Source organism: Phragmites australis, chromosome 24 (assembly GCF_958298935.1).
Source record: "Phragmites australis chromosome 24, lpPhrAust1.1, whole genome shotgun sequence".
NCBI classification, from domain to species: Eukaryota; Viridiplantae; Streptophyta; class Magnoliopsida; order Poales; family Poaceae; genus Phragmites; species Phragmites australis.
The window spans coordinates 16346070-16418158 of NC_084944.1; the positions used below are offsets into that span (position 1 = coordinate 16346070).

General features: G+C 42.8%; 1 protein-coding gene, 1 long non-coding RNA gene and 1 pseudogene across 3 annotated transcripts; 2 read left to right on the forward strand and 1 right to left on the reverse strand.

The window, feature by feature from the left end:
• Positions 1-4747: 4747 nt before the first annotated feature.
• LOC133907378 (filament-like plant protein 4) lies at positions 4748-20669 on the reverse strand. Of its 2 annotated transcripts, none has more exons than XM_062349411.1 (6): positions 20096-20669; positions 9833-9935; positions 8713-8908; positions 6126-8457; positions 5793-5853; positions 4748-5552 (listed from the first exon to the last, which is right to left on the reverse strand). In XM_062349411.1, the coding sequence occupies exons 2-6, from the start codon at positions 9920-9922 to the stop codon at positions 5106-5108; spliced, it is 3126 nt and encodes a 1041-aa protein (XP_062205395.1). In that variant the 5' UTR covers positions 9923-9935; positions 20096-20669; the 3' UTR covers positions 4748-5105. The 2 variants fall into 2 exon arrangements, with proteins under 2 accessions (XP_062205395.1, XP_062205396.1); XM_062349412.1 differs by lacking the exon at positions 20096-20669 and adding an exon at positions 19320-19422.
• Positions 11530-18685, forward strand: LOC133907379 (uncharacterized). Its single transcript, XR_009907958.1, has 2 exons — positions 11530-17544; positions 18071-18685. It is a non-coding gene; the product is annotated as an uncharacterized LOC133907379 (long non-coding RNA).
• Positions 19552-24679, forward strand: LOC133907213 (pentatricopeptide repeat-containing protein At2g17670-like; annotated as a pseudogene).
• Positions 24680-72089: the final 47410 nt, after the last annotated feature.

Here is a 72089-nt window from a genome sequence, read left to right on the forward strand (position 1 = left end):
CGATGATCGTTTGCTTAATCACGACCATAATGATTAATCAGAATACCATCTCGGTAGTCTTGGCACTTGTTGTGTGCCCAAAATCAGAACACATGTCTTTCCAACATATAGCATCATAACAAAGCTTAAGAAAAAAATGAGTAATTACATCATATTACAAGTTCTTAAGCATTCAACCATTTACAACAAGTTACAACAAAAGATTAGAGAAACTATGCAGTAGAAAAGTAACACCTATCAACACCAAAAGCTAGGTGAAGCTATATGCCCTTAGGCTCCACTCAAAAGCACGCCACTCGAATAGTTTGCACTACTCATTCCGCCACCTACATCGGTGGGCGTGAAGTAGCCAAATACGAGCTTCTCCTCACCGGTAGAACCTGAAAGAGCAGCATGAGTATGAAGGTACTCGCAAGACTTAATCCATAATGGGTACATATAATAACCCTACTCCAAAGATTATGCATTTAAGTCATTAGCAAGGAGTAGGTCACAAGGTTAAATAAATTCATAAGAGTAAGCAACCTAGACACATATATATGAGCATCTATACTTAACCAAAAGTACCTTTCTACCCTGCAACCAACAACTTGAACATAAATGTAACTAAAACCATCTCATGTAATCAATAAACATTTCCAACCATCCCCAACACACCATTCCATGTGACACATCCCCGAATTTGAAAACTCTACGACCGATACAAATGAACATAAGCATTCTCATGACCGAGAGCGCGATAATTCAAATTATTTTTATACCCTATAGGGGGTACTCCTTTACCTATACAACTCGAGGACCATACATCTCACATGTCCACACAAGCCCACATAAGGGGGTACTCGTGTCAACCTTTCCCAATATGCCCCAACCGTTTGATCATCCGCGATAGGTGCAAGGGTCATCTAGAACTACTCCCGGAGCAAACTGGCTACCCCTACAAGCCTATTATGCCCACGACAGCATCGACTTGTATGCCAAAAGGCCACAACTACAAAGGTATTTGGCTTATCATTCCCATATGCAACATGTAGTAAGTAAGGAAAGTGCTAAAGCTAACTGCACTGACGAACAATGCTTAAACGATGCAGGTGGTCTATGGCATCCAGGCACCTCTCTCGAACTACACCAAGAAACTACTTTGGTACAGAAGATACCTCTAGCACCGCCCACATCTCGCCTCATTCTCACATCTCATACAACCCACTTCATTATCATTGTATTTGCAACAATAAGTAAGTTCTAAGCTCACGAACAATGGTTGAACCATTATTCATCTTCTACCGATGACCTAAGCATTGCTAAGCCTATCAAACAAACTTGTGAGTTAGATATCAATAATGTTATCAAGGCTACAAGGATATGGATAATGAACAACTCAATGTAGAGGTAATGCAATTCATCAACATAGGTTTTACCCATCTAAACCTAACAATGGACACACTACTCATGCAAATATACATAAAGCGTAATTTATCAAGTTATACAATATGAGATCCAAAGTAGTAGGTTGAGTATGCTTAGATGTTTGCCTTACTAGTCTAGTGGTTACCTGATACTCCCGGCGCAACACTCACAAAACTCCGGTAGATTAGCGTCGTCTTCACTCGCTTGGACAGTCAGGATAATGCTCTCTGAAAAAGTCAAGAATGCATTGCAAAAATAATCAAACGATGGAAAAATGTGCATATTACGCATGCTTGAAAATTAGTAGAGCGTCGCGTTTCGAAAACATTTGCAAAAGACCACCAAATGATTAGGGTTCTGAAGTTTAAAACCCCAGATAAGACAACCTAAGTGCATATAGCTTTAAATAGCTAGCGGTCAGACCGGTGTTGAAGTGGCGGCCAGACTACAGCATGTAGAAGGTTTTGGCCTCTGGCGGTCAGATCGACGGTATGTCGATGGTCAGATCACCATCTGGTAGTCAGACCACCCCTATTGGCAGTCAGACTATGAGATCCTGCCAGCACCACTTTGCGGGACGGCCATCGAAGGCTCTGGCGAGGCCTTCGACCATGAAGGGTACCAAAATTCTCTATGGGACTAGTGGAGTGCTTATAAAGTGATTTGGACAATATTAACTAAGCTAAACTCAAAAATACCCCATGGATTAGCCCTAAGCTAGGTTGAACGTGGGTCCATACGACATGGGGATCGAATCGAGCTTGGGAATGATGGAAAAAGGGTAGGGGATGTCTCACCTTAGTATAGGGAAGCCTTCTATTGGAGGGGATCACTCCGGGGATGCTTCGATTTGGAGATTGTGCTCTGGGGTGGTTTGGACCTTGACGTGGATGAACTCGCGTAGAAACTTCACCGACGACGAGGATGAAGGGGATGAGATCGAGAAGTCCTCTTTATCGATCTCCAGTCGTTGTGGATATTGAGGTGATCTCTCTCTCTTGGTGTGAGTGAAGGAGAGAGTGAGAGGGTGTGGGAGAGTGTGTGTGAGAGAGAGTTGGCTGACTTGCTTAAGTGGAGGCTTTGTGCTGTGGCGGTCAGACCGTGGAAAGTGTCGGTCAAAAGTGGAAAGCACACGTGGCAAGCCTACGTGGCTACCCCCTGGCGGTTAGACCTCGAGGAATCCTGGTCAGATCGCGAGGGCGGTCTTGTGCTGAAAACTTAATCCTATTCCCCTTTTCTATTCTTTTTCATCTCCAAGGTATTTAGGGTTTCTGTCAAGGGCTCTAAACTATCTCCAAGTACTTTTGAAACATGTTTAAACTCATATTATCAAACGAATACGCATAAACAGAATGCCATGATGCTTATGAATGCTTAATCATGTGATTAGCATTTTAGGATGTGACAATGTGCCAGGGAAGAAGACCGTGACACGATCAAGGCAATCATGGAGGAGAAACTTGACGCTGTTGGCGATGCTATCAAATCCATCGTAGATGAGGTGCCACATTGGGTTTTCTAGGCCTAGGGACGCGTCAGAAACAAAAGCACGCATCGGTTTTGCTAGTACTAAACGTGCGAAGAAGTGGGCCATCATGAACCGTGCACCAGTGTTGAAGGGACTAATAGAGAAGGCCTTTGAGACAGTTGCGGGGCACAGAGCGATGAAGAGTGGTGTGTCAATGTAGATTGTGGTTCATGTAGTAGATGAAATGTAATCTAGGAAGGGACTACAACTCTGGCAATGAGGTTGTGGTGGACAGAGACTGAAGGTGTGGCAAAACCAGCAACGTGAAGTGGCGATGCTAGTAACCCAGAGAAGAGCGGCGATGGTGCTCGATGTAGGCGAAGAATAACTTGAGCGGTGTGATGAAGACTCGCGCGGACGACGATGGAAATGTTGTGCCCTGGAAGGTGGGACATCGACTACCGAAGGAGTAATCGATGCACGGGAATGGCGATGAATACAATGCAGCATTAAAACTATCAGTGGTGATGTAGCGCCTGGGAAGGCACTCACGGCAGTCGGATAGTATTGACAACCGGCAGCGACGTTATGTTCGAAGGGATGATGCAGCGGCAACTCAGTGCTTGTCGGCATGGCACATGTGCTTGTGGACGGGACTCCCAGGAGGGACTGTGCTTGTCGCCATGCGCTTGATATGATGATTAGACTAAGGGGCGCGTACAACATGATGGTCATAGACAATGTCGTGTAGATCGGAGTAGTTTGACCCTTGCAGATCGAACAGCATCGTGTGCATGGTGGCAATGGTGTCGAGGACATCTGGAATGATCGAGCAGTGGCGTGTGAAGGCGTCCCTTGTGGCGCTACGCGCCTACCCATCCAGCACACGTTAGAGATGAGGAACCGACCGACGTAGTCGACGTTGATTTGGGAGTAGAAGCGCGCCAAGAAAATATGCAGCTATGGACGACTCAAATTGATCTAGGATCGGAAAAAAACAAAAAGGAAATGCTACTCTTGCGACCGGAGAGAGAGAAAAATTGATAAACGGATCAGAAAAAAACTATCTAGAGAGGGGCCAATCATGGCAATCAACTGCACTAACACCAAGCTATGGGTGATGCAGCTCCCGACAGAGATCATGGGATTGATCACCGTTAGGGTGATGCGATATGGAAGCATGTGGTGGAGACTATGACTGAAACCTGCTCTGATACCATGTAAACATGATAGAATTGGTATAATGTGATGGATGTTGTATTGAGTCTTGAAGGCGTATTTATATAGAGTATAAAGCTTGAAAAGTAATATATCTCTCCTAGAGATAAGGTAAGTATTACATGATTACAAATCATAAACTATAAAATATAAAGATATGCCAAGATACTCCACGCTTTTCCTAACTATGAGTTACCAAAAGTCATTAAAAATATTACCATGCTAATCTTATTTTATGACAAATCTCAATACTATCTTTATATAACAAATATACATATTTAAAAAGATCAAAAATTCAATCCACATTCTTGGATGATAATTAAAAGAGAACAGATGACACATAGAAGAATACAGAGCTAGTAAATTTTGAATTAAAAGAGAACATATGACACCTAGAACAGTACAGAGCTAGTAAATCTTGATTTAATTGTGGGAAAGATTTGGATTCTAAAGTTAACTTTAAATTAATAATTCTAGCTTTATGGTTACAAATACCTTGACATCGAGAAAAACAAACAGTTGATTCCCTACATTCAAAAGTAAAAGCCTGAACAGGTGGGCCAAAAGAACCTAACAGTTCATGCTTGCGAAATTCACGGTTGATAAAACAAGGAAGCAGTAATAAAATGTTGGACATTGTAGGTAAAACTTTTACCGAGAAGGCTGGATAATAATTATTCAAACACATTACATATGCAGGTTAACTGTACATCAAACTTAAGTATGCCACAATACACAGGTTAATTCATCCTCCACAAGGAAAATCTAACCCACAAGAAACCACATCTTCAATCTTCACTCTTGTAAGCAAATGTACAGTGAGGTTCTACTGAGGTATAAGAAAACACCAACCCGAAAAACTGTAGGCAAGCTACTGGCTAAAACTATCACAATGAATATGGATATAAGTGTGCAACTCATCCGCGAGCAAAACAAATCTGTAAACCCAGGTATCATCCGCACGTTCACCATGACAGGAAAATAAACCAAAAATATGTGTACAATGAGGCAGCTAGCGTTCGCTCTTCCCTTTTGAGAATAACCGACTGAAACCTCGACTCTGTTTCTCTGGTAGCTGGTTAGAAAACGAGGAAGATGAAGATCTTGATCTGTGCTTTGGACGCTTAGAACTGCTAGGTGAAGTGAAGTAAGGGGTCCCAGCTACATTGGAGGGGCTTTTGTGTGTGTTGTATCCATTTAGGGGAGACACATTTCCTGTTCCCGGCTCACTTGAGAATGCATAATTGGCATCAAATCGACCTGATGGCTTCTTAGAATGTATGCCTTGAGCTGGTCCTGCTGGATCTTCCGGAAATTGACCCACCCGCTGTCTGTTTAGTGCAGAACCCAATGATTCTGCTGGAGAAGGAGGGCGCAGAGTTTGAAGCTGCTGCCCAAGAAGTAATATCGTCTCCTGGCATTCTGCAAGTTTCTCTGCTGCTGCAGCTAGCTCTTTCTCCTGTCATTAATTTAATGAAAGATATTGAACATCTAACATTAGCAGAAAAACATGCAGTAGTTTCATGGTTACAAACACCAATTCAGATAAATGCAGAGTACACCATGTGTTTGGTCCAGCTGAAGAAAGGGAATAATTAATGCAATCTGGGCATAAACAAATAACACAGTGGCATCTAACAGTATAAATGAATTGTTCAATGAAGGGAATAAAATTAAGGTTTGGGACTCATTGATGTACCTGCTTCGATTTGATATCTGAATCCTCATCTACACATATGGAATTCTTCTCGTTCTCATACCTTCATAACATGAAGAAAAGTTTAGGAGAGAAATTACCAATTATAATAAAGATGGATTCAGGAAACAAGATTGCTATGATCCAAAAGATCTAAAGCACAGAAAATTAAGGAACTGAGCCTAGCTCAGTTGGTTGAGGGTGTAGATATACACCTAGACCACCCAGGTTCGACTCATCTTCGATGCAAATTTAGGTGTCTATTTCTTATTTTTTATAATGACACCTAGTTCCTCCTAGGTTGGTCGAGTTTTTTTTAAAGCACAGAAAATTCACCTTTCCATCTTCTCCTCAAGATCTCTATACTTGGCTATGTCCTCCTGATGGCTTTGCCTTTCTTCAGCAAGTTCAGAAGATAAAGTATCTATCTTTGTCTGTAAAACTCTTATTTCTTCTTCCAGTTTCACCTTCTGTGATTCAAGTGTTTTGTATGATTCAGCCATACATTTTAACTGCGTCTCAGCCAAGCTATTTGATTTCTCAAAGGCAGCCAACTTCGATGTAAGGTCTTCAAGGTTTTTCTCCATCTCGCTAAACTTGAGATTTGTACTTTGAATCATTTCATTGCACATCATTAGTTCCATCTCCAAATTTCTCTTTTCCAATTTCAGTTTTTCATATTCCTCTGGCGCGCATACCCGCACTTCAGTTTTAACATCAAATGCATCACCAGGACTCAGACCCTCAAAATCAGGATCTGAAGATGAATGAAGCATTAGTGAACAAACACCAGAGACACTATCTTGTGATGGATCATGATGCACCTCGTTTTCCAATAGAGTCACTTTATCAACACAATCTACATTACTGCTTTCAGCCTCATTAACACTTTGTTTCAACAACGTCAGTTTAACATCACCACTTTCCAGTAAGATTTCAGATAATGTAATCACAATCTCATTTAAACCATTGCCATCAGATAGAGCTTTATCAACTAAACTGGAGAACTGTTGTATCTTCTGACATGCTGCATTATGGAACTCAGTTGCTTGTCTCATAAGTGACTCGACAAACTCATGTATCTTCAAAATGGCATTTTTCAGCCTATGATCCATAGGCACCAAGGGTTTTTCTTGTTTCGTTGAACATTGATTGATAGCAACTTCAACTATGTCATTATGTTCACTTTTGTTTACATTCACAGATTCTGCCTCTTCTTCAATATCCCTTAGGATATTCCTGATACCATCCAGTACCTTCACAACATTGTTCTGAGGTGATTGAGAGCTCAACAAGGTAGAAATTATCGAGTGCAGTTTGTAAAACTGAGAGTTATCAGTCAGATGCACGCTGCTAGATGGATAACCCACTGACTGTGGAGCTGGCAATGAATTTTTGTCGCTCTCATTTGTAGTGACATTGGAGAGAGTCGCCTCAACTTTACCAACCTTTTTCTTGTCGACAATGTTGCCACATCCTTCAGCTTCAGAAGGCAAACATGCCAATCTCTCCATCTCTAGGAAGTCATCCATCAGGCCCATTTGATTTGAGTTTTCTGTCAAATTGTGCCTACCTGCTTTATCTTTCGTGAAGTTTAAGAGCTCAGACATCAAAGTGTTGACCCAAGACTCCTCATAACTTTTTGCATCATCAACACCATCTTCAGACATGGAAGTCAAACTTGGTGGCTTGCTTCCTTTCTGACTTGATGCACCATCAAAGGAGGTATCGATGCATGAATTTGTTGGACTCTTATACAGGTTAGCATTCAACATGTGAAGTTCCATACTGCGGAGCTTGGCTGCTGTCTTAGCACCCACATTTTTTGATGCCTGTAGCTCGTTATTACACTTTGAGAATGCCTCTTTTAACATCTTGGTTTCTTCTTCCATCGACAATAGACGTGCAGTCAAATATTCATTCTTTTTTTGCGTGTTTTGCAGGTTTTCAATAGCATAACCAGGAGATGGGGACGCAGGATATTGGAAGGTAGAACTCCTCGAAGGGGAACGCCGCAATCTGTTATCCCCCTGATCTCTGCCCCAGCTATCCACTTCCATCTTCATTTGAGCTAATGCAGCAGGCCCAGGTAACTTTTTCCCAACAAGGCCACGCAATCTTTGGCATTCTGCTTCCAGTTTTGATATTTTCTTGACATCCTCCATGTGTTGTTTGGTTGCTACATCAGCTGAACGCACACTTATGTTCTTCTCTTCATTGCGAATGTCAAGCTCTTTGGAGACAACATGTAGTTCATACTTTAAAGAGTTTATCTCCTTTCCACCCGACTGGATAGTGCTCTTCAACACTTCGATCTGGGCTTCTGCTTGAGCTTTTTCCTCATCAACTTTCATCAGCAAGTTTGTTCGTTCTTCAAGAGACCTTGATAGCGCATCATTCTCAGCACCTGCTCGAATCAGCTCCTGTTCAAACTCAGCTAATTTTTCTTCTAGTTCAGCTTTTATCCTCTCCCACTGTTTGGTCTTTGCAAACACAACATCATGCAGCTTTTGCTCACTTTCTTCCTTCACTATCCTCACCTGCTTCATGCATTCTTTTAGAGCACCATCCAGATGAGAAGATCTTTCCTCAGCTGCTAACTTGGACAATGTAACACTTTCCAGTTGAAGTTTCAGTGCCAAGGCCTCTGCTTCAGCTTGCTCCCAACCTGACATTATGAAAAAGTATCAGTTTAATGAATTCGTGGATAAACTATGTTCATTCCAAAATCTTGAAGGTGGCATAGATGTCTACAACATATTTTCCATCCAAACAGAATGCTACCACATACACTTCCATTTAGTTGAGTTCAATGGATAATTGGAGATCACAATACCAAATTCATTGACAGATCAAACATCATAGGCTACAATTTTCCTTTATCAAAACAAGGAAAGTAAAGAATGATGGCAATAAGCTTCACCTGATACAGCTTCTTCAGCCACTTTAGCATGCTGCTTTACTAGACCATCTTTGGTGGCAATCTCACTTTGTGTCGCAGATACTTTTTCATTCAAGACATTTATCTTTTCATTCAGTGTTCCGACTTGTTCTTCTGATTTAGTAAGATGTGCATATCTTTCTGATGAAATATGCACAAATTTTGGAACTTTTTCATCCTGCAAAAGACAGAAGAGTAATTCAAGAAGGGGACGATGAACCAAGAAGTTTACTAATATTCACCTTAGTTCCACACTATCTTCTTTTTTGAAACATCAACTTTGGAGGTATGCATCTAATGATCATGAACAATTAATAATTAATTCAATGATGTGCCTTAGCACCAATGAATAAATGCACTGTTGCTACTAAGAGAGTAACAACAGGCTTGACCCAAAAAATAGAATGAAAAAGAAGAACAAAAAAAGAAACTAATCAACACCCAACACCAAAACAAAAACAAAATCATGCAAATCTACAGCACGTCATATGAGATAAGGACCTTAATGTACATAGAAAGTACATGACCTTATTCAAAAGTTGGTGTAAGTAAATTTGTAGGCACATTTTAGGCTATAGTGACTGGTGAAGATCTCATGGTTAATTTTACCAATTTCTCACAGTGATGCTTTGGTACTACCGTACTACCAAAGAAGTAAATGTAGTCTTTAGAAATTGCATGTAAATACGCAAAAAGTCTGCAGTGGTATAGAACAAAAGTCAACCACTTCAAATAAAAAAGGTACATTTCTTTGAGCTCATTCGCTAGTGTGTTCAGTTTGGCATGTCAAGTTAGAGCATAAGCACAATATCACAATTGAGTACTAGGTGGACATCTGAGCAAACACAATTGAGTCTCCCGCCATGAGAAGACAATGGTATTAGAATATTTGTGCCATGTAAAGGTACTAATTACCGATGCCAAGATTGTAAGATATCATGCAAAGTGATGATGCTTCATTATTCTTTTTCAGATATAAGAAAGGACTTCAAACAAATAAACCAAATAAGGAACACAATAATTTTCACAAAAGGGGCATAAAGTCAATAAATGACAATATCAAACATACCAAAATTACAAGCAAGCAAAGAGCGGCACAAACCTGTTCTGCTTGATTGGAACTCTGTAACACATCTGTGTTTGATGATTTATCAGAAGATTTCTTCTTCCAAGGCCAGCTTCGTCGATCCATCCCTAGTGTGTATCTGTTCAAATAGGTTGAACATATATCAGCTAACCAAACAAAAGAAAATGCCAATTTATCATGTATTGATAAGGATACCGTTTCGGATGTCCGAAGAACCAAAAGTAAGTGAAGGTAAGCTATCAAGGAACCAATTTTGAAGGAAACAGAAAGGAAGGAAAAGCACCCTGAGCAGCTGACATGAAAATACAACAAAATCAACAAACAAGCCAAAGTAAACATAATTTCAGGCAATGAGGCTTCTACGACAGACATCTGTGGTTGTAATACTGAATTTTTTTAGAAAAAGAAGAGAGAGAGAGTTGACCAAATATTGACTTTTTGATCTGTTGCTCGTATGGCCGATCGGAGACCGCGGTTGCGTTCATCTCGTCGAGATGAACCCATTTTGCTATTCATATGTCCGTTCCGGGCACTTTGAGACCCGTAGCGAGCTCAATAAATTTAGACTGTTCGTTTTTTTAAATAAAAAATAAAAAAAAAGAGATAAGTACTGGATGGATCGGTCCTCAACCCGATCCATCCAGACTCTTCAGCGCTCGCAGTCTCTCGTGCTTCTCTCTCTCGCGTCTCTCTCTCTCTCTCTCCTGCCGACGCAGCGCCACTGGTCGCCGCCGAGCTCCCGCCGCCGGCCACCGCGCCCCTGCTGCCTCCTACTGCGCCGCACAGCACCGCCGCCGCGCCGTGCTCGCCGTGCTGCTGCTGCTACGCGCGCGCCGCTGCGTCGCGCCACCGCTCGCCGTCGCACCGAGCTGGCTGCCGTGCGCCGCCGCCGGCTGCCGCTCTCCCTCTCTCTCTGTGGCCTGGCCGGAGAGCAGGCCAGCAGCACCAGTCAACCGAGCAAGCAGCAGCTAGCGCTGAGCAAAGGAGCCAGGAAGAAGAAAGGAAGAAGGAAGAGAGAGAAAAGAAAAGAGAAGAAAAAAAAGGGAGGAGAAAAAAAAGAGAGGAAAAAGGTGGAAATTTTGGAATTTCGTCGGATTCATCGTCAATCTTTCGAAGGCGAATTCTCGGTAATTTTCTGGACATTTGTGGTTGGATTAAATCAAATCAAGCAATTCGTGTCGTATTATTTCATGTGATCAATAGTCTGATTCGTTTTGATAATCATTATTGATTCGAAGATACGACATCCGAGTCGAAGTATTATTTTCGTTCATCGGAGCAAAGTCTAATTAGTGAGAATTTTTGGCTCGACTCTGAATTGGAAATAGTGTATCATTTCATGTGATACAGTTTTCTATTTAGTTTTCCGAAATATAGGTGTACCGTTGGCGTGGATGTTATTCTTTTTGGGTAATTGGTTTAGGTGCTTTTGGCTTTTTGGAGTCGGTGTCCGCCGAGGTTTAGCCATACGTTGCGGCTTATTCTTCGCTCTTTGTCGAAGCTAGAGGGGGGGTCTTACTCGGCGTCTAGCAAGCTAGTTGGTAAATGTCTTTGAAGCCTTCGGTTGTCGAACGCTGGGTTTTGGCGTATTAGCGTGCATCCTCTTTTATTTCGTCGTTGCGGCGTCGTTGTGCTAATGGTGTGTTTGTTCAGGTGGTGTGACCTCACGTCACGACTAGCGCCCGGCTTCATCGTCGGTAAAGGCAAGTGAATGTATTGTATGACTATGTTTTAACCTAATATTGGGTTGCATGCATTCTTTAATTACAGTGTATTTATCTAATCTGAATGATTGACTCTGGGCTGAGTACTATGTTGTTTATGTTTCCAGAAGTTTACTCGATGATGGATTTATGAAGTGCAGTAAGCGCGATATGCCATTATGCAGTTGTTCATTATTGTTTAATGCAATGTTTTATTTCAAAGTCTCAAGCATATTCCGGGAGTTATGATAGTATGCTTGAAGCACGTCATACATATTCATCTCATGCATTGGAAGTTTGTCGCCGTCTTCTGGCCGCGACTGTACCGGTACAGTACCGTATGTTACCCGAGAATGGGTACGGTGCACACCCTTACGTTACCCGAGGAGGGGTAAGGGTGAGGAGAGCATGTCATATGCATGGTTATGTCTTCTTATGAAATTCAATGGGTTATTTGCATCAAATCTTATTTCCTTTAATTAGCTTGTATATAGATATATATGCGGCTCTGAAGGCTTATACCAACCGAATGTTAAATGATTAATGTTATCGTTGGACTTGCTTAGTCATAATTGTTTCTCCTAGTGTTGGCGGTCTGTTTCATTACTAGTTTCTATTTAGAATTGTTAGCACATTCAACTGTGGCTAAATAGCTTTTTGTTAAAGTAACTTTCACTTGCTGAGATTTTCGAATCTCACCCGTGTTTTTTTTACAGGTATGTTTAGATGTTGACGTGCATTTTGGGGATGGATCTCGGTAGCTGCACACACTAACTTATCACGATGTCGATAGCTCAACCGGTGTATACAAATGGTGTGTCTGATGGTCTGACGTTTGCTTTTGTTTATGTTGTGGTACGACGCTGGTAGCGTTGTGGCGAACTCTATATATGCTAGTTATATCTGATTCTGTCTGCCTGAGATTTCTCTTTTGGTCAGTTATACCTCTCTATAGAGGAAATGCTGCCAAATTATCCTATTTTTATATAAATAGGCTGAGTTGTAAAGTAGGGTGTTACAGCTTGGTATCAGAGCCTAGGCTTTAGGTCCTAGGTAATTGAATGATGAACCTGACACACTTGCACAAATAGAATGGGTATGGGATGCATTACATTGCATACATCTTGTTTATCTTTGTTCGCTTATGTTCACTATCTCAAATAAATACTATTGAAGTTACTTGTTTGATTCTCCACATATTCTTTAGTGTTTTATCATTGATATATATTGTTAAGTTGTTGGAGTCAGTTCTGTTGGAATGGTGAAATTGTCAGGGCGTTAAAATGGTTACCTTGGTCATTAGAACCTGAGAAGCTTCAGAGGATCAATAGCATAACTGTTGTATGGCACTGCAGATGGGTTAAGTGGAGGGCCCCCATGATGCCTTTTTCTGTATTGTCAGGTGAGGTTGACCAAGAGTTAGGTTTGCGATCCAACTATCCACATACAGAGCGAATGTTTTGGGTACGAGATGGACTGGCCCCCATGTCGTTGACCCTAACTATTCGTTCTCGGAATGTCGGAGAAATGGATCGATGTGTGCCTTACCATAGAGATAAGGTGATAATGTTTTCAACCTAACCATTAGAATGGTGTAGGATTTCTTTTTCCCATGGAGTCGGGACGATCTTTTTGCCGATTGAGTGAAGATATGTTGATAGTGGGATCCTAATAGGGTTCTAGGAGTTTTTTCTAATCTTTTGCTATACTTGTACCCTAGTTGTTGATGTTTTGAGGGTTAGTTAACATCTCGTGTTTAAGTTAAAATGTTTACATACCTTATGTGTCAGTTTCTTTAATATCTGAAAATAATCTTTTGTAGTTGGAATATCTATGCATGTTTGAAAATAATTATTTGAGGTAGTTATTTTTGTTAAGTTAGCCTTTGTGGAATAGTCCACTGGCTGTGGGAGTTGGAGTTATCGATTGCGTTGAAACAACCGATTTGTATCGAAGTGATGCTAATGGAGTGACACATTCCTTAAGGATGCATCAGTTGTTTCAAACCTGTTTTGTGAGGTTTCACGATTGGAATACCTAAGGTTGGCTCTTGCGGGGCTGAGGTAGAGATTTTGGTTGAATCATGTTATGTTTCTGATATCGCTTAGCTAAACTTGTCATTTGCTTTGAAGCTTGAAGCCAAGAATATACTTGGGTTGTAGGAGCCTTGGCGTTGCCAAGGGTTTGCTGAATAGTCTATAACCTATAACATCATGATAGGATGCTAAGTTGGTTTGTCATCATGGGAGCATTATCAATTGAACCTGGTGAGTTTTGCTCGTTGAAGTGAATGTTGAAACTTAAGGTCGCCGGAACTTTTCCTGGCCTAATAATCGAAGGTGTTGTTAGGGCTTGTCATGGTGTTTTATTGACAGATTTTTAATGTGATCCGTTCTAGAACTTCGTTTCTTGTTGGCTCTTGTGGAGTGAATGGAGTTAAAGAAGTAATTGACTAATTTCTGACGTGAGAGCTTTGGATTTCTGTTGGTGACTCAGTTTTCTCTAAGGATGGAGATTTGACTGAGAGATGCCTGAGTGGGTTTACATGTTGGAAGTTTGTCTTTATTGGGAGTAAGTCTATCCAAACCCTGGTTTAAGGGAAGAGTGTTGTAAAGTGGAATTCATTCCGGAATTTAAGTGCTGAGGTTAGAGTTATGTTTAGGAGCTAAGGGTTGCTCCCCTGTTTAAAGGAGTGTTGTAAGAGAGGATGAACCATTGGGGTGTATCTTTGTAGTTTTGTTGCTGTTCAGGAGAGAGTATGCCTTCTAAGGACTCGGAGAGAAGCATTGTATGCTCAACCCATTGACGGTAAATTGGTGTTGCAAATGGTGCTTGCTAAACTAAATTCATAAAATAATTAAATTGGAGTTGGATTAATAGGGTTGAGTTTGCAGAAGTCATATTTTCAACCCTCCCCATGAGCATTCCGCAGTGATCATCTTGTCGGTTAGATTAACCGATGTCTTTTCAACATTTGAGGAGGATGTGTTTTTGCATGCAATTTTACTTTAAAGAAGTTGTGGCGTGGTTACCGATAGTATGACTGTCCTGGGAATGTGAGCAAGATGGGAAGTTCTTTAGTATGCCAGTTTGGCATGTTTCTGAATGTACCGGTCAACACAATTTATCTTTTGGTCCAACTGCCTCTGGATGGAAGTGTTCTGGTATTCAAGTTGGAAAGTGCAAGTTTAAACTTGTACCATGAAGGACGAGTCGTTAGATGTTTAGAAGGATTGAATTAGGCAAGTGGTTGTAATCTCCTGATCACCCCTTCTAGACTTGGTGATATATCAGGATGAGAATGACCAACTGGAAGTTTATATCTTAACGTTGTGACTGTCTTTTGTGTAGATCTACCCACACTCGTATTTTTGGAGTTAGTGATGTTGGTAGAAGAGGTGAAGTGTTGATGTTTCTTTAATCCTGAACCATAAATGTTTTTAATTGATCCTCCCTGTGAAGGAGTTGAAGTTGAAGCGAAGAAGGTTTATATTCTTATTCGGGTTTTTGACCCGAGTTTGTGGAGTTAGCCAAACAATTTTTTTTTTTTTGGTGTGATTGCATCCACCAAAAAGGATGTTTCTGGGCAACTAATGCCTTGGTATTAGAACTAGTCGAAGAGAGTGTCTCATAATTGGCTGGTATAGTATTAACAGAAATGTTGTGTGTTCTTGGATTCGTTTTCGCTTCTAAGAGTGAGAAGGCAACGAAATGGTAAAGTCCATCCAATGTAACAGAGATTTGGAGTTTTCTTGGATTCGCTGGCCGTTACTGACATTTTATACAAGGTTTTTATTTTATTGCAAAGCCTATGATTAGACTTACCGAGAAGTGTGTTCCATTTGTATGGACTGATGAATGTAAGATCAGGTTACAAACATTAAAGAATAAGTTGGTGAACGCTCCTATTTTGGCTTTGCCCGAGAGTGGTAAGTGTTTCACAGTTTACACTGATGCTTCTCGAATTGGACTTGACTGTGTGCTTATGCAAGGCGGTCAAATAATTGCATATGCGTCCAGATAATTGAAAACTCATGAACAGAATTATCCCACTCATGATTTAGAATTGGCTGCAATGGTTTTTGCCTTGAAGAGTTGGAGGCATTACCTGTATGGTGAGTCATGTGATATTTTCACTGATCATAAGAGTCTCAAGTACATTTTCACTCAAAGAGATCCGAATTTGAGACAAACGAAGATGGTTAGAATTAATCAAAGACTATGATCTGACAATTTAGTATTATCTCGGAAAGGCTAATGTGGTAGTTGACGCCCTTAGTAGAACAGGTGTACCTAAAGTAATAATGTGCTTACATTCAGACTTGGATCGAATGGGGATATCTTTTTGCTTTGCTGGCAGAGATGCTTTTTGGGTTGTCGTGGGTAGGCTTACCAAATCCGCACTTTTCATTCCAATGAAGACAACCAGTTCGGCACATGAGTTGGCTCCCTTGTATATCAGGGAAATAGTGAGGTTGCATGGTGTGCCAAAATCAATCATTTCAGATCGGGATTCCAAATTTTGTATCCCAGTTTTAGCAGAGTTTGCTTATAATAACAGCTATCAAGCAAGTATTCGGATGACTCCTTTTGAGGCCTTGTATGGTCGAAGGTGTGTTTCCCCTTTGTGTTGGGATTCCGTTGGAGAGAGATCACTACTTGGTCCAAATTTGGTTCAGCAAACATCAGAAAAGGTGCACCAAATACATCAAAATCTGTTGGCTGCTCAAAGTCGACAGAAGAGCTATGCAGATATCCGGAGACGAGACATAGAATTTCCAGTTGGTGACTATGCTCTTCTCAGAGTGTCGCCAACCAAAAGTGTTGTACATTTTGGTATCTCTGGGAAGCTTAACCCAAGATACATTGGTCCATTTCTAATCAGCCCGAGTAGGCAATTTGGCGTACCGTCTTGAATTACCAGACTCAATGAGTGGAGTACATAGTGTCTTCCATGTTTCTATGCTAAGAAAATATCTGAGAGACCCTGAGCATAAAATTGATATTGAATCAATCACGATAGAAAAAGATCTGATCGTAAAGTGCCACCTAGTACGTATTCTGGATTCCTCAGAGCGAGTCATGCGAAGAAGAACTATCAAGTTTGTGAGAGTCCTTTGGACAAATCAATCAGAATGAGAAGCAACTTGGGAACTTGAAGAACAAATGCATAAGGAGTACCCTGAGCTCTTTGAGACTGGCGAGTCATAAGTTTTGAAATATTTTACCTCCATTCCTTAGTTGCCATGGAAGCGGCAGAATTCGGGGACGAATTCCTTTAAGGGGGGGAGAATGTAATACTGAATTTTTTTAGAAAAAGAAGAGAGAGAGAGTTGACCAAATATTGACTTTTTGATCTGTTGCTCGTATGGCCGATCGGAGACCGCGGTTGCGTTCATCTCGTCGAGATGAACCCATTTTGCTATTCATATGTCCGTTCCGGGCACTTTGAGACCCGTAGCGAGCTCAATAAATTTAGACTGTTCGTTTTTTTAAATAAAAAATAAAAAAAAGAGATAAGTACTGGATGGATCGGTCCTCAACCCGATCCATCCAGACTCTTCAGCGCTCGCAGTCTCTCGTGCTTCTCTCTCTCGCGTCTCTCTCTCTCTCTCTCCTGCCGACGCAGCGCCACTGGTCGCCGCCGAGCTCCCGCCGCCGGCCACCGCGCCCCTGCTGCCTCCTACTGCGCCGCACAGCACCGCCGCCGCGCCGTGCTCGCCGTGCTGCTGCTGCTACGCGCGCGCCGCTGCGTCGCGCCACCGCTCGCCGTCGCACCGAGCTGGCTGCCGTGCGCCGCCGCCGGCTGCCGCTCTCCCTCTCTCTCTGTGGCCTGGCCGGAGAGCAGGCCAGCAGCACCAGTCAACCGAGCAAGCAGCAGCTAGCGCTGAGCAAAGGAGCCAGGAAGAAGAAAGGAAGAAGGAAGAGAGAGAAAAGAAAAGAGAAGAAAAAAAAGAGAGGAAAAAGGTGGAAATTTTGGAATTTCGTCGGATTCATCGTCAATCTTTCGAAGGCGAATTCTCGGTAATTTTCTGGACATTTGTGGTTGGATTAAATCAAATCAAGCAATTCGTGTCGTATTATTTCATGTGATCAATAGTCTGATTCGTTTTGATAATCATTATTGGTTCAAAGATACGACATCCGAGTCGAAGTATTATTTTCGTTCATCGGAGCAAAGTCTAATTAGTGAGAATTTTTGGCTCGACTCTGAATTGGAAATAGTGTATCATTTCATGTGATACAGTTTTCTGTTTAGTTTTCCGAAATATAGGTGTACCGTTGGCGTGGATGTTATTCTTTTTGGGTAATTGGTTTAGGTGCTTTTGGCTTTTTGGAGTCGGTGTCCGCCGAGGTTTAGCCATACGTTGCGGCTTATTCTTCGCTCTTTGTCGAAGCTAGAGGGGGGGTCTTACTCGGCGTCTAGCAAGCTAGTTGGTAAATGTCTTTGAAGCCTTCGGTTGTCGAACGCTGGGTTTTGGCGTATTAGCGTGCATCCTCTTTTATTTCGTCGTTGCGGCGTCGTTGTGCTAATGGTGTGTTTGTTCAGGTGGTGTGACCTCACGTCACGACTAGCGCCCGGCTTCATCGTCGGTAAAGGCAAGTGAATGTATTGTATGACTATGTTTTAACCTAATATTGGGTTGCATGCATTCTTTAATTACAGTGCATTTATCTAATCTGAATGATTGACTCTGGGCTGAGTACTATGTTGTTTATGTTTCCAGAAGTTTACTCGATGATGGATTTATGAAGTGCAGTAAGCGCGATATGCCATTATGCAGTTGTTCATTATTGTTTAATGCAATGTTTTATTTCAAAGTCTCAAGCATATTCCGGGAGTTATGATAGTATGCTTGAAGCACGTCATACATATTCATCTCATGCATTGGAAGTTTGTCGCCGTCTTCTGGCCGCGACTGTACCGGTACAGTACCGTATGTTACCCGAGAAGGGGTACGGTGCACACCCTTACGTTACCCGAGGAGGGGTAAGGGTGAGGAGAGCATGTCATATGCATGGTTATGTCTTCTTATGAAATTCAATGGGTTATTTGCATCAAATCTTATTTCCTTTAATTAGCTTGTATATAGATATATATGCGGCTCTGAAGGCTTATACCAACCGAATGTTAAATGATTAATGTTATCGTTGGACTTGCTTAGTCATAATTGTTTCTCCTAGTGTTGGCGGTCTGTTTCATTACTAGTTTCTATTTAGAATTGTTAGCACATTCAACTGTGGCTAAATAGCTTTTTGTTAAAGTAACTTTCACTTGCTGAGATTTTCGAATCTCACCCGTGTTTTTTTTACAGGTATGTTTAGATGTTGACGTGCATTTTGGGGATGGATCTCGGTAGCTGCACACACTAACTTATCACGATGTCGATAGCTCAACCGGTGTATACAAATGGTGTGTCTGATGGTCTGACGTTTGCTTTTGTTTATGTTGTGGTACGACGCTGGTAGCGTTGTGGCGAACTCTATATATGCTAGTTATATCTGATTCTGTCTGCCTGAGATTTCTCTTTTGGTCAGTTATACCTCTCTATAGAGGAAATGCTGCCAAATTATCCTATTTTTATATAAATAGGCTGAGTTGTAAAGTAGGGTGTTACAGTGGTTCAGACTAGCACTGTGCTAAGTGTGGTTATTTTGTCGCTAGTAGTCCAACCATCAGATGCCATTAGTGCGCTAAGTTTGAGAGCTATTCAAATGCTTAAAATAAGCAAAATGGCACGTTGCTTCCAACATAAGAACTAAAAAAAAGCAGGTCGCCATCAACCCAGACAACTAACCAATTCTCGATAAAATACTGAGAATATCATGCGTCAACAGGATCACGACCATAAGACGATGACAGACGCGCAAGCCAGACAGGTTCATCAATTCACCCCAACCAAATCAATCTTGTTCAGAACACACTGCAATTGTGGCGCCACATATTCGGGTCACCATATGAAAAGGCTGTAGCCCACAAGGAACTAGACTGGACACTGACCCCTACCTCACTGTGGTACAGGCCGCACGATGAAGATTGTAAATGCAAATGTGGAATGTGAATTTGCCCCTACGTTATTTTTTTTCACCTTCTTGTTCCAGCATTAACCATTGTACTAGCACCCACCATATTGGTGATTGCTCTTCAGGGAGGGGTGTGGAGTTCAGGTAATGCATCAAATGCCAATTGCCATCGGCAGCTGCAGCTGCAGGAGCAATGTGGGGAACAACTGTACCAGGGCAAGTGGAAAATTTGAGTAAAACCCTCCAGCTAACTCCGCACGTACGGCCATCAGCAAGATTAATGGCGCGGTGGATTTGAGGGGTTTAACAACCTGCAGGTGGGTTATGCCGGAATCGGGACGCAACAGGCGTCGCATTCATCTCCTACCATTAGAAATCCTCAAGAAACGAACAGCCAAAGATGCGACCCTAAATCGGCGCAATGCGCAGCAGGAAATTCCCAATAACACGCGCCGAAGCAAAAGGAAAAGAAATTCCAAGAAACCATTTGCCATGGAACCGAAAGCGCCACAGGAACGATAAGAGAAGAGCGGGGAAAGCTGCGGCTCACCGAGCGAGGGCGGGGAGCCTCTCCTCTACTCCGGAATGCGCGCGGCGGCTCCGGCCGGATCCGATCGGCGGCCTGGACCTCTGCTCTGGTCGCTCTGGCTTTGCTTCGCGCGCAGTACTTCCCTGCTCCCAAGTCCCAACCTGGCACGGAATGGACTGGACTGGACTGGATTGGATTCCCCTCACTCTCTCTCCTCCGCCTTTACTCCTCCTCCCCTGATTTACCCTTTTTGTCTGCCTGCCTGTCTTCCCAAACCTTTTCCTCCACCCTCACCTCCTGCACCACTAGCCTACCGCTAATCAGCCATCAACACCGCTACTCCTAGCATGGGTGCCCGCCCCAGCTTGGCAAGTGGCAATGCACCTTCCCTCTCTCTCTCACCCTTGTGCTTGCTTGCTGGGTGCCTGAGAGTGGGAAGAGGGGAGGGTGGGTGCAAAGGACGAAAAGCAGGGGATGGATGGATGATGCAAAGGAGACGGGAGAGAGGGGAGGGAAAAAACAAATTCTATAGTAACTGTATAAGAAGATCTCTGTGAGGGTGGATGCAAAGGACGAAAAGCAGGGGATGGATGGATGATGCAAGGGAGACGGGAGAGATGGGAGGGAAAAAACAAATTCTATAGCAACTGTATAAAAAGATTCTGATTTATATTGTATGTTTTTATTTAATAGTTGGGAGTGCGTGTAAAGAAGGGGCATATGTGTCATGCTGAGAGGGAGAGTCTTCTGAAGGATCAGATATAATTTGTTTTTAAGGGAAAAAAGAGCGATAAAAAGGAAGCAAAATCTTTAAAATTCTGTCTACAAAGACTCTTATAAGATTACATCTATATTATTCATTTTATAATTTAATAGTTAAGTTAAAAATAAGAGAATAAATATGTATTAATATAGAAAAGAATCTTTTCGTATGATAGAGTAGAGTGTTACAAAATTTGTTTTTGGTGGAAAGCGCATGCCTCCTCGTCTAGGCTGGGCTGCTGGGCGAGTGCTGACTGATTAGTGGGACAGTTGGTAATTAATTTTGCTACCACGTGGGTTCAAAGGGATTAAATAACTTGTAAATGACCTGGTCAGTAAATGACCTCAGTTTTAATATGCTCTAATGTATACCTGTTCTTTGAGTTTTACAACTTCATCTATTCTCACGTTCTGAACCTGACACGGTCACAACGTGTGTTTTTTACCACTCTTTTTTATTAGGGAAAAATGCAAAACCTCCAAAAGTCACTTAGATTTTGACTTTCTCCCCTTAAAAATTGTTTTGTTGCAAAAACCCCTTAAAGTTTTGGTTTTATTGCAAAAACACCTTAAAGTTTTGGTTTTATTGCAAAAACACCCTAAAAATTTAATTTTTTTAAAACAAATTACAAAAAATTCTAAAAAAAACTAGAGGCAATTATAAGACCTTTTGTGAATTTTTTTCAAAAATAATATCCTTTGCTCCATATTTCATGGAGAGGAAGTTTGGAAGAAAAAAAAACGTGCAGCTCATTTATTAATTCAAGTTAAATGCATAGTTAATTATTTACTAATCCAAAAATCATGAAACCAATATTTTTAGTCTTCTTATATGATACTCTATCTTCTAAAAATACATGAAATCTTTAAATAGTTATTGTAACGTGCAGGATTGAGTAAATGTGTTGCAGATAGATTAATTCATAACTAATCCATAACACCCCCAAAATTAGTGAAACCACTTTTATTAGTTTAATTAAACAATTATTTGTGTAGGAAAAATAATGATAGACATGACAAAGTTAAAATAACATGAGTTAATAAATGAGCTACACATTTTTCTTTTTTTCTCAAACTTCCTCTCCATGAAATATGATGCAAAGGATATTATTTTTGAAAAAAAAATTCACAGAAGGTCTTAGAATTTTCTCTAGTTTTTTTATAATTTTTTGTGATTTTTTTAGTTTTTTTAATTTTTGAGGGGTTTTTTTACAACAAAGTCAAACTTTTGGGGTTGCAACAAGGGGGAAAATCAAAATCCAAGTGACTTTTGAGGGATTTTTTGTATTTTTTTCTCTTTATTATAATATATTTATAAAATTTAATAAAGTTATGAGATTATAAAAGTATTTTTCCAAATAATTTTATACATGTTAGTGAACAATAACGAGAAATGGCAAAAACTTTGCGCTTCAACCACGTATGGAACTTGTCAAGTGAGCCCCCCAAATACAAGATTTCGACGGCAAGGTGTGGAAGAAAGATAGGATTAAGAAGTAATTACCTGTAAAAGAAAAATATGTCGATTTGTAAGGTATGTCTTAAATTGCTCTAGTTCGTGCCTGTTTCAAAAAGAACAAACCTAACCTCTCATGATAATCATCGAACTATCAAAAGGTCCACACTGTACAAGGATATCCTACATTGATTAGCACACAAAATTCTAAAATGTGCTATCGTCACTTCACCATCCATGGAAAATTCCATGGTCCAAAATGTGCAAAATTCCATGGTCCTAGGTGGCAGCCAACTGTGGTAGCTTGTCCTCACTGCCAGCTGTTTTTTAGAGATTTGGGGGCTGTTTGTTGGGAAACACTAGATGTTAGTCTAAAATTTAGTCATGTCTAGAAAATTTGATGTCTCTTTACTTTAAAGATAAAATTTGACTAGCCTAAGAAAATTTTAGCCTGCTAAACCCATTCCTTCACAGATGTGGCATGATTTGGGCGCCCAAGCTGCTTGGGCAGCCCATGGCCCTGCCATGTTGACGTGGCAGTAGGAGAGAGGGTGGGTGCTTTGCATTAATTGTTAGATGAAAACCATCAAAGGATCATATCTCCTAGATCGTGGTTCGATTCTTAATCCGTTTGAATTAACTTGCTTCATATAATTAAATTTATAAATGAAGACCTATATTAACTGTGTTTAAAATTTGTTGTTGTTTAGAGTCCACATGTCATACTAACAACGTCGTGTTTTGATATGGCTTCAACCCAAACATATACTAATTTACCAAAATTTGGTTATACCCTGATTTTGGTCACATCCAAATTTTGTCTCGGCACTCTAGAGTCGTAAACCAAACAAGCATTGCTACTCCCAACTTGCCTAGATTTTTTCATGGCGCGTGGCGTTATTTTTTAGTCAACCAAGTTATTGGAGGCTACTGTTTGAGTAATAACAAGATTGTTATGATATTAAACTTCAAGAATGCCAAATGATATATACAACTAATGTTGTAAAGTCCCATCTCGTGTTATTGAAGTATCTCCAGATGATGATAAACTTTACAACATTAGTTAGTATCTCTTAGGCAAGGATAGTATCTCTAGACCCATTTTTCAAATGGATTGAAGATTATTGCCATCCCCTTGGGAGATCTTCCTTTTGCGTCGTAAGTTTGCTCGCTGGTGGTGGTTGATTCTAGTTCCGAGCCGACGACGTCTCTAGTGAATTTGGAGGGGTTGGTGTCGGATTTACTTCCTGACCTAGCCTAGCGAGGAGTTGGATGTTGCTCCTTCATAGACCTTTAAGCGAGTAGGATTTTGTTAACAACGACATTGAGCTTATTTGTTGGCATTTATGTAGCTCTCTCAAAAGTGGACTTCCCTGCTGGTATGGGTAGGGACTTTGGGGTTCGGATCCTGTGCTCTTCTTTGGCCTGGGTGACGGATTGAGGAGGGGCATAGATTGGCAGAGACGAGGCTGAAGGGATGGACATGGGTGCATTTTCTATAAGGTTGCGCTTGGTTCTCGGAATTAGACCCAGAATTCTGGAATTGGAATTGTACCTAATTCATTTCTATTGTTTGGTTCATATTACTATGAAGGAATGAATTAACTGTCAAAATCAAAGAATTCATCGACTCCACAACCCGATTCCGCGACTTCCCCCTGGGAATCGTCCAAATTTGCCCCCTCGATCCACCGTGAGACGAGCTTGTGCTCCACCCGCTCCCCGTAGATCTGTCACCGCTCGTCTCCGCCGTTGCCCGTGCCTCGTCCTGTGCTCCAGCCCCTCTACAGCCTCGTCCCGTGCTCTGCCTCCTTCGCCGCTTCATCCCGTGCTCCCCACCGATCTTTAACCCCGCTGGCATCCTCGCGGCGTTGCGCTAGACGAAGAACGATGGCGTTGAGCCCGACCTCGTCACCTACATCACGCTCATCTTCAGGCTCGCGCGCGGGGTTGGTCGCCAAGGCGAGGACCTTCCTCAACGCCATGGCCACCGAAGGGCACTTCCCGGATGTCATCACCTACACCTCGCTCATGAACGGGATGTGCGTCAAGGGTGACGCGCTCGGCGCGCTCGCCCTGCTCGAGGTCAGATGGAGGCCAAAGGGTGTCAGCCAAATGAGTGGACCTACAACACGCTGCTAATGGGGCTGTGCAAGAACATGAAGCTGGACAAGGCCATCTAGGTGTACAAGTCCATGATTGGGGCTGGGATGAAGATGGAGGCGCCAGCATATGCGACCTTCGTTAGAGCGTTGTGTCGATCGGGGAGCGTTGCGGATGCTTATGAGGTGTTTGATTATGTGGTTGAGACCAAGAGTTCCACATAGGTGACGGCGTATAGTGAGCTTGAGAACTCACTCAAGTGGCTCCACAGGATGAAGTCATGAACTTGCAAGGAGAGTATACACCAGTTTCTTTGCTGATGGTACTTGCTTCAGCCTTCATTTATTGAATCTGTCATTGGATCTGGATAACTTATCTTGAATCAAATTACACCATTTTTTTTGCTTCTGGTACTTGCTTGGTTTAGTCTTGATACACCATACATTGTTTGCCTTTGTTGTGGTAGAGTTCATATTTGCAAATGCATTTCAACTTATTATTAATCTCGTATTGTTTCAGCTTATGTCATGCGCAGAGTTCAATACAAGTGGAATTTGTCCATGCTCCATATTTTTTCCACCTGTATTAATACGATAAAATGTGCTTGATTTATGCTAGATGCAGCATCTCCATGCACAATGTCTTCCTTTCTTTTCTTTTTTTTTAACATCTACTTGTAGTTTGCATATGTGCTTGATTTTAGTAGCAGTTGTGAGGCTTTTGCCTTGATATTATGTGGTGATTAAAGTCTTCATCTTGATGTGTTGTTCTTAGCTCTTTCCTAGTGTACCTATGCTTGTTCATATAAAGGAAACCTAGATGATGTTTATGCTGCTGGCATTTTGCAGAGTTTTATCAGAACTTGTTGCTTAGCCTGACATTTGACTAATATGTATGTATGTAAAATAGTTTACAAGTGATCCAGACAATGCCAAAAGAGACATATCCAAAGACAATTCCAAAAGAGAGATATCCAAACAGGTTCAAGAATTGAATTGCATCTATTCAATTCAGCTTGCAACCAAACAACAGAATTAAAACTATAGTCCAATTTGAATTCCCCAGGAATTGGAATTCCTGGTCAAATTCCTGTGATCTGTTCTATTCTTTTCCACTAGTAGGCCCAGCAATCAGCTGCATGGTGACCAAATGTTTTACAGTTGGTTTATGGCATCAACCAGCTCACAATATCGTTTGAGCTGTCCAGTCGCAACTTTTGTGCACGCTTTGCTCAGTGTGAGAGTAACAAAGGAGCAGTTGTTATAGGTGGGGCTCCGGCTTCTTCTTCATCCCTCCATCCTAGGAGAGTAAAATCACAAGAGGATCCAAAGATGGCATGGCAGTTGGCAGCCAATTGTTCCTTCTCTAGAGCCACTGCTTTAATTTGTTGTTTCTCCAATTTGCTTGTTCCTTTTGGCTTGCTTATATTCTGTTTGTAGAAAGGAGGTATCTTCCTAGACATGCTAAATGAGACAATTTGGTCAATGCTATATTTCTACTGGTAGCATACATCTCGTGCCTATACAAAACATAGTGAAACAAGAATTTTCACAAAGATCTTGGCCAACCATCTGGCACCAAGACTACAAGAATTGCTCTCACGGAGCCAAAGTGCTTCATAAAGAAGAGGTGCATACATGATAACTTCTTATACTTGCAGAACGTGATCACGGAGCTCCAAAGAACCAAGCAACCAGCCCTGTTCATTAAATTAGGTATTTTAACAGTTTTTGATTCAATTAATTGGGTGTATTTACCAGCTCTGGGGTTTGGGCAAAAATTGAGAAACTAGATAGATGTACTTTTGGCCACATCCTCTTCACGTATACTATTAAATGGCACCCACGGAAAATCCATCAACCACGTGCGAGGCCTCAGGCAGGGAGACCCATTATCACCTATGTTGTTCATATTAGCCATTGATCCCTTGCAAAGAATTATTGATCTGGCAGCGCAACAAAACCTACTCATGCCTACCCTCCCTCAGGTGGCAAAATTGAGATACACCTTATACGTCGATGATGCCGCAATTTTTGCTCGGCCAAACCGAGATGAGTTGATGGCTCTTCATACCATATTGCAAGTTTTTGATAAATGCTTAGGCCTTGTGACAAACTTGAATAAAACCAAAATTTACCTGATAAGATGCGAGGATCATCCAATAGATCAAATCCTGCAACACTTATCGGGCAAAATTGGGCTTTTTCCTTGCAAATATCTTGGATTAACGCTGTTGTAGGGATTAGTGACGTCCTAAGAGGGGGCGTGAATTAGAACACTTAAAACTAACCATCTCTGAAATTTTCACAAGATAAATCTATATCAATTTCTATCTAAATATGCTCTAGGTTCATCTAGTGTGTTTACTCTACCGTTCAAACAGGTTTATAACCTATAATCAATCCTACTAAACTACTCTAGGAAGGTAAACATGCAAAGATAGATTACAAGAATGTAAATGCGAAAGCATAAAGAAGGTAGAGAGAGCAAACTTGGTATAAGAGATTTTTATCCCATGATATCGATGGCATAAATGACACCCCTAGTTCACGTTAGAGCAACCACCTAGGCTATAGCTTTCAGATGGCATCCCCACTTAGGCCTCAAGTAGGTTGAGCCAGCAAGCCACTAAGGCAAGGCCTCACCACAAACCTCTCTTCCTATCACTTGTTGTCGTCTTCACTTTAGAGTTTGAGCCACCAAGACAAGAGTCTTCACGTCCTCGTACAAGCTTCTTTTTGCCGCTTCACACTAAGTCGGAGGGTCAATAAGCATGAGCCACCAAGGCTCACGGTGCCGGTGAGCCATTAATACTCCAAGGAGCCAGCGTACCACTTTGTATAATAAAAAATCACTCCTTAATCCTCTCTCTAAGTAGCAACACCTAGCAGCAACTCTATCTAGGCCTATTAGCACTAATCACTCCCTTAATCTTATGCTTAATTGCTTTGGATGATCACTTTTAACACTTTAGTGGCTTGAATGTCTTCTTAAGTGTCTATGAGCTTCCCTGGACTCTAGCACACTCAAATAGCCGAGTGGGGGTATTTATAGCCTCAAACCAGCGAACTAGCCGTTGCTCCAATAACTCAAAAAGATTGTGAACACCGGATGATCCGGTGTTAAGAGCAGTATAAACACCAGATCATCTGGCATGTACAGCAGTAGAAACTAGCCGTTGAAACCCCACTCAAACTTATTTTGAACACCGGATGTTTCGGTGTAACCTTGAACTCCATCATCGAACTATCAGGTGTGTATACTTAAGCCAACCGAGCCACTTATCACTATCCATTTGTCCGGCATGTAGATCCTCTGATCACCAGACCATCCGGTGTGATTACTAGATAAGCCATTGCAACATCTCCTAGAAAATGCTCTGGTGAGAGCTTACTCCTCATTGTTGGACCATCCGATGTGTACATCATTTTCACCTTCATTTGAGAATGCTCCAGCGTGTACAAGCCTCTGATCACGGACAATCCGGCGTGTGCAAATCTCTCCTGAAAATCTTCTGTCCCTTTGTTGTTGTGACTGCTATGGAGACAATTCTTCCCCTTTCTCCATCGCCACTATCTCCTTTGCAACCCATACAAAATTCTCACATCCGAGGAACGATCTTGCATCTTGATTAATAATATGCATCTTGCTTTGGTTGTCAAATCCCCCCCCCCCTTGTCAATAATCTAAAAAAGGCTACAACCACAGAACTCAAAGGAAAAACGTTAGAGCACTTGGGAGAGAGCTTCATAAATCATGATCCAATAATAAATGATACCAATTATAGGAATGCAATTGAAATGGTAATGTAATGTGGATACCATTTGAAATGAAAAAAACATGAATCACAATTCATCAAACTCACATAATATAATCTAAACTCCTCATATATATATATGCATACATATGATGAAATTGAAACATATGCATAACTAGACAATATGTATAGATAGAAAGTTTAAACTATATCATGCATAGAGGTAGGATCAAATGAATTAATAATAATACCAATTGACAAATAAGCATTGCATACCTCTGGAAACTTTTAGATTACTCCATGAGACTACAAAAGATACCACTTGAAACACATGTTAGTCTTAAAATCACAATCCATAGGATATGCTCCCCAAAATATGTGCATACAAGTATTAAGTACTTGTGAGAGATATTTACTTGTCATTGATAACAATAAGGAATTTATCCTATAGATTGGACCCATGATATATAAAGAAAAGACTTGAAAACAAGTGCCTGAAACACCTTGAATTTGCCTGACCCATAGATGGACTTTTGCAGCTTGCATATCTTCCTAGCATTTTTCGGATCGACAAAACCTTCAGATTGTGTCATGTACACATCCGCACTTAGGTTTTCATTAATGAAAACCATTTTGACATCCATCTGTCATATCTCATAGTCATAATATGCGGCAATTGCTAGGATGATTCAGATAGACTTTAGCATTGCGACAGGTGAAAATGTTTCATCATAATCAACACCTTGAATTTGCCTGAAATCTTTCGCCACCAATCATGCCTTATAGATGTGAACATTCCCATTAACATCTATCTTTTTCTTCCATTTGCACACAAATTCTATAACACCATCAGGTGGATCAACCAAGTTCTAAACTTGATTATCGTGCATGGATTCTATCTCGGATCTCATGGCTCCTAGCCATATCTCACTAGGTCTTAGGTTCATTATTGTCCAACAATAAAATATCACGCTGCTCCGTGGTTAGGAACATAAACCTCTTAGGTGTGCGACTGATCCTTTCCGATCGTCGTGGGGCCGCTGTCTCCACAACATGTTCTGTAACATCCAATTGTGGTCCAGTAAGAGCTGAAACACTTTCTGATGGTTCCCGAATCTCTTCGAGTTGCACCGTGCTTCTACTGATGTTCCTTGAGAGAAACTCTTTCTCCAAAAAAAACACCGTTTCGGGTGACAAACACTTTATCTTCTTCTCGATTATAAAAGTAATATCCTTTGGTTTCCCTAGGATACCCCACAAAGAAGCATTTATCTGATTTGGGAGTGAGCTTATCTGACGTGAAATATTTTACATAGGCCTCACAACCTCAGATCTTAAGGAAAGACAACATGGGACGCTTTACGGTCCATATCTCATATGGTGTCTTCTCTACAACTTTTGATAGAACCCTATTTAAAGTGAACGCAACCGTTTCTAGACCGTATCCCCAGAAGGATAATGGAAGACTAGATTGGCTCATCATAGACTGGACCATGTCCAACAAAGTTCGGTTTCTCCATTCAGACACTCCATTCCATTGAGGCATCCCCGGTGGAGTCAACTGTGGAACAATTCCACATTACTTTAGATGATCACCAAACTCATGGCTCAAATATTCACCTCCATGATTAGATTGCAGAAATTTAATTGTCTTGCTAAGTTGATTTTGTGCTTCATTCTAAAACTCCTTGAACTTTTCAACGGACTCATACTTGTGCCTCATTAGGTAGATATAACTATATCTACTAAAGTCATCTGTAAAATTAATGAAGTACTGAAAACCACCTCTAGCAACAGAGCTCATTGTTCCACATACATTAGTATGTACAAGGGTCAACGACTCACTCGACCTCTCTCCTTGACGGGTGAAAGGTGCCTTAGTCATCTTGCCAAGTAAACAAAATTCGCATGTATCAAATGATTCAAAATCAAATGAATCAAGAAGACCATCTTTATAGAGCCTCTACATGTATTTCTCATTTATATGACCTAAGCGATAATGCCAAATAAAAGTGGAATTCAAATCATTAAGCTAAGGCTTCTTCATATTAATGTTATATATAGGGTCATCCTCAAGATCTAGAATATATAATCCATTCATAAATGGACAATTACCATAGAGCATACCATTCAAATAAATCGAACAACACTTGTTTTTTTATTATGAAATCATATCCATCTTCTTCCAAATATAAAGAAGAAATAATGTTTTTGCCCAAGGCAGGAATGTAATAACAATTATTTAGTTCCAAAACTAATTCTGAGGGTAGCGATAAGGAATAAACACTGACGGCCAACGCAACAACTTTTGCACCATTGCCAACACGAGTATCCATCTTGCCTTTCACACACTTCATAGTCCTTTTCAGTCCCTGCAACAATTTGCAAGTATGAATCATCGATCTGATATCAAATACAGATGAATCATTAGGACGAGTAGCAAGATTAATTTTAATAACATTTATACATGAAGTGGAAGTCTTACTTCCCTTCTTCTTCTTGAGTTCTTCCAAGTATAACTTACACTATTTCTGCTAATGGTCAGGCTTATGGTAGTGGTGGCAAGCATCAGAAGCAGTAGGGCCAACCTTGGACTTTCTGATGAGGACATCACTCTTTCAGATACACACACACCGAGTATTCCTCCAACAATAGGTCCATTGACACGAGCTCGTGCACGTCAACTAAATCATGAGGTGAGCTCGTTCCTTAGTGTTCCTTTATATTTTGATGAGGATGGGATTCTACTGAATAATTGTGATGTATTATTACTTAGGAACACGGGAGAAGAACAGCAAGGGCGCCCAAGCCAAGGTGGAGGTCCAATCAAGTTCGAGTCCGTTTCGGAGTTCAGGACCAGCCTGCACTAAAATCGTCGCCCAAGGCGCATACGGACTCCGTTTTCGACGTTCTATACATGGTTGGAAAGCTAAGGAGATAAACTTTCCAACGGGACTGGTCCCATGTCCAAATTCTTTCTGAGTCAACGGGAATCGTCAAAACAAGTGGACATCCAGAATCTGTCAGGGTGCTGCGCCACCATCTTTTGGGCCGTTGGGCCGTGTATCGTGTTGGAGTCCATTAGGGACGCGTCCAGGGGTCCTTGGCCGACCCTAGTCTTTTATATACAGTAGATGCCGCCCTAATTAGGGTTGGGTTTTACTTAGATATTGATCTACACACAGTTGTGAGATTTTCGCTCTTGTTCCGGACCAACTAGGCCGCCGCAAGTGTTTGTGGAACCCTGACTTCGAGTGCTTGAATTCAATTCGCAATATTTCAGATTGCATCTTCTACGTTCTTGCTTGTGTTCTCGGTACGCTTGCAAGGATTGAGCCTTCTTGGCGAGGTCAACCGCGCGACACAGTTGATAACCATCGGAGCTATGGTGTAGTGATTGCAAGGGAGACGATCTGTTCAGGTCGAAGCCTTTGGATCATCAACGTCTAGTTCTCCACCCACCGACTTATCGCTACCTATCGGAAGATCAGGCCAACATTACTCATCAACTGGTATCAGATTTTCAGGTTGCCCGTTAGGTAATTTCGTTTTCCCCTTTAGATTAGTCTGTTTTTCATTACCTAGAGTCCAGAAAAAGCCAAAAAAATTCCGTCAATTTCCGCTGCCCTAGAACCCTTTGTGCCTTTGCAATTTTTGTTTTCAGTTGCGCGTTGTTAAGTTTGTGTCCGTGGTCGAGTCTTGTTGCTGGTTTTAGAGTCGTGTTCTTGGTTTTTAGTCAACGCTCCATGCTGTTTTGATCGCGCCGCTATCCCATCGCCACCATCCCCACCAACAAGTCAAGCCACCGCATTATTCGATTTGCCACCGCGAGCCGCCTTGTGTTTCTTTCCGTCACGCCAACCCTAGATAGGTCGCAAGCCGCCTTGTATCAATTGCCCTGCCACCGCTGCCATCCTTGTTCATCTTGCGATCTTATTGCTTGCAATACCTTAAAGAGGTCAATTTCTGCAAGAGTTGCTTGAAAAAAACCCTAACTCGATAGGGGTTCAGTAAAACAGCCATAACTTTCTCATACGGACTCGGAATCAGGCAAAAAAAATTTTCACGGACATCTACAGAAAAAGTTACATCCGTTGCTCCCTTGCTTTGCCGGGTTCCGCTGAATTTTTTTTCCCAAATTCGCCTCGGAAGATTGAGTATTCGAGCCGCGAAGTTTCCGCACGCTTTTCAGAGAACGTGCTTGATTTTCTATAGGCCACATTTTGCATCCGTTTGAGTTGAAAATTTCTGTGGTTGTTGCTTGTGTGCTCCTAGTTCAAAAAAAATATCAGAAAAATACGGAAAAAAAAATTCGTGATTCCTACTAGTGCTAAAAGACAAAAAAGAGGAGCACATAGAGAACACCCAGATAATTGTGCTGTTTGCTGTGTCTTTCTCTGATCATCCTTTTTAGCTTTGTTTCAGCTGTTGTGCTAGGACTAGGGACACGTGATAGACCAGCAACTGTGATTCATACTTTGGACACTTATTTAGCTTTGCTCATCTGATTACAGTTATTGCTAATCCTTGCTACCATATTGTGCCTTCCAAGCTCCACCTCCTTTGATCCGAACAGGTTCACTCTTGCAATCATCCCACGCTTTCAGACTCGTCACCGGTTGTTCCTCCTTGCTGCGTTGGTAAGAACATTTGTAAGAGCGTGGTAAGATGCTTGAGTGTGTGTGATTCCACCTTCCACAACCTAGTAGTTGATAGGGATAATATTTGTTGTCCTTTGTTTTCTACTAACCATGTCAGGTGATGGCTCTCCGTCGGATTTTAAGGATTGTGTGTCCAAGGAAGAACTCAACAAAGCCTTGCAGGATCATACTAGGCTATTGACAGACATTAGAACAAGCATTGCTAACCTCGTCACGTGAGTCAACGACCTTGAGTTGCGACAGCCACCACAGGATGATGACCATTCACATGATGATGATGATGATGATACTAATAATGGTGACCAAGAAGATGGTGAGGTTTTTGTTGGGCAAGATGCGCGTGCTGAGCAACGTCCTCGTGCTGAACAATTACATCGTGACCAACAACAACGTCGTCAAGGTAATGAAGGTAATAATGTTACTCGCAACGGTCGCGATGATCCTTATTCTAAGATTAAGTTTTCAATGCCTCCTTTTGATGGTGCATATGATGCTGATGCTTATTTGAATTGGGAAATGACGATTGATCAAAAGTATAGTTCTCATATGGTTCCTGAAATGCATAGAGTTAGACTAGCCACTTGTGAGTTCACGAATTATGCTATTATTTGGTGGAATGGTCTAGTTTCTAGTGGCTTAGAACCTGAATCATGGCCTAGACTAAAGCGTGCCATGCGCAATAGATTTATTCCTCCTGATTATACACGTGAATTGAAAAAGAAATTACAGCGCTTAAATCAAGGTTCTAAATCTGTGCATGATTACTATCAAGAGCTTCAAATTGCTATGCTTCGTTGTAGTATACAAGAGGATGATGAGGATACCATGATTCATTTTTACTCCGGGTTGAGACGTGAAATTCAGGACCTTGTTGATTATAAAGATTACAATACTACCAATAGGTTGTTCCATTTTGCTATCTTGGCAGAAAAAGAACTGCAGGGTCGACAACAGGTGCAGAAATTGCGGAACAATTTTGGGAGTACATCTACTTCACGAGTACCACCGGGACAAGCAACAACATTCCCTTCTACATCTACACGATCTGCTACCCCCTCCTCCAACACTCGGGCGCGTTCAGCAGGAGCACCACAACCATCACGTGAGGTGAGTAAATCTACTGTTTCGCAGGATCCAATGCCACGCTCTTCTTCAGGTGCAGCTACCACGGGTCATACAACGGGCATTGTGTGCCGTCGCTGCCAAGGCATTGGCCACGTCATGAAGGATTGCCCAACCCAGCGAGCATACTCCGCAACAGCAGATGGTGGATATGTTAGTCATAATGATGTCGAGGAAGAATATACATTTGAAGCTAATCTTGTAGCCGATCATGACATGGATAGTGAGGGGGAGGAGATTAGTGGTACCGCTGCCACGGAGAGTTATGCAGCACGCACCTTCATTGTGAAGCGAGTTTTGAGTTCTCAAATGAGGCAAGCAGAGCAGCTATAACGCCATAATCTATTCCAGACATTCCTCATTGTCAAAGATGCACGTGTTCGTACCATAATTGATGGCGGGAGTTGCAACAACCTCTTGAGCTCCGATCTTGTGAAGAATCTTTCCTTGCCAACACGTGCACATCCTCATCCATACTACATTCAGTGGTTCAATAACAGCGTTAACGTTAAGGTAACACAATCTGCGAGAGTACATTTTTCTATTGGTTCCTACCATGATTATGCTGATTTTGATGTAGTGCCTATGCAAGCATGTTCATTTTTGTTAGGCCGTCCTTGGAAATTTGATACCGATGCCACACACCATGGTAGAAGTAATAAATACTCTCTCATGCACAAGGGAAAGAAAATCTCTTTGCTTACTTTGACACCTGCTGAAATTGTGCAATGTGATAAAGCTTTAGCTGAAAAAGAAAAGAAAGAACGTGTTTTGGAATATGAAAATCAGCAAGTAGCTCAATCTATTTTTCCACCTAAGAAAGAGAAGAACACACCTAGGTCCGAAGGCATTAAGTTAAAGGGTGGTGTTATGCTTGCTACTAAATCTGATCTTGCTGAAATTCAAGATAATGATACTTTGTGCTATGCTTTCGTATGCAAAGAGGTTTTATTTTCAATTGATGATATACCTAGCTCTTTGCCTGCTGCTGTCACTAACCTTTTGCAGGAGTATAAGGATGTTTTTCCAGCTGAGATACCCCCGGGGCTGCCACCATTGAGAGGGATAGAGCACCAAATAGATTTGATCCCGGGAGCAACTTTGCCAAACCGCGCTGCATATAGGACCAATCCGGAGGAGACTAAGGAAATTCAGCGACAAGTCCAAGACCTTTTGGACCGTGGGTACGTACGAGAGATCCTTAGTCCTTGTGCTGTTCCTGTTCTTTTGGTTCCTAAGAAAGATGGTACATAGCGCATGTGTGTTGATTATAGAGCCATTAATAATATCACAATAAGGTATCGTCACTCTATTCCTAGGCTAGATGACATGCTTGATGAGTTGAGTGGTTCTATTATTTTCACGAAGATTGACAAGAATGAAATTGGGAGATAAATGGAAAACTGCTTTCAAAACTAAGTTCGGTCTATATGAGTGGTTAGTGATGCCTTTTGGTTTAACTAATGCACCTAGCACTTTCATGAGATTGATGAATGAGGTTTTACGTGCTTTCATAGGAAGATTTGTGGTGGTGTACTTTGATGATATTTTGATCTATAGCAAGTCACATGAAGAACACATTGATCATCTACGTGCTGTTTTTACTGCTTTGAGAGAGGCACGTTTGTTTGCTAACCTTGACAAGTGCACATTTTGCACGAATCGAATTGCTTTTCTTGGCTATGTTGTTACTCCATAGGGAATTGAAGTGGATGAAGCTAAAATTGAAGCCATCAAGAGCTGGCTGACCCCTGGGACTATCACACAGGTGAGAAGCTTTCATGGCCTTGCAGGGTTCTATCGGTGTTTTGTGAGAGATTTCAGCACCATTGCTGCCCCACTCAATGAGTTGACAAAGAAGGGCGTTCCGTTCCAATGGGGGCCAGCACAAGAACAAGCTTTTAATACGCTGAAAGATAAGCTTACGCATGCACCTCTACTCCAACTTCCGGACTTTGGTAAGACTTTTGAGTTAGAATGTGATGCTAGCGGCATTGGAATTGGAGGAGTGCTACTACAAGGAGGTAAACCCGTTGCTTATTTTAGTGAGAAATTGAATGGGCCATCTCTTAATTATTCGACTTATGATAAGGAGTTGTATGCTTTAGTGCGAGTTTTAGAAACATGGCAACATTATCTTTGGCCCAAGGAGTTTATTATTCATTCTGATCATGAAGCTTTGAAACATATTAGAAGCCAAGCCAAACTGAACAAATGTCATGCTAAATGGGTTGAATTTATAGAGTCTTTTCCTTATATCATTAAACACAAGAAAGGTAAAGACAATGTCATTGCAGATGCGTTATCTAGACGTTATACCATGTTGTCCCAACTCGATCATAAGATTTTTGGTTTAGAAACAATTAAAGGATTATATGCTACTGATTTGGACTTTAAAGATGCTTTCGAACATTGTAAAGAAGGAAGAACTTGGAATAAATATGTGCTAAATGATGGATTACTATACCGTGCTAACAGGCTATGCATCCCAGCTAGCTCTATTCGCCTATTGTTCTTGCAGGAAGCGCATGGAGGTGGTTTGATGGGACATTTTGGAGTGAAGAAGACCGAGGATTTACTGGCTACTCACTTCTTTTGGCCTAAGATGAGGCGCGACGTCGAGCGCTACATGGCACGCTGCACTACTTGCAATAAAACTAAGTCTCGCTTGAACCCACATGGACTTTATATGCCTCTTCCTGTTCCTAGTGTGCCTTGGGAGGATATTTCTATGGATTTTGTTTTAGGATTGCCTAGGACCAAGAGGGGGAGGGATAGTATATTTGTCGTTGTGGATCATTTTTCAAAAATAGCATCTTCTACGTTCTTGCTTATGTTCTCGGTACGCTTGCAGGGATTGAGCCTTCTTGGCGAGGTCAACCGCGCGACACGGTTGATAACCATCGGAGCTGTGGTGTAGTGATTGCAAGGGAGACGATCTGTTCGGGTCGAAGCCTTTGGATCATCAATGTCGAGTTCTCCACCCACCGACTTATCGCTACCTATCGGAAGATCAGGCCAACATTACTCATCACTTTCCAACAGGTTTCGGCTTTGAGCTCGAGATCTCATCTGACGCTTTAGCCTTCGCCTTGCACTTTCTCTTCTTGCTATCTTTCTAAACCATCATCACATGACTAGAGCCTTTCTTAATGCTTTCCTCAGCAGTCGTAAGCATCCTATGCAATTCAGTCATGCTCTTCTCCATGCTATTCATATAAAAATTCAAAATGAACGGCTCGAAGCTCATAGGGAGCAACTGGAGAATCACATCCGTAGCCAACTCAGGATTAAGGGGAAAACCAAGTTTTTCCAGGCTCTTAATGTAACCAATCATCTTGATTACATGAGGACTAACTGGACTGCCTTCTATCAACCTACACGCAAAAAAGGACTTGGAGGTGTAGAACCTCTCGGCCCTAGCTTGGTTCTCAAACATGCCTCGGAGTCCCACAATCATATCGTGGGCATCCGTGTTCTCATATTGTTTCTAAAGCTCAGAGGACATAGTGGCAAGTATGAGACAGCTAACATCGAGTGAATAGTTGGTATGCTTCTCGTAAGCCCTCCGATCAGCGGTAGATGCATTATCAGCTGGTTCATCAGGATAGAAAACCTCTAGAACATACTCCTTTTTCTCTTGTTTGAGAACAATTCTCAGATTTCTATACCAATCAATAAAGTTTGTTCCAGATAGCTTTTATTTTTCAAGAATCAAACGCAAATTAAAACTGGAATTAACATTAGCAGTAGGTGCCATGATCTAAAATAGAAATAAATATGCAAAGTTTAGCACTATGTTTATGTAAACGTTTCATTAAACAATTTAACAAAAGATACTCCCATTATATGTTTTGAAACCGTTTCCCTCTAACGACATATAATGGAACAAGATCCATATTCAACTAGTTTCTAGTGAGCTTTGTCATCAGTGCTAGAAACTTAGGTGACATAGGTAAGCAATATCTTGCTAATCACATCCTTATGTGACTCTAGTTTGTTGGGTGGCATCGAATGCCCCAACGCCCAACTTTATGCCCCAAAACCCAAAACCGTTTTAATAGCTTTGTTAAGCAAACCAATACCATGCGTGTGGATGTCTGATATCCACCCTAATTGGTTAAGATAAAAGATGACACCCTGCTTTAGCAGACTTACCAAACAATGATCAAAACCTAAGTAGGTGCAGCTATTGGAAGGGCATCAATTACTCTTAATTTTTCTCAGGGAAGCTATTCTATCATGTAAACATATCCATCTCATAGAAAACATGAATAAAATAACATGACAGGAACATAGATAAACATCGTAGGCAATCATTTTTACTGTGACATAGTATGGCCCCTTTACATGGTGATCTCCATCGTCATGGTCCTTGTCCTCCGGGTCATCGCGCTTCAAGTCTCCATAATTATGTACTAGTCTATTACACCTAATAGCACTAGTCAAATTACATGAGAAAAGGAAGCATCACAAGTCGGCACACATGCCGTTATACAATAACATATCAGCCTTTAGCTGCAATTAACCATGACTCGTAGGCCATGAAAGTTACACGCATGCATCATATACATATAAACGCCATACTATTCACATCATTCCCTACAAAAACAAGTTAAGCACATAATCGAATTCTAATGGGATGATGAAAACATATTATCCTTAAAAGTCCTAGGCTCGAACAACACGGTTAGCGGGTGGGGGGTCGAGGGGGACCCCCCCCCCCCCCCACAGGTTTTAGGGCAATGCCCTGAAAACCTCTCGAGAATACATAGATCATATCTATGAAATCGTTGTGAAAATCTTATCGGATTGATCATATCAAGCCAATTCTGAGTCATTCACGATGCCTCAATTTCCATTGGATCAATCATATTGATCATCGCATGAGGTTTTCTGGAATTGATGACAACACACACTGATGAGCCCATGGCTCCTTTATATACAAACAATACTGCTAATATTCCTCAAATCATACAAGGTCCAATTACAAGAGCACGTGCACAATAATTAGACTACCAGGTGAACTCGTTTCTTGTTGTTCATGCTTCCTTGGATGGGTTACTACTAAATTCTTGTTTGAGTGCTGATGCGAGCTGTGGAATGCTTTGGCACCTTGTCCACAGATGCATCTTTATTTCTATATAATATAATATAGATGGGTCTCTTTAGTTAAACTTCTCCAGACTTGCTCATCTACTTCTGTTCTTTTCTTCAACCCTAACCAGATGGTTAACACAAGGAGGAGCATTAACACTCAAGAGGAGAATAACAACAACCAGAATCCACCCCCGCCCCCTCCATCAACCTTGGAGCAGCAGATGGCTATGCAAACTCAAATCTTGCAAGCTTTAGCTCAAACTATGGTGCATATGCAACAACAACAACCAAACCATGTTCCTCAACCACATCAACCATCAAGGCTTGGAGAATTCAAACGAACTCAACCCCCAGTCTTCAGTCATGCAGTGGAACCAATGGATGCAGATGATTGGCTGAAGGATATAGATAGGAAGCTACACGTTGCTCAGTGCAATGATAGGGAGATGGTTCTCTACGCCTCACATCTACTCACTGGTCAAGCCTTAGACTGGTGGGAAGCCTACTGCGCAGCACATGAAAACCCTGCATCTATCACATGAATAGAGTTTAAAGCTAGTTTCCGCACCCATCACCTTTCCTCTGGAGATGTACGTCTGAAGAAGAAAGGAGTTCATGAGTTTGAAGCAAGGACCCATGACTGTGAGGGAGTACCTGACCAAGTTTACTCAGTTATCTAGATACGCACCCAATGAAGTGGACACAGAGGAGAAGAAACAGGAACGTTTTCTGGAAGGCCTGAATGACGCCATAGAATATGATTTGCTACCCCAGGAGTTTCCCAATTTCCAAGTATTGGTAAACAAAGCCCTAATGGTTGAGCACAAGCGCCACCAGCTGGAAGAGAAGAAGAGGAAGATGTCATTCTAGGGACAAGGAAGCAACACACGGTCCCGTGGAGCTACACAGATGTCTCCGCAAGGCCCTATGTTTCGTTCCAACGTTCAGTATCGGACTCAGTCACAAAACTTTGTTCAGCGCTCCAACTATTAGACGCCCCGATCAACCCCACCGGCCACACCTCAAACCAAGAACAGTCCAGCAACTCCAGGCCCGAACAAAGGATGTTTCTATTGTGGAGAAGAAGGGCACTATGTGAATAAATGTCCTAAAAAGACGCAAGATCTGGCCCAAACCAACAACACACCAAGGACAACTCCGAACCTAGCCCAGTCACGCAATGGAAGTCAGAACCCCAACCAGAATAATCGTGGACAACAGAACTATGTTCATGGGAAGGTCAACCATGTCACAGCAGAAGAGGCTATTGATGCTCAAGATGTGGTGTACGGTATGTTCCTCGTTAACTCCCGACCTGCATCTGTATTGTTTAATTCTGGAGCTTCACATTCTTTTATCACCATTCAGTATGTTGCAAAACATGGATTGTCTATGGTTATGATGAAGAATAATATGTTTATTAGCTCGCCTGGAGGGAATTTGAAGGCAAAGTATATATGTCTTAGGATGAGGCTTAGCATAAGGGGGGTAGAATTCCCCGCGATCCTTATAGTTTTGGAAACCAATGGTATTGACGTAATCCTTGGAATGGATTGGTTAGCCAAGTTCAATGGAGTTATAGAATGTGCCAGAAGGGTAGTTCACCTAACCAATGGAGAAGGTACCAAGGTGGAGTTCGTAGCCACGGAACCAGCAGCAGAGGATCGGTCTCTCAATTCACTTGAAGGAACAACCATTGAACAGATCAAGATAGTTTGTGAGTTTCCCGATGTCTTCCCCGACGAATTGCCAGGTATGCCACCAGATCGAGAAGTCGAGTTTGTCATTGAGTTGGTACCTGGTACGGCCCCTATAGCAAAAAGGTCATATAGGATGTCGGCTAACGACCTAGTTGAGTTAAAGAAGCAAATTCAAGAGCAGCTAGGCAAAGGTTTTATTAGACCCAGTGCATCACCTTGGGGAGCCCCAGTTCTTTTCTAAGATAAGAAGGATGGTAGCCGAAGGATGTGTGTAGATTACAGGGCACTTAATGAGGTAACCATTAAGAACAAGTATCTGTTGCCCCGGATTGAGGATTTGTTTGATCAGATGAGAGGAGCCCAGGTGTTCTCCAAGATTGATCTAAGATTAGGATACTATCAGCTGAAGATTCGACCGTCGGATGTACCAAAGACGGCTTTCAGTACTCGATATGGGCTATACTAGTATACAGTTATGTCATTCGAATTAACCAATGCCCTAGCCTATTTCATGAATCTCATGAACAAGGTATTCATGGATTATTTGGACAAGTTTGTGGTGGTGTTCATTGATGATATTCTAATTTTCTCCAGAAGCAAAGAAGAACATGAAGGACATTTGAGAATTGTGGTACAGACACTCAGAGAACATCAGCTGTATGCCAAGCTTAGCAAGTGTGATTTTTGGTTAGACCAAGTCGCGTTCCTTGGCCATATCTTAACCACTGGAGGTGTAGCGGTAGACCCCAGTAAAGTAAAGGATGTACTGAATTGGTTACCACCGACCAACGTGTCAGAAATAAGAAGTTTTCTTGGATTAGCAGGGTACTATCGCCGTTTCATAGAAGGGTACTCTAGGATAGTCCGACCTCTTACCTCTTTGCTTCAGAAGAATGTGGTGTTTAAATGGAGTCCTGCTTGTCAGGCAAGTTTTGAAGAATTGAAGAAGAGATTGACTACGGCCCCAGTGCTAGTACTACCTGATATTAGCAAGAACTTTGACATCTACTGTGATGCTTCGCGACAAGGACTTGGATGTGTTCTCATGCAAGAAGGTCGAGTCGTGGCCTATGCGTCAAGACAATTAAGGAAGCATGAAGAGCACTTCCCCACACTTGATTTAGAACTAGCAGGTGTGGTTCATGCTCTGAAGATTTGGAGGCATTACCTCATTGGAAAACGATGTGAAATATACACGGATCATAAGAGCTTGAAGTATATTTTCACTCAACCAGATCTAAACCTTCGTCAGCGCAGATGGTTGGAGTTGATTAAAGATTACGATGTGGGAATTCACTATCACCCAGGAAAAGCAAATGTTGTGGCCGACGCCTTGAGCCGGAAAGGTTACTACAATTCGATGAAGGTTCATGATAACCAACCTGGGTTATGGAAAGAGTTTGAAAACCTCAACCTTGGATTTGTGGCAGACATGGAAACAACCACCATGGAATTAGATTGTACCCTTGAACAAGAAATTCGGAAAGGTCAACTGGAGGACGAGAAGCTCAAGGAAATTAGACAGCTTATTAAGGAGGATAAAGCTCTAGGTTTCACGGAAGATAGTCAAGGTACAATATGGTTCAAAAAGAGAGTTTGCGTACCTAACCGGGAAGATATTAAAAATACAATTCTGAGAGAAGCTCACGAATTGGCTTACTCCATTCACCCTGGAAGTACCAAGATGTATCATGATCTTAAGGATCGTTATTGGTGGTATGGAATGAAGAGAGAAGTTGCAGAATATGTAGCTCTGTGTGATACTTGTCAAAAAGTCAAAGCAGAACATCAGATACCAGCAGGTTTACTGCAACCCTTGAAGATACCTGAGTGGAAGTGGGAAGAAATCGGTATGGATTTTATTGTTGGATTGCCCCGTACCCAGAATGGATATGACTCTATTTGGGTGGTAATTGATCGCTTGACAAAGGTCGCCCATTTCATTCCAGTAGAAACTGCATATAGTGGAGCTAAACTAGCAGAGTTGTATATATCAAGAATAGTATGTCTGCATGGAATACCAAAGAAAATTGTTTCGGATAGAGGAACTCAGTTTACCTCTAAGTTTTGGCAGAAGCTACATGAGTCTATGGACACGAAGTTGAATTTTAGTTCTGCCTATCATCCTCAAACAGATGGTCAAACAGAAAGGGTAAACCAAATATTGGAAGATATGCTGAGAGCATGTGCTCTTAAGTATGGAAAAAGTTGGGACAAAAGTTTACCTTATGTCGAGTTCTCGTATAACAACAGCTATCAGACAAGCCTCCAAATGTCTCCCTTTGAAGCCTTGTATGGGAGGAAATGTAGAACACCGTTGTTCTGGAATGAGACGGGAGAGAGTCAGGTTTTTGGCCCAGAAGTTCTACGAGATGCAGAAAAACAAGTTCAGGTGATTCGGGAAAATATGAGGATTGCACAGTCCAGACAGAAAAGTTATGTGGATAATAGGCAAAGGGAATTGGTTTTCAAAATTGGGAATTTCGTCTATCTTAAGGTCTCGCCAATGAGGGGTCTTCGTAGATTTAAGGTTAAAGGAAAGTTGTCACCAAGATTCATCAGACCCTTCAAGATATTGGATAAAATGGGAGAAGTGGCTTATCAGTTGGAATTACCACCTCAGCTGTCAGATGTGCATGATGTTTTTCATGTTTCCCAGTTGAAGATGTGTCTTCGAGTACCAGAAGAGCAATTACCTATGGAAGAATTAGACGTTCAGGAAGATCTCTCCTATGTAGAATACCCTGAGAGGATTCTTGAAAGATCAGAAAGAATAACCAGAACAAGGTAATACCAATGTGCAAAGTGCAATGGAGTCACCACTCGGAAGATGAAGCAACTTAGGAAAGGGAAGAAGATCTGAAAGCGGTGTTTCCTCATCTCTTCTCTGCTCCAGGTGAATCTCGAGGGCAAGATTCATTCCAAGGGGGGTAGGTTTGTAACACCCTAATTTTTCTAATTCTAAAATTTCTCAATATTTGTTAAAGTTCAAATGAGTTTAAATATTTTATTTAAAAAGAGAGAAAACCCTATTTTATATGAAAGAAGAAGCAAATGACATAGGATATAAGTGAATATTTTGCATTCATGCTGAATTAGGCAAATAGTATTTTATTTGATTTTTGATGAATTTATTTGAAGAGTTTTGACTGGATTTTGAATTTGAATTTGGATTTTGAATTCATAGGAAAAAGAAAAAGGAATAAAACCTCTACCGGGCTGCCTTTTCCCTTTTCGGCCCAGTTTCTCCTCGGCTTCAGCCCAGCCGCCACCGACTTCCCCTCCCACCCGGGCCGCCTGCCTCGGCCCATCTCCGCGCGCTAGCCCGCGCGCCGAACCACTCACCCGAGCCGCTGACATGCGGGTCCCGCATGTCAGGACCTTCTTCCTCCTCGGTCGGACTCCGACTCAGAGATGGGAACACGCCGGCCGCCGTCTTCCGTTCAAATCTGAACCCAAGATGAACCCGAGATCTTCTAGAGAGTTGCCAAATCAAATCCCCGGGATCCCCTCTATCTTTAGCCGGCCTTATCTCTAAGGAATTCATGGATTTGAGCTCGGATGCATCTCCCTGCCGCCGTGTCCGAGTTGATCTCCCTGCGCCGTCACCCTGGGCACCCCGAGCTGCCTATATAAGTACAGCCTCCCTTCCCGAACGCATCTCAACCAGAAATCGCCAAAACCCGAGCCTTAGACACCGAGTTCAGAGCTTGCCAAGCCGCTCTCGCTGCCGCTTCGACCGAGCTCGCCGCCACGCCGTTCCAGAGCATCGCAGCGCACCCCGAGTCCATCATCGCGAGTGCCTGCTACCACAGAAGCTTTTTCCGCCATCGATTTGGTCTCTGCACCGCCGGAGCACCCTCTCCGACGAGTTCCCGAAGCAGCCGCCGCCCCCTTCCGTCGCCAACCACCTTCCCGTGCCGCGCCGCCCTCGGTAAGCTCCAAAATGAGATCGCCGTTACCTTCTTGTCATGTTCTGCCGCTTGTCGTCGTGATCCGAGGCCGGCGACGAGGTTTGCGCATGTCTCCGACGAGTCGCCACCGTGCCCGAGCTCGGCTCCGCCGAGAACCACACTGCCGACCGCCCGATCTGTTCTGTCCCATCGGATCTGTCCTCAATGGCCTAGATTAGATCGCATCTATACCCCTTCGCTGACCAACCAGAAGCTGCCACGTGTTGCCACTTAACTCAGTCAGCAGCCATGCCATGTCACCCATCCACCTCAGCCGCCACCTCAACCTTTCTACTGATGTGTCACCCCTGTCACCATGCCACGTTAGCCAGAGCTACCCAGTCAGTAATTCAAACCTTTTTCAGTATAAAAATAAATCTGATAATTCCTTTAATTGGTAATTTTACAATTTAGCCCCTGAACTTTTCTGAAATAACAAAAAGAGCCCTATCTTTTTGCAGTTAGGTCCCTATACTTTTTCATAAGTACATTTTGGTCCCTCTGTTTCTACAAAAGGGTCCCTGAACTTTCTGGTAATTCAATTTAGGTCCTTTTCTTTTTTTCAGATTTAACCCTAGACTTGTTTTAGCCCTAACTTTTTCATCGTAACTCCGATTTAAGCGATTCTTGCGCCGATGGATTCGTTTTTCAGTGCTCTTTCTTTTTTGCCAGTTTTTATCTCGTTGTTCTTTTATTTTGTGCTCTGTTCTTAGTGTATCTTATTTGTTTATTTGTCGGTGATTGTGAGATTAGCCGATAACGTTCCGGTTCAATTTGAAGAACATCAAGACCAGGAGCAAGAATACACTGAGCAGCAGCAAGGAGAAGGCAAGTGTCCTTGATCATATTGAACCTACGTTTTTAAATGTTTTGTTTTACAAAACTGCATGTAATGTCTGTCAATATGATGGGTAGCCACCTATGTTAGGGTTTTTCCCTAGATATTCCCTTATCATCCCTTGGAACCTAGATGGTTTATGGTTAGGAGTCTTTTATGGATAGATTGCTTAGCCTTGCTTTTGAGATGTTGGGAAGTGTCATAATTTTGACTAATGAACATATGCAGTAATGATGGTTAATATGATGATGTTTTAGCAACATGGAACCTTAGGTCTTGAGCATAGGGATGTTGGTGATAGTTGTTATGGTTATGACGTTGGATTAATGTTTGCTCAAGTAACCTAAGTAAGGACCAGTTCGTGGAGCGACAACCCAAGAAGTAACGTACCAACCACGAGGCTGATATGGGTAAGGCGTGACATACTGATTAGACTCTGTCCAGTGTGCGTTGGGTCAGCACAAAAGGGGGCTTCTGGGTAGGAGCTTTGCTTGCGTAAAGCCTGGCGGTGAAGCCTAGTGGGCAGACACGCACTGGATTAGTCTCTGGTTAGTGGAAAGTGTCATACAGTGATTCTTGGTGGCACACCATTGGCGTGTGTTAAGTGTCTTGCAAACACGGCAACGTGGAATTCACTGACTCGTGGGTAAAGTTGGACAACCTCTGCAGAGTGTAAAACTGTTATAACAGCCGTGCTCATGGATATGAGAGACTTGGATCCTCACATGATTAGAGGGTGGATGGTTTTGGTTTTGGTTCTGGTACAGGGAGTACTAGATGGTTTGGTTTTGGTCTTAGTATAGGGAGTACTAGACGGTTGTGGTATGCAGGGTGGGGAACCTTGTATGCTAGATGATGGATTGTTGGGTTACATTTATTTAATACTTGTCTAATGCTTTTGAGTCCAAATGTGTTTTCATTACTCGCATTTACGCAAATATTGCCTTGTGTCAGCCTATTCTTGATATAAGCCTGCATGTCATTATGTTGCCACACTTGCTGAGTACATTATGTGCTCACCCTTGCTTTCTCCTACCAAAAACATATGCTTCTCAATGGAAGACTTTGAGGATTTCCAAGACGACGACCTGGTGTTCTAAGGAGTGTGTCTTCCAGTCGGTGCCTGTGGAGTTTTGATCACTAGTGCTTTTGTCCCGCTGCCGTCGTTTAGATGATGTCGTTTAGGTTAATTTTGAGATTTGCTTAGGTAAAGTCTTTTATTGTAAGAGGTGAATGTTTAATTAAATAAAGTATTGCTTTTGTTACTTCACCTATGATGTCCTTATGTGTGTTAAACTTCCTGGGCACACATAAGCCGCACTTGGTTTTGGCCGTTAAAACCGGGTGTGACACTGGACCTTCGATGGATCATGGAGAGTGCAAAGAGCAACCGAAGGTACATAAAATGGCGAGGGATGGACCAGAAGGGCAGACCAAGAAAGTGCCATTGTGTCCAGATAGGCCAAACAAAAAATTCGTTATCGGAGCAGAAATCACAGAAGAGGATTAGCGAAGATTGCTAATGTTCGTTCGCAACAACAAAGATATCTTTGCCTGGTCTCTGAAGGATTTGCAAGGAGTCAGTAGAGAAATCATTCAACACACTTTAAATGTTGACCCAAATGCGAAGCCAAAGAAACAAAAGCTTGGAAGGCTTCAAAAGAGAGGGAAGAAGCAGCTAAGGCTGAAGTGAAAGAAGTTGCTTGACGCTAGCGTGGTGCGTGAAGTATTGCATTCGGAGTGGCTAGCAAACCCGGTGCTAGTCAAGAAAAGCAATGGCAAGTGGAGAATGTGTGTAGATTTCATAGACCTAAACAGAGCTTGTCCGAAGGACGACTTCCCACTGCCACGAATTGATCAGCTGGTAGATTTTGCTGCTGGCTATGAGATGTTAAGTTTTCTGGATGCGTACTCTGGGTACCACCAGGTTTGGATGGTGAAGGAGGACTTGGAAAAAAACAAGTTTCAGAACCACCTTCGATATATATTGCTTTGTAAGGATGGCCTTCGGAATGCTGGCACCACCTTCGCTAGGTTGGTACAAACAGTGTTGAATTCACAGCTAGGGCAAAATGTCTTGGCATATGTCGATGACATAGTGGTCAAAAGTGTTAGAAAGAACCACCACCTCGAAGACCTTCGGGAAACTTTCGAAAACCTACGAAGTGCAGGCCTAAAGTTGAACTCCGAAAAATGCGCGTTTGGGGTGCAGTCTGGAAGGTTGCTGGGCTTCTTAGTCTCGAAAAGGGGCATCGAGGTGGAACCCCAAAAAATTCTGGCAATAATTAACATGAGACTTCCGCAGAGCAGGAAACAAGCACAGTGCCTTGCAGGTAGGTTGGCAGCGCTAAATCGGTTCATCGCAAAATCAGCCAAGCGAAGCCTACCTTTCTTCAAAATGCTAAAAGGATCAAACAGGCCTTCAACAAAGACACAGCTCATACCACCAATTTGGCTATTAATGCGGTGGGGAATTGACATTGTCAGCCAGTTACCAGCTGCCTCGGGAAACTTGCGTTATGTTATCATCGCAGTAGAGTACTTCTCCAAGTGGGTGGAGGCAATGCCGCTGGTGAATATAACGTCAAAAAATATCCAAAAATTCTTGTGGCAGAACATCATCTGCCGCTTCGGAGTCCCACGCGAAGTGACCGTTGATAACGGCATGCAATTTGATAGTGTAGGGTTCAGGCAATTCTGCGAAGACCTAGGAATCAAAGTCCACTTCGCGTCTGTGTAGCACCCACAGTCAAATGGAGTCGTGGAAAGGGAAAACGACATTGTTTTTGCTGGTGTCGCAAGACGTTTGCAAGGCCTGCCGAAAGAAAAGTTGGTGGAAGAGTTGCCGAAGGTCTTATGGTCTGTAAGAACAACGATAACAAGACCGACTAGGTTCACACCATTTCGTCTGCTTTTCGGCGAGGAGGCAATGACTCCAGAGGAGTGTAAAAATAAATCATTTCAAGTCACAAATGAATCAACACAAAGTGAATAATTGGCATCAAAAGATGCGCTGGAGGAAATGAGAATACAGGCCGCCGAAAACTTGACCAAATACTAGGAGGAGACTAGAAGGTGGAGAGACAAGAAAGTGTCCTCAAAGGACTTCGCCCCTGTGGATTTGGTACTGCGAAGACTCAATAATGCTTCAACCATGGGAAAACTGTAAAGCAAGTGGGACGGCCCATTTTTGGTGAAGAGGTCGTTAAGGCCCGGTTCTTATCACTTGGCTATTGCAGAGGGTGATGAGCTCCCGCATACTTGGAATAAGGACAACCTTTGCAAGTTCTATGTGTAGTAACCGAGGAAGTCTTCGCATCAATGGGCGAAGCACACGAACCAATGCAACATTTATGTAATTTTATTTTCCTTTCATGTAATCAAAACAGTGTACGGGCGCTGTACTGTTTTCCTCATCGGGGAACCCTTCGTTAGGGTATGAGGTTTTTAACGAGGAAGTGACCTTTGTAAACACTAATATATATGGAAATATCCCCAAGAAAGCGTGTACTTTTGTTGAGTATGCATAATTCATCGTCGAAGTGTTGCAGGCCTTCGAAAAAAGGAAGCACACCAATCGATGAGAAGCGAGCCAAGAACCCGCCATAAAACTCGAGGTGCGAAATGTCAAAGAAAGGCACCTTACCCTTCGACCTCGGACGGGCATAAACCCGCGGAGAAACTTCGATCATGGATTGCTTCGAAGTTGTCCACATTTTAAAGAATTTCTTTCTGCAGCATCCTCGCCTCTATGGCAAATTAATTATGATCGTGTTATGAATGTCTGTAATCCTTATATATATATATATATATATATATATATATAAAGCCGAAGTGCTGCTCAACATAAAAGAAGGTGGCACACCTCTCGGCTAAGTTGGGGGTTAAAAGTGCATGCCCCCGCATCGAAGGAGAAACAAACCTTCGGAAGAAAAAAAGCCGAAGTGTTGCTCGACCTAAAAGAAGGTGGCGCACCTCTCGGCTAAGTTGGGGGCTATGAGTGCCTGCCCCCGCACCGAAGGAGAAACAAACCTTCAGAAGAAAAAAAAAAGCCGAAGTGCTGCTTGACCTAAAAGAAGGTGGCGCACCTCTCGGGTAAGTCAAGGACTAAGAGTGCCTGCCCCCGCACCGAAGGAAAAACAAACCTTCGGGAAAAAAAAGCCGAAGTGTTGCTCGACCTAAAAGAAGGTGGCGCACCTCTCGGCTAAGTTGGGGGCTAAGAGTGCCTGCCCCCACACCGAAGGAAAAACAAACCTTCGGAAGAAAAATAGCAACTACAATGCGAAACCAAGTTATGCACTACCGGGCCATTAAGAGCAAAGTCCCCACTACCGAAGGACCCTACGGCTTCAAAGTCGGGGGGACTACCTTTTCCAAATGATGGTTCGCGTACGTTGCTGCCGAAGGTCCCTATGGCTTCAAAGTCGGGGGGACGGTGTTTTCCGAATGATGCTTCACGTATGTTGCTGCCTAAGGTCCCTACGGCTTCAAAGTCGGGGGGGGGGGGAGGACGGCGTTCTCTGAATGATGCTTCGCTTGCGTTATTGCCGAAGGTCCCTACGGCTTCAAAGTCGGGGGGGGGGGGACGACGTTGTCAAGATCACACTTCGTGCGCGGTGCTGCCAAAGATCCAACTCGATAAGCACAAGGATAATAACAAAACATAGTAATCGTCTCAACATCCTTTATTCCGCAAAATCATCAATATCAGGATCAACAAAATCCTTATACCATCGGCTAAAGCCAAATTGAAAGGCTATGCCTTGACTGGCAAGAAAAGGCAACGTTGGATCCAATGGGGATCCAACGTAAGAAGATGAAGTGGTGGATGAAGATACATGCAGAGTGCTCAAGCCTTCGATATGTCGCGCTATTTGCGTAGAAGGCCCCCAACGGTAACAAAATTGAAACTGGCGTGGCAGGAACCCACCGTTATCATCTTTTGGCTCAGGCTTCGGGTCGACGAGAATATGCAGAGGCTCAACATCCCCGCGCGCAATCAGATAGGATTCACGCTCAGCCCTACGGGTATCTAAAACCAAAGGGCTAAAAGACTTCCAAAACACTTTGGATCTGGCATTCATCACGTCATAAGCCCTACACTTCGCCCTCCAGTACCTCTCGAAATGGATAGCCGGATGGCGGCAGTGGAAGGAGTCCCAGCAAGACCAAGACATGAAAAAAAGGCTTCTGCTGATCCATCCAATAAGTCCACCCATCCCGACAATATCAAGCGTTGGAGGTAGGGCCGAAGCACCGATCCCATCAAAGGTATTCCTAATGGCTTCGCAGGCTACAACAGCCTTCGGCTCCAGCTCTCCAAGAACAGTGAGGGCGTCTTCAGATAGCACCTTTGCCTCGCCTAGCTCTTTACGCAGCCATTGCGTTTTAGCTGTTTCAGTGGTGTAGAGGGCTTGCAGCTCCGAAACTTGAGCTTCAGATGCCATTAGATTTTGCCAGAGGCATGTGACCTCTTCCTCAGTGCTCTGTTTGGCTGAGCAAAGGGAGCTCACTTCCTTTTCAAGCTGCTGCAGGCGCAGCTCGACGTGTGAATTCACATTTTTAAGGCTTCGGCCTTTTCCCCTCGGGCCTGAAACATGTCCCTCTGTGCCTCTGCATTTCTTGCGTGGGCCTCAAAATTCTCTGCCTGCTTGCGCTGAGCGCACGAGATAAGCATAGCCTGCGACAGCGTGTGGGTATGAGAACGAGTAACAAAGGAAACAATACAGGGTGGTAATAAATAAATAAACATAATAAAATATATACAACTACCTTCGCAATGGCCACATCAAAAGCGTCGATGAGTTCGGCAGCAGGCTTTCGCGCGAGAGAAATTTCAAGCTCGGGTAGAACGAAGGTGCTAAAATCCTTCTTTGCATCACTGACCTCCCCCAAGCTTGGCTCAAATGATGAAATCTTGAAGGCTTCGGCTTCAATAGCTTTCACGTCGATTAAGCCACCGTGACTCATAAGCCCCTTACCGCCACGGCGGGGCATAGGTGGCAAAGTCTCCTCTTCCATCTCTATGGCTCTGTGGCCACCGGACGACTTGTCGTCAGAGGAGGAACTCAAGGACGAAGAGGAGGATGACGAGTCGGCTACTGCCTCAATATTCTTTGCCCCTTCGACCTCAGTTTCTCCTATCGCTAGCTCAGCGGTTGTATGCGAATCCGAAGGCTCCTCCTTATCGTCACTAAGGATTAGCGTGGGAAGGTCCACGCGCGTGCAAAAGGATGACTTCGGTGAAGAGGAGCGAGGGTCTTGTGTGCCCTCCGGGGGCTCCTGTCGAATGGGTACAGCTCAGAGGGCCAATGAGGCCCTTGGGAGTCAATTCCTCGTGAGGGTCATCGAAGGCCATTTCGCGAGGTCTCTTCCTTAGGGCAAGTGTTTTCTTCTTTTTGCCCCCTTGTGGTGAGGGGTTTGCGTTTCTTCACTTCCTCTGGCTACCAGCGGAAGGTTCTCCGCCGATATCAGTGGCCGGGGAGCCCTCTACTTTTTGACCCGGTAAGGGCATGTTCACTTTCGATCTATCCTTGTAGGCAAGACCTCGAAACTGAAAAATCCGGTTGAGCCGTCGGCCGAGACCTTGCTCAGCGCATAGTTGGGCTTCGCCCTGGGTGAACTTCTCGAGCAGCATCATGGCCTTAGCCTCCACTTCGGCTACCGTTAGGTCTACCACAGAGCAAGAAGTGTAAGCAAATGACAACCAAGATGCACTTAGGAATGTGATAAAAGACAATACATGTGAAACCTTGTAGAGTTGGATGGGGACGGCAAAGCCCCTCCGGCCCTTTGTCTCCAAATTCCGGGATGCTCGAGTCCTGGTCGAGGGGCCATACTCTAGTTTCCACAAACTCTTCTACAAGATCGCGAGTTGACAGATACTTCACACACCTGGCGAAGGCCTCAAGTGCCGACCTTTGAGAGGCCTTCAACTGCACATCGGGGGTGTGGTTCCCCTTCAATTCTTTGCGTTTGGATACAAGAAAATCTTCCCGGTCCACTTTGTGGTAGAACCACCACTGCGTCCAGTCCTTCGGCCACTTATTTTTGTATACCACGGCTAGCGTGGTAAGTAAAGTTTAAGCATCCATAATAGGCTTCACTCTGCACGCTCTGGGCGAAGACCAGCTTTGGCTGGTGGTGAAGCCGATGGGTGGCGGCGAAGGCCCTAGCTGATGCCTTTGCTCCTTTGGAATGGGCCGCTCAAGCGAACAGGCCAAGCCGTGCAATAGCGTTTGGCGTGAGCTGATGCAAGTAGACTTCAAACAATTTCAAAACTTTCGAGACCATCTCATCGCATGGAAAGTGGAGACCCGCATGGAAGTAGTCGACGAAGACGATAGCTTCGTCATCTTTGTGCTTCGACGTCTCATGGCTCCCCGGGAGCCAAACCTTTGAGACATCACTAATCAAGCCCTCCCTTACAAGCTCAATCAGTACCTCGTCATCCACCTTAGATTCTCTGATCCAGTAGGTCTTCGGGCGGTTTGCCTTGACCTTCAGAGCCATCGCGCTGAGCTTCGGAAGCTAAGAGACTGTAAGAGACTTTGGAAAGAAAACCTTCATACGAGAGCTACGGCTTCAGTGAGTTCAAGCGATAAAAATTAAACCACCGCATGGAGCATATTTATAGCGGTGAAAATAGGGGGCAACGACGGTTAAAATGAGCACATTGGCAGTTGAACCGTAGCCGTAAAAGACAATTTGGCATGCAGAAAAGACATTTAATGTCCTCGATCCGATGGTCGTGCAGGGGCAGGATGGTCATACCAACACAAAAATACAAACAAAAAATAAAAATAACAATAGTCAAAATGAACAACATGAGGGGAAAATCTGCTAAAAAGTTAACCTAGCCCCCGGGGGCCTTCGACGGGCCGAAGGGGACGGCGTTGAGCTATATCATCCTATTTACAGGCTCGGCCCTTCGAAGATGAACCTTACTTGTAAGGGGCTACTGTTGGGGATTATCTCTCGTACCCCTTCGGATGGAAAGTCGAAGTCCATCGGTGGTTAAGCGCTGATAAATATTGCAGTTGTGTTTCAGGAAGTGCAGGCGAAGGCTCTGGTGGGCCTTCGGTCGGAGGCCAAAGGTCGATCAACGATGCCATCTGCCAGCATAGGTGAAGGCTTTGGTGGGCCTTCGGTCAGAGACCGAAGGTTGATCCGCGACGCCATCTGTCAGCATAGGCGAAGGCTCTGGCGTGCCTTCGATCGGAGGCCGAAGGTCGACCCGTGGTGCTGGGGGTCAGGATAGGCGAAGATCCTGGTGAACCTTCATGTGGAGACCGAAGGGTGACCCACGGTGCAGCGCCGGGACTAGCCGAAGGTGCCTGGTGGGCGTCGAAGCCCGCGTAGTCGCTCAGGGTATAATTATAATTATGCAGATGTACTTGATGGTACCATAATGCCCCCGAATATGCCAGGAATGTGGCAGTTGGGGGGGGGGTGAAACTTTAAATCCTAGCGTGGAGCGGTTTAGTACGGGTTCTAAATAGGGTAGTACTGCTGAGGTGACAGAGGAATTAAGATTATTTCACCCTTTAAACACGTGTCACACTTTGAAGCCTTCGGCTTCTCCTCCAGGCGAAGGCCTTTCTTGTCTAGGGACTAAGGTTTCAACACAATCCTTCATTCGACACATGTTTATTCCATGTTTTCCCTTCTTTATAATGTTCAAGCACTTCTTTAAAATCCAAATCTGCAGCATATAAGTCCTTAATGGTCTCTAAACCAAAAATCTTATGATCAAGTTGAGATAACATGGTAAAACACCTAGAAAGTGCATCAACATTCACATTGTCCTTTCATTTCTTATGTTTTATGACATATGGAAAAGACTCAATAAATTTGACCCATTTAGCATGTCGTTTATTCAATTTAGCTTGACTCCTAATATGTTTCAGCGATTCATGATCAGAATGTATAACAAATTCTTTGAGCCGTAATATTGCCAAGTTTCAAGCACACGAACTAAAGTATACAATTCTTTATCATAGGTAGAATAATTCAGACTTAGCCCACTTAATTTCTTGCTGAAATAAGCAACAGGATTACCTTCTTGAATTAACACACCTCTAATTCTAATCCCGCTAGCATCACATTCTAGCTCAAAGGTCTTACCAAAATCAGGGAGTTGGAGTAAAGGAGCATGGGTAAGTTTCTCTTTCAACAACTTGAATACTTTTTTCTTGTGTAGGTCCCTATTTGAAAACTGCTCCTTTCTTTGTCAACTCATTTAATGGAGCAGCAATGGTGATGAAATCCCGCACAAAGCGCTGATAGAAACCCGCAAGACCATGGAGTAACAGTATTAGGGGTTGGCCAGCTTTTTATAGCTTCAATTTTTGCTTCATCCATTTCTATTCCATGTGGAGTAACAACATAGCCAAGAAAAGAGACTCGATCCGTGCAAAAGATGCACTTTTTGAGGTTACCGAACAAACGTGCATCTCTCAAAGTATTAAAACAGCACGTAGATGATCAAAGTGTAACTTGTGTGACATGCTATAAATCAAGATATCATCAAAGTATACCACCACAAATCTTCCAATAAAAGCACGTAAAACTTCGTTCGTCAATTGCATGAAATTACTAGGTACATTAGTTCACCCAAAAGGTATTACTAACCACCCATACAAGCCAAACTTAGTTTTAAACATAGTTTTCCATTCATCTCCAAGTTTCATCCTAATTTGGTGGTATCCACTTCGCAACACAATTTTAGTGACATTTAGCGGGCGCCCAAGTTTTCCAAATCCTCTCCCATGGTCTGAACTGAATAGCACCCAAGAACAAGCTCTCGTAGGCCAATTTAGCCGAGTACTGTCCGGTCGACGAGAATTGCCAAACATGAGTGTCTTTGACATCTGATTGTAATGTGAAATCTGCTAGGAGATCCCAAAGCTGCAAATAATCAATAATTGCCCCCACTGACAGAGCGCCCTGTATATCCAAAACCCAGGTGCGATTTGTGAGGCCCTCCTGGACAGTACGTCGCTGCACTTTGTATCTTGGTATTATGGCAATTAAGCGAGGTGCCAAATCAGCAATGCACTGACCATGAATCCATCGATCAGTCCAAAACATAGTACGTGAGCCATCTCCTACTTCAGTTTTGAGAGCAATAGAGAAGAAGGCTTGGACTTGTGTTGGAACTTGGATCTGTAGTGCAGACCATGGCCGGTGAGGTTCTGTTTTCTGCAGCCGAACCCAACGCATTCTTAATGCCCATATCATGTTCTTGAGATCAGAGATGCCAAGCCCACCCAACTGGAGTGGTCAGCACACTGTGCTCCATGCCACGAGGCAATGGTCGCCTTGTGCTTCCTTGCGACCTCTCCAAATGAATCCTCGTCGAATCTTTTCCACCGCTTTGATAGCCCATTGCGGGAAGTCCACAGCCATAGCTAGGTAAATAAGCATCCCAGTTAGCACAAACTGAACTTGTATTCTTCTCCCTGCTCGGGTCATTAGATCCGCCTTCCAACCCGGTAGCTGATCGGCAATTCTATCAATAATGGGTTGGATATGCTCCTTCTTCAACCTTGTTAAAGAGAGAGGTAGACCAAGATATTTGCACGGGAACTCTGAGATTTCGCATGGGAGCAGCTGGTGGAGGGTAGCTAGCTCGGACTCCCCACATCTTATTGGTAGCACACTACTCTTTTGCATGTTAGCTTTCAGCCCAGAGGAATCACCAAACAAATGAAGCAAATCCATTGTAATATTAATATCTGCAGCCTCCGGTTTGAGAAACATGACCACGTCATCCGCATATAAAGAAATCCGGTGCTGGAGTGCCTGTCTTGAGAGAGGTTGTAACAGCCCTTCATTTGCTGCTGTAGAAATCATATGTCCTAGGACATCCATGACCAATATGAAGAGCATAGGCGACAATGGATCACCTTGACGTAATCCACGCCGATGTCAAATACGGTCACCGGGAACTCCATACAACAAAACCTGAGTCGATGATGTGAAAAGTAGCCCACTGATCATGTCTCTCCATATGGGTCCGAAACCCAATTGCTGCAAGACTTCAAATAAGAAGGGCCATGCCACACTGTCAAAGGCCTTAGAAATGTCGAGTTTTAAGAGAAATCGTGGCAGTTTTTGTTGGTGTAGAAACCTTGCCGTCTGCTGCACCAACATGAAGTTGTCTTGTATAAATCGACCTTTAATGAAAGCACTTTGATTAGGAGACACCATCTGCTGCAGCCGACTTGCCAATCGATTGGCCAACATTTTGGTGATGAGTTTGGCAAAACTATGTACCAAACTTATTGGTCTGAAATCCTTGGGCTGTTCAGCGTCTTCTTTCTTGGGAAGGAGAGTAATATATGCCTTGTTTAGTGAGTTGAAACCCATAAATTTTCTACTCCACACAGCCGAGATTGCTGCCATGATGTCTTGTTTTATTGTGGGCCAACAAGCCTTGTAAAAACGCCCTGTGAACCCATCGGGACCTGGGGCCTTATCCGGTGGTAATTGTTTGATAGTAGCCCACACTTCATCCTCCGAGAAGGGTGCTTCAAGATCAGCAAGATAATGTGATTGAATTCCCAGTTCAGCGAGGTTGATGGTACGATCTCGATCTACATTTTTACCAAGTAGGCCATCATAGAAATAAAATATGAGCCTTGCTTTGTCTTCATGATTGGTGTATACCTGCCCATCGGCGACCAGATGGCCAATGAAATTCTTTCTCTTGCGATGGCGAGCATGTAGATGAAAAAGTTTAGTATTAACGTCACCATCTCGCAGCCATCCAATTCGTGAACGTATCCGAGCAATGGTCCTTTTGAGTGACGAAAGGGCGAGACAATGTTTCTTGAGATTATGCTTCAGCCATGATTCTTCCGGCAAGAGATGACGTTTATCATTGGCAATCTCAAGTTGGTGAAGAACTTCCCGAGCCAAGGCGAGTTGAGAGTTCACATGCCCCACCATCTTGTCGCTCCAGCTTTGCAAGCTCCTGGAGACCGCTTTGAGATTACCATCTAAGACAGAGAAAGGACAAGGTCCTGCCGGCACCGAGTTCCATGCAGAAGCCACCACTTCCTGGAACCCTTCTAGCTTCGGCCAAAAAGACTCAAAATGAAATCTCCTCCGACCTGTTTTGTTGTCATGCAACCCGAGCAGGAGAGGACAATGATCTGAATCATCCGAAGATAGACTTTGTAGCAGGCAATTAGGAAAGAGATCCTCCCAGTCCACCGAACAAAGAACTCTATCCAACTTAACAAGAATAGGAGAGTCTTATCGGTTTGACCATGTGAATTTTCGTCCATGCAAGGGATTTCCTTAAGAGCAAGATCGTTGATTAGCCGCCTGAAACGACCCATCATCGCTCGATTATAGTTGGTATTATTCTTATCTTCATCTTTGTAAATCAAGTTGAAATCCCCAGCAACAATCCACGGCCCTGGACAAGCAATGCGAATATCACGCAGCTCCTGTAAGAACTGAATTTTCTCCCCTATACCTTGAGGACCATAGACGCAAGTGAGCCACCAAGATGTGCCATTGTTCGGGCAAAATTCAATAGACATCCCAAGTCGTCATTCTCGTGTGAAACTAAGGCCTCTTTGCATATCAAAGCATAGCATGGCAGCTTATTAGCATAAATTTCAACAAGATCAGATTTAGTAGCAAGCATAACACGCCTTTTCAGTCTAATTCCATCGAACTTAGAAGTTGTTGTTGCTTTCTCCTTTTTGAGTGAAAAAACTTTTTCCACTACTTACTGATTTTCAGATTCATTCTCAAACTCTTTTCTCTTATTTTCAACTATCTCTTATTCACATTTCACAATTTCAGCAGGGGTTAAAGGCAGAAAAGTTATTTTCTTTCCTTTATGCATAAGGGTGTACTTATTACTTCTACCATGATTTGTTGCATCAGTATCAAAATCCTATGGTCATCCTAACAAAAGTGAATATGCTTGCATGGGTACTACATCAAAATCAGCACAATCATGGTATGAACCAATAGAAAAATACACCATAGCTATTTGCATTACCTTCAACTTACCACTGTTGTTGAACCATTTAATATGATACAGGTGAGGATGGTTTCCTGTCGACAAAGCAAGCTTCTTGATCATATCTGAACTTACTAAGTTGTTGCAGTTTCTTTTATCAATAATGACTCGAACACGATAATCCTTGACTATGAGGAACATCTGAAATAAATTGTGGCATTGTAATTGTTCCACTTGCTCCATTTGAGTGCTTAACACTCACTGCACAATGAGGGTCCAATAATCCTCCGTGGCAGTGGCATCGAACACTTCCTCATGTTCGATATCCATCTCACGTCCATCCTCGTCACCTGCATGGTTAGCTGCAAGAGCATATTCATCCTTAACATCACTAGCACTTACATATCCACCTCTTCTGTTACAATGTACGCGCGCTGACTTGGGCAATCCTTCATGACATGACTCATTCCCTTACATCGGTGGCAAATAATGCCAGTCGTGCAACCAGTTGAGGCAACCGAAGAAGAGCTCTTCACTGGACCCTACACACTTACTGATTTGCTTACCTCGGGAGCGTGTGACGGTGTTGAAGGTACTGCTGAACGCGCCCTACTCAAGAAGGGGGTAGCAGACCATGTAGCTGAACGTGGGGCTGTTTTGACTTATCCCAGTGTTGATTTGGAAGTAGTTGTGCTTCCAAAATTCCTCCTTGGCCTTTGTTGTCATCCCTGCAATTCTTTTTCTGCCAAACACGCAAGTTGGAACAATCTAGGAACACTATCGTATTCTTTGTAATCAACTATGTCCTGAATTTCATGCCTTAACCCTCCATAAAAGCGTGCCATTGCAACCTCTTCATCCTTAATAATATCACAAAACAATATACTAATTTGAATCTTCTGATAATATTCTTCTACGGATCTATCACCTTGGTTTAAGCGCTGTAATTTCTTACGCAAATCACGTCTAAAAGAGGGTGGAACAAATCTGTTACTCATAGCAACCTTTAAAGCATTCAATGTAATATGCACTAATCCGTCAACGCATACCCTATTCCACCATATGATTGCAAAATTTTTAAATTCACTAGTGGCTTGCCTAACTCTATGCACTTCAGAACTAAATGAGCATTAAACTTCTGTTCTACCGTCACCTCTCAATCTAAATACCTTTCAGCATCATAAACACTCTCAAAAGATGGTAAACTTAACCTTAGCCAATGGATCATCATTAATGTGTGGGTTATGTTGCTGAAAATTATTACCTCTCATACCTTGACGGTTGATGTTCAATCGGTTCCTTTGTCGTTCATCAAAGGCGTCATGTTCTTGTCTCAAAATTTCATCATTCGCGATGTACTGCTCTTGTTCATAGGCTGCACCATGAGGATCCACTCGACCATTGTTCGGTGGCGGATTAACCAATCAATCAAAGCGTGTATTGAGCATTGCAATGCTTTCATTAAGTCGTTGCAATGTTGTATTGGTTCATGCAAGCTTCTTGTCGATGTCGTCATTAATAGTTTGTCGATGATCATCCAACAACATTGTGAGTTCTTCCCTCAAAACACACTCTTTCGCATCCGATGCTTCTCCTGCCATGGTTAGTCGAAGATAGAAAACAACGAAAGATAAATTATACCTATTGACTACCAGGTGGTGGAGGTGGAGTCACACACTCTCAAGCGTCTTACCATACTCTTGCAAGTGTTCTTACCAATCACTGCAGTTGGCACAGCCGGTGGCTGGTTCGTGATACCTTATCGGGTGCAAGTGAGGTAGTTGTAAGGGGAGAAACCATTCTGATCGAGAGAAGGTGTAGCTTGGATAGGAAATATTGAGTAGCAAGGAATAGCAATTAATGAAATTAGATTAGTAAAGCTGAATAAAAGTCCATAGTACTCGTCACAGTTGCTGGCCCGATCACGTTCCTAGAACTAGCTCAAGCAAGCCGAAGACTATATCAGACACAAGCACAATGGAACAAAATTCGCAATGCAAACTAATTCTCTCTCTTTTTTAATTCTTTCTCTTTTTTTCTCTCTTTTTGTACTCTTTGCTCTCTTTTTTTTGGGTACTCTTTGCTTCTTCCTTGCTTTTTTTTGCGAATGTGACACAAACTCAAAACTCTTCTACTGACTTTTCTAAGTCGAAAGAGGTATATGGGTCGCAAACTTTTTCCAGAGAGCAGGGGTATAAAGGTAATAAAAAGATACTCTCTCTCTCTGAACTTTGGCTACCTCTATTTCGGCTATGTGGTCGGATCCGAGAAGGTGGGCGACTCTAACTAAGTGGTCGGATCCGAGAAGGTGGGCGAATACGATTAGGTGGTCGTGGCGACTAGGTGGTTGGACCCGAGTGGATGGTCAGAGTGACTAGTGGTCGAACCCGAGTAGATGGTCGACTCAACTAGTGGTCGAATCCGAGTAGATTGTCGAATTCGAGTAGGTGATTGAACACAACTAGTGGTCGAACCCGACTAGTGGTCAAAGCGGAGTAGTGGGTCAACACGACTAGTAGTTGAACCCGAGTTAATCGTCGAACTTGACTAGTGGTCGACACGGCCTATGATACAATCTCAACTAAAGTAGACAAAGGCAAATCGAGATACACGACGACTAAGACAGCAAAGACTTGACACAAGAAACTAGAACACGATGACTCGACCAGCAAGAAAGACACCGACGATGGAGTCAAACTCAACAACGCAAAAACTGAAAACAAAATTGTGAAAAGCTCAAAGTGGTTTGGACAGCGGAAAAACTATGATCTAAATATATGGGGCAATTTTTCTGGACTCTAGGTAATGGAACAAAACTAAACAAAGGGGATAACTGAGATTACCTAACGGGCAATCGAGTCTCTGATACCACTTGATGTGCCTTTGCCTGATCTTCCGAAAGGTAATATGATAAGTCGATTGGTGGAGTTTCGATGTTCATGATCCAAAGGCTCTAAACAGAACAAATCGAGAACCCTCACAACCACTACACCACTACTCTGTGGTTATCAACCGTGCCAAGACGCGGTTGACCTCGCCAAGAAGGCTTTTTTCTGTAAGAAAATTGAGAACACAAGCAAAAACAGGTAGATGCAATCTGAATATTGCTAATTACCAATGAAGTACTCGAGTTTGGGGTTCAACAAACCGATAAACGGCGAAACTGTCTAAAAATAATCTAAGCTAAAACCGAGCCTAAACTATGACGGCTACCATATATTTATGGGGGGACATGAGGGGGTCAACCTATGGTTATGCAGCCGTGAAAAGAGGTGTGTACAACCTGGACTCCGACCTCGACACGATTATAAAACCCGACAGGGTTCAAAACAGTGACACAGCACCTTATTCCTTTGACTTTGACTAAACTATAAGGAATATTTGGTCAAGAATAGATCCATTGGAAAGGGCTCGACATAAGCTTTCCATCAAGTCCAAGAACGCCTAAAACAGACTTCGTATGAGAGAGTTATGCCCATTTTACTGACGTGCTATCCTGGGACTCGACCACGACTTCGACCAGAGCTCAGCCTCGAGTCCTTGTAGACTTGGCCTTCGAGGGGTGACGTCTGGGTAAGGTTGTAGTGCTTCTCCCACATTCCTAAGCAATAAAATATCATAAGAATTTAGTAGTAATCCATCCAAGGAAACATGAATAGCAAGAAATGAGTTCACCTGGTGGTCTAATTGTCGTGCACGTGCTCTTGTAATGGACATTGTATGATTTGAGGATTATTGGTGGTATTGATCATATCCGAAGGAGCCGTGGGCTCATCATCTACTATCAGCCTACACAGCAGGCCATAGCTCTTGCTCGTGAAGACATTGCACCTTTGTATGCTCAGAACCAAGATTTGAATGAAATGTTTAATACTTTGTCTCTTGGACAGTAAAGTCTTCGGCAATAGTTCAACACCTTCTCTGATCACTTCTACAATATCTATCTGAGGTCTCCTCTACCTCATCCTCAGGATGATTATATCTTTTGGTACTTGATGTCAAAGGGGGAGAAGTTGGAAGAAGAGAGAAAGAAGGAGAGCGAGAGATAATCTATCACAATCTATCTTTTCATCTTTTCTATGCATAAGACTCTATCCTGCATGTAATGTGATGAACTATGTTGTATTTTTATTTGTTTTTTAGTTGCATGAGAACTATGTGATGGACTATGTTTAAGTATTGTAATATGATGAATTATGTTTATTTGCTTATCTTCATATTATTCTCTATCTATATGTTCTAACTTTGTTGAATGTCTTAAGGAAAATGTTTTGAATGATATATTTGTATTAGAAATATCATTGATTATATCCTTTTCCTCGGATCTAAGAAATCAAGGTAAACTCCACCAATTTTATTATTAAAATCTATAACTTGTGCCATGTATCTTCTCTTTAATCTTGGGCACATATGTAGGGGAAGCTTACCTTAACATGAGTTTTTGATAGCATTTATATTCTTTAATTTTATATTCTTGAAATTATTGCTATGGAAACTCACCACCGAGTCTTCTTTATGCCATGTGCTAAAAGTGGGCTCAAAACTTAATTCATATCACTTCTTACTATTATTGTCATCAGTTACCAAAAGGGGGAGATTGAAGCATCTAGACCCTTATTTCATGTTTTGGTAATTAATGACAATAAGAAATTTGTGGACTAACATGTTTATTTGAGTTATGAAAAGGTTAGTCATAAAGGTGTTGTGAAGCTAGAAGAAGCATATGTGGAAAATATGAAAATGGCTAGCTCAAGGCAAAGGAATAATTGTAGGGCATTTTCTTTTGCCGGTCAAAGGAGATTAGACAACAAAATTGACCGGATTGATATGATAAGTGTTGTACTACTAAGAGGGGTTGATGTGTATTTACTTGAGACATCTAAAGTGTCATAATTACTCAAACTTGCATTTCATATAGAGTGGGAAATTTAGTTTGAGATAAACTAAAGAAAGACGACCTTTTAGTGTTTCTAAGTTGTGGCGGTCTAACCATCAGAACGACCGGTTTGACCGCTGTATAGAAAAGGCTGTTCTATTCAAGTTTCAAGTGTCGCGGTCTGACCAAAGGGCCTTACCAATCTGACCACTGTATAACCATGTTTGATATGTGTTTGGACCTCAGTCCCGGTATGATCATGGCGCGACCCGTTCTGACCACCAAGGAATAGAGGGGTTTAGACCCTCTGCTCTGGCTGACGGTCTGATCGCTGCGCATGGCCGGTATGACCACCCGGGAACAGAGAGTTTTGGCACTTTGTTCCCTGCTCGCGGTCTGATTGAGAGGGCTGGCGGCCACCGCCAGCCTGTATTAGAAGTAATCATCACTACTTTATAGCCGTTGAATGGTTGGTGGTCTAACTACCAGTTGATCTGCGGTCTGACCGCTAGTGTTGTAGAAATGTCAAATCAATAGAAACGATCACATTTTGGAGTGTGGCCTATATATAGTCGCTTTGCTAATTCAAGTGGGGCTGCTAGCACTTCACTACAACTCATTGAGCTCTTGCCTTCCTCCTCTCCCTCTCTTGGCTTACTGGTTGCATTTTTGAGAGTGTGAGAACATCTAGTGTATAGCTTTGAAGAATTTAAGCATTAGGGACTAGTGATCTTTCAAGCAAGCGTCATTAACTTATTACTCTTAGAGGTTGCCACCTCTTAGATGGCTTGAAGGTTGTTGCGCTATTGAGCCCTTCAAAGAAGATTGTGAAGGAGCCACAGTGATGAGGACATCACTCTTTCGGATACACACACACCGAGTATTTCTCCAACAATAGGTCCATTGACACGAGCTCGTGCACGTCAACTAAATCATGAGGTGAGCTCATTCCTTAGTGTTCCTTTATATTTTGATAAGGATGGGATGCTACTGAATAATTGTGATGTATTGTTACTTGGGAACACGGGAGAAGAACAGCAAGGGCGCCCAAGCCAAGGTGGAGGTCCAATCAAGTTCGAGTACGTTTCGGAGTCCAGGACCAGCCTGCACTAAAATCGTCGTCCAGGACGCATACGGACTCCGTTTTCAACGTTCTACACATGGTTGGAAAGCTAAGGAGATAGGCTTTACAACGGGACTAGTACCATGTCCAAATTATTTCTGAGTCAATAGGAATCGTCGAAATAACTAGATATCCAGAATCTATCAGGGTGCTGCGCCACCATCTTTTGGGCCGTTGGGCTGTGTAACGTGTTGGAGTCCATTAGGGATGCGTCCAAGGGTCCTTGGCTGACCCTAGTATCTTATATACAGTAGTCGCCACCCCAATTATGGTTGGGTTTTTCTTAGATATTGATCTATACACAGATTGTGAGATTTTCGCTCTTGTTCCGGACCGACTAGGCCGCCGCAAGTCTTTGTGGAACCCCGACTTCGAGTGCTTGAATTCTATTCGCAATAATTCAGATTGCATCTTCTACGTTCTTGCTTGTGTTCTCGGTACGCTTGCAGGGATTGAGCCTTCTTGGCGAGCTCAACTGCGCGACGCGGTTTATAACCAACGGAGCTATGGTGTAGTGATTGCAAGGAAGACGATCTGTTGGGGTCGAAGCCTTTGGATCATCAACGTCGAGTTCTCCACCTACCGACTTATCGCTACCTATCGGAAGATCAGGCCAACATTACTCATCAACTGGTATCAGATTTTCAGGTTGCCCGTTAGGTAATTTCGTTTTTCCCTTTAGATTAGTCTGGTTTTCATTACCTAGAGTCCAGAAAAAGCCAAAACAAATTCCGTCAATTTCCACTGCCCTAGAACCCTTTGTGCCTTTGCAATTTTTGTTTTCAGTTGTGCGTTGTTGAATTTGTGTCCATGGTCGAGTCTTGTTGCTGGTTTTAGAGTCGTGTTCTTGGTCTTTAGTCAGCGCTCCATGCTGTTTTGATCACGCCGCTATCCCATCGCCACCATCCCCACCAACAAGTCGAGCCACCACATTACTCGATTTGCCACCGCGAGCCGCCTTGTGTTACTTTCCGCCACGCCAACCCTATATAGGTCGCAAGCCGCCTTGTATCAATTGCCCTACCATCGTTGCCCTCCTTGTTAATCTCGCGATCCTATTGCTTGCAATACCTTAAAAAGGCCAATTTCTGCAAGAGGTGCTTTGAAAAAAAAAACCCTAACTCGATAGGGGTTCAGTAAAACGGCCATAACTTTATCATACGGACTCGGAATCAGGCAAAAAAAATTTTTACGGACATCTACAGAAGAAGTTACATCTGTTTCTCCCCACCTTCGCCAAGTTCTGCTGAAATATTTTTCCCAAATTCGGCTCGGAAGATTGAGTATTCGAGCCGCGAAGTTTCCGCACGATTTTCAGAGAACGTGCTTGATTTTCTATAGGCCACATCTTGCATCCGTTTGAGCTGAAAATTTCTGTGGTTGTTTCTTGTGTGCTCCTAGTTCAGAAAAAAAAATATCAGAAAAATACGAAAAAAAATTCGTGATTCCTACTAGTGCTAAAAGACAAAAAAGAGGAGCACATAGAGAACACCCAGATAATTGTGCTGTTTGCTGTGTCTTTCTCTGATCATCCTTTTTAGCTTTGTTTCAGCTGTTGTGCTAGGACTAGGTACACATGATAGACTAACAACTGTGATTCATACTTTGGACACTTATTTAGCTTTGCTCATCTGATTACAGTTATTGCTAATCCTTGCTACCATATTGTTCCTTTCCAAGCTCCACCTCCTTTGATCCGAACAGGTTCACTCTTGCAATCATCCCACACTTCACACGGTTTCAAGACTTGTCACCGGTTGTTCCTCCTTGCTGCGTTGGTAAGAACATTTTTAAGAGCGTGGTAAGACGCTTGAGTGTGTGTGATTCCACCTTCCACCACCTTCCACCACCTAGTAGTTGATAGGTATAATATTGTGTTGTCCTTTGTTTTCTACTAACCATGTCAGGTGATGGCTCTCCGTCGGATTTTAAGGATTGTGTGTCCAAGGAAGAACTCAACAAAGCCTTGCAGGATCATACTAAACTATTGACAGACATTAGAACAAGCATTGCTAACCTCGTCACGTGAGTCAACGACCTTGAGTTGCGACAGCCACCACAGGATGATGAGCTTTCACATGATGATGACACTAATAATGGTGACCAAGAAGATGGTGAGGTTTTTGTTGGGCAAGATGCGCATGCTGAGCAATGTCCTCGTGCTGAACAATTACGTCGTGACCAACAACAACGTCGTCAAGGTAACAGAGGTAATAACGTTAATTGCAACGGTCGTGATGATCCTTATTCTAAGATTAAGTTTTCAATGCCTCCTTTTGATGGTGCATATGATGCTGATGCTTATTTGAATTGGGAAATGACGGTTGATCAAAAGTATAGTTCTCATATGGTTCCTGAAATGCATAGAGCCACTTGTGAGTTCACGAATTATGCTATTATTTGGTGGATTGGTTTAGTTTCTAGTGGCTTAGAACCTGAATCATGGCCTAGACTAAAGCGTGCCATGCGCAATAGATTTATTCCTCCTGATTATACACGTGAATTGAAAAAGAAATTGCAGCGCTTAAATCAAGGTTCTAAATCTGTGCATGATTACTATCAAGAGCTTCAAATTGCTATGCTTTGTTGTAGTATACAAGAGGATGATGAGGATACCATGATTCGTTTTTACTCCGGGTTAAGACGTGAAATTCAGGACCTTGTTGATTATAAAGATTACAATACTACCAATAGGTTGTTCCATTTTGCTATCTTGGCGGAAAAAGAATTGTAGGGTCGACAACAAGTGCAGAAATTGTGGAACAATTTTGGGAGTACATCTACTTCACGAGTACCACCGGGACAAGCAACAACATCCCCTTCTACATCTACAGGATCTACTACCCTCTCCTCCAACACTCGGGCGCGTTCAGCAGGAGCACCACCACCATCACGTGAGGTGAGCAAATCTACTGTTTCGCAGGATCCAATGCCAAGCTCTTCTTTAAGTGCAGCTACCACGGGTCGTACAACGGGCATTGTGTGCCATCGCTGCCAAGGTATTGGCCACGTCATGAAGGAATGCCCAAGCCAGCGAGCATACTCCGCAACAGCAGATGGTGGATATGTTAGTCATAGTGATGTCAAGGAAGAATATGCATTTGTAGCTAATCTTGCAGCCGATCATGACATGGATAGTGAGGGGGAGGAGATTAGTGGTACCGCTGCCACGGAGAGTTATGCAGCACGCACCTTCATTGTGAAGCAAGTTTTGAGTTCTCAAATGGGGCAAGCAGAGCAGCTACAATGCCATAATCTATTCCAGACATTCCTCATTATCAAAGATGCACGTGTTTGTACCATTGATGGCGGGAGTTGCAACAACCTCTTGAGCTCTGATCTTGTGAAGAATCTTTCCTTGCCAACACGTGCACGTCCTCATCCATACTACATTCAGTGGTTCAATAACAGCGGTAAGGTTAAGGTAACACAATCTGTGAGAGTACATTTTTCTATTGGTTCCTACCATGACTATGCTGATTTTGATGTAGTGCCTATGCAAGCATGTTCACTTTTGTTAGGCCGTCCTTGAGAATTTGATACCGATGCTACACACCATAGTAGAAGTAATAAATACTCTCTCATGCACAAGGGAAAGAAAATCTCTTTGCTTCCTTTGACACCTGCTGAAATTGTGCAATGTGATAAAGCGCTAGCTGAAAAAGAAAAGAAAGAACGTGTTTTGGAATCTGAAAATCAGCAAGTAGCTCAATCTGTTTTTCCACCTAAGAAAGAGAAGAACACACCTAGGTCCGAAGGTATTAAATTAAAGGGCGGTGTTATGCTTGCTACTAAATCTGACCTTGCTGAAATTCAAGATAATGATACTTTGTGCTATGCTTTGGTATGCAAAGAGGTTTTATTTTCAATTGATGATATACCTAGCTCTTTGCCTGCTGCTGTCACTAACCTTTTGCATGAGTATAAGGATGTCATTCCAGCTGAGATACCCCGGGGCTGCCACCATTGAGAGGGATAGAGCACCAAATAGATTTAATCCCGGGAGCGACTTTGCCAAACCGCGCTGCATATAGGACCAATCCGGAGGAGACTAAGGAAATTCAGCGACAAGTCCAAGACCTTTTGGACCGTGGGTACGTACGAGAGAGCCTTAGTCCTTGTGTTGTTCCTGTTCTTTTGGTTCCTAAGAAAGATGGTACATGGCGCATGTGTGTTGATTGTAGAGCCATTAATAATATCACAATAAGGTATCGTCACCCTATTCCTAGGCTAGACGACATGCTTGATGAGTTGAGTGGTTCTATTATTTTCACGAAGATTGACTTGCGTAGTGGTTACCACCAAATAAGAATGAAATTGGGAGATGAATGGAAAACTGCTTTCAAAACTAAGTTCGGTCTATATGAGTGGTTGGTGGTGCCTTTTGGTTTAACTAATGCACCTAGCACTTTCATGAGATTGATGAATGAGGTTTTACGTGCTTTCATAGGAAGATTTGTGGTGGTGTACTTTGATGATATTTTGATCTATAGCAAGTCACATGAAGAACACATTGATCATCTACGTGCTGTTTTTACTGCTTTGAGAGAGGCACGTTTGTTTGCTAACCTTGACAAGTGCACCTTTTGCACAAATAGAGTTGCTTTTCTTAGCTATGTTGTTACTCCATAGGGAATTGAAGTGGATGAAGCTAAAATTGAAGCCATCAAGAGCTGACCGACCCTTGGGACTATCACACAGGTGAGAAGCTTTTATGGCCTTGCAGGGTTCTATCGGCGTTTTGTGAGAGATTTCAGCACCATTGCTGCCCCACTCAATGAGTTGACAAAGAAGGGCATTCCATTCCAATGGGGGCCAGCACAAGAACAAGCTTTTAATACGCTGAAAGAGAAGCTTACGCATGCACCTCTACTACAACTTCCGGACTTTGGTAAGACTTTTGAGTTAGAATGTGATGCTAGCGGCATTGGAATTGGAGAAGTGCTACTACAAGGAGGTAAACCCGTTGCTTATTTTAGTGAGAAATTGAATGAGCCATCTCTGAATTATTCGACTTATGATAAGGAGTTGTATGCTTTAGTGCGAGTTTTAGAAACATGGCAACATTATCTTTGGCCCAAGGAGTTTATTATTCATTCTGATCATGAAGCTTTGAAACATATTAGAAGCCAAGCCAAACTGAACAAACGTCATGCTAAATGGGTTGAATTTATAGAGTCTTTTCCTTATATCATTAAACACAAGAAAGGTAAAGATAATGTCATTGCAGATGCGTTATCTATACGTTATACCATGTTGTCCCAACTCGATCATAAGATTTTTGGTTTAGAAACAATTAAAGGATTATATGCTACTGATTTGGACTTTAAAGATGCTTTCAAACATTGTAAAGAAGGAAGAACTTGGAATAAATATGTGCTGAATGATGGATTACTATACCGTGCTAACAGGCTATGCATCCCAGCTAGCTCTATTCGCCTATTGTTCTTGCAGGAAGCGCATGGAGGTGGTTTGATGGGACATTTTGGAGTGAAGAAGACTGAGGATTTACTGGCTACTCACTTCTTTTGGCCTAAGATGAGGCGCGACGTCGAGCGCTACGTGGCACGCTGCACTACTTGCAATAAAACTAAGTCTCGCTTGAACCCACATGGACTTTATATGTCTCTTCCTGTTCCTAGTGTGCCTTGGGAGGATATTTCTATGGATTTTGTTTTAGGATTGCCTAGGACCAAGAGGGGGAGGGATAGTATATTTGTCGTTGTGGATCGTTTTTCAAAAATGGCACATTTAATACTTTGTCATAAGAGTGATGATGCTACACACATAGCTGATTTATTTTTCAGGGAAATCATTAGCTTGCATGGAGTGCCTAACACCATTGTTTCGGATCGTGATGCTAAATTTTTTAGCCACTTTTGGAGGTCACTTTGGAATAAACTTGGGACAAAGCTGCTGTTTTCGACGACATGTCACCCTCAAACCGACGGACAAACGGAGGTTGTGAACCGCACATTATCCACCATGTTGCGGGCTGTTTTGAAGAAAAATTTGAGGATGTGGGAAGAGTGTCTACCCCATATTGAGTTCTCTTACAACAGATCAGTTCACTCCACCACCAAGGTAAGTCCGTTTCAGGTAGTGTATGGTTTTAATCCCCGTGCCCCTATTGATTTATTGCCTTTACCAACATCCGAGAAATTGAATCTTGATTCTAAGACACGTGCTGATTTGATTCTGAAAATGCATGAGTTGACTAAGGAAAATATTGAAAAGATGAATGAGAAGTATAAAACTTATGGTAGCCAAGGTCGGAAACATATTACTTTTGAAATTGGTGATCTTGTGTGGTTACATTTGCGCAAAGATAGGTTTTCTGATTTGAGAAAGTCTAAATTGCTGCCTCGAGCTGATGGTCCTTTTAAAATTGTGGAAAAGATCAATGATAAGGCATATAAGCTTGAGTTGCCTGCAGATTATGGGGTTAGTCCCACATTTAACATTTCAGATCTAAAGCCTTACTTGGGAGAAGACGATGACATTGCGTCGAGGACGACTCCAATTCAAGAGGGGGAGGATGATGAGGACATCACTCTTTCGGATACACACACACACCGAGTATTCCTCCAACAATAGGTTCATTGACGCGAGCTCGTGCACGTCAACTAAATCATGAGGTGAGCTCGTTCCTTAGTGTTCCTTTATATTTTGATAAGGATGGGATGCTACTGAATAATTGTGATGTATTGTTACTTAGGAACACGGGAGAAGAACAGCAAGGGCGCCCAAGCCAAGGTGGAGGTCCAATCAAGTTCGAGTCCGTTTCGGAGTCTAGGACCAGCTTGCACTAAAATCGTTGCCCAGGACGCATACGGACTCCGTTTTCGACGTTCTACACATGGTTGGAAAGCTAAGGAGATAGGCTTTCCAACGGGACTGGTCCCATGTTCAAATTCTTTCTGAGTCAATAGGAAACATCAAAACAAGTAGACATCCAGAATCTGTCAGGGTGCTACACCACCATCTTTTGGGCCGTTGGGCCGTGTAACGTGTTGGAGTCTATTAGGGACGCGTCCAGTGGTCCTTGGCTGACCCTAGTCTCTTATATACAGTAGCCTCCGCCGCAATTAGGGTTGGGTTTTGCTTAGATATTGATCTACACACAGATTGTGAGATTTTCGCTCTTGTTCCGGACCGACTAGGCGGCTGCAAGTGTTTGTGGAACCCCGACTTCGAGTGCTTGAATTCTATTCGCAATAATTCAGATTGCATCTTCTACGTTCTTGCTTGTGTTCTCGGTACACTTGCAGGGATCGAGCCTTCTTGGCGAGGTCAACCGCACGATGCGGTTGATAACCAACGGAGCTGTGGTGTAGTGATTGCAAGGGAGACGATCTGTTTGGGTCGAAGCCTTTGGATCATCAACGTCGAGTTCTCCACCTACCGACTTATCGCTACCTATCGGAAGATCAGGCCAACATTACTCATCACACAGCAGTAATTGTGAGAGGCTCTGAGCACGCCTTGCCAGAGAGGCTAAGTGTTACTCTAGTAACATTGAGGTATTGAGTAGTTTTTGTTCTATTCAAGCTTAAGATCAAGTTGCTCGGTGTGA

Excerpts from the sequence above, each read along its gene's own strand:
- LOC133907378 (XM_062349411.1), bottom strand. The coding sequence starts at position 9,922 with ATGGATCGACGAAGCTGGCCTTGGAAGAAGAAATCTTCTGATAAATCA. Across the intron at positions 8,909-9,832 it reads GTTCCAATCAAGCAGAACAG|GATGAAAAAGTTCCAAAATT; the intron begins GTTTGTGCCGCT and ends TGTCTTTTGCAG. Across the intron at positions 5,553-5,792 it reads CAGATATCAAATCGAAGCAG|GAGAAAGAGCTAGCTGCAGC; the intron begins GTACATCAATGA and ends AATTAATGACAG.